A 72,089-nucleotide genomic window follows, 5' to 3' on the forward strand; every position below is an offset into this window, starting at 1 on the left:
AATAGCGTAACAAAATCATATGCTATACATATCTGACATAATTCCAACTTAAGAGTAATTTCAACCGGTAACTCATATTTAATCCTTTATTTCTTCGATACAGGCTACTCATTCAGATTCTACCTCTTACTTTTTAGCGCGTTTAAATCGACTCCTATTTTTGACCCTATATTTCATTCATATGTATTTTATTAATATTTTGTAACTAAATGATGTTTCTAATAGCTACATTTTTAACAGTTATATTTTTAATGGCTACATTTTCAACGGCTATAATTCCAATTATTACATTTTTCACCTCTCTATATACATGTCCATTCACCTGGTTCTTACACCAAATCATTGGTCTGGTTGTTCCTTCTCTAACTGAAATGAGTTGTCGCTTAGATTTATCGTCGTCGTTGGATGATGACAGCAACGAACTCATCTTTTCCACGTTACATAAAGCACACACTTAATATCAGGCTATGTATGCTCTATGATAGGGTGGTTCTGTGTCTGAACGTTAATATATTCATTGCAACAGAGAAGGTGGACATTAGATGTTGTACAATGACTATTTTTAAGTTATTTCGACCTACGAGCCAACTTTTTTTCGGCGCAGATTTGCGATTAGTCTATTCTTTTTGTTCGTCTTGTCTGTTCATCCTCTTTCTTTGTGCATGCTTCCTTATTCTTGTTTCTTTGCTTAGGTTTAGAATGGATCGTTCTTTGTTTCTTCGTATAGTGCAAGTTGTAGAGTAACATGATGATTATTTTATGCAAAAAAGAGATAGAAATAGATGTCTTGAGTTATCATGGTTGCAGAAGATTACTATTGCATACATGATGATAAGTTCTGGAGTACCAGCGAATTTTATGGATCAATATATTCGTATTGGTGAAAGTACTGTTATAGAGAGTCTTAGAAGGTTTATCAGAGCTGTTGTCGAAGTGTTTAGAGATGAGTACCTGAGATCTCCAAATGAGCATGACATGACTAAATTACTTGCAATTAGAGAGCGAAGAGGTTTTTCTAGAATGCTTGAGAGCATAAATTGTATGCATTGGAAGTGAAAAAACTACCTTGCAGCATGGCAAGATCAGTATAACTGGCATGTGCATGAGCCCACAATCATTCTAGAAGTTGTTGCTTCAAAAGGTCTTTGAATTTAGCATATTTTCTTTGGTTTACCGGGGTCTCACAATGATATCAATGTTCTTCACCATTCGCATATGTTTGGAAAGCTAGCCGAAGGAGAAGCTATAGAAGTTAATTATACCATCAATGGACATAATTATATAATATGGTATTACCTTGCAGATGCCATCTATTCTCAATGGATGACATTTGTGAAGACCATACCATCTCCACAAGGCAATAAGAGGAAATATTTTACGAAGACATATGAAGCAGTTAGAAAGGATGTGGAACGAGCATTTGGAGTTCTACAATCTTGTTTTTCCATTGTTCATGGACCAACCTGTTTCTAGGATAAAGACAAATCATGACAGCTTGTGTCATCATGCATAACATGATCATTGAAGATGAGCGAAATGAAGATGAAGACTTCCATTACGAGGGTGTTGGACAGCTTGTGAGACCTTCAAAAGTTCGTATGCGTGAACTATGTGATTTTATTCAAGTTCATCATAATATCCGAGACAGGGAAACTCACTCTCAACTTCAAGAAGATCTAATCGAGCACCTCTGGCAACATCATGGAGACATGTATTAATTATGTACTATGTATTTTCTTAATAATATACTATATTTTCTTAATCATATACTCGATATCGTCTTAAAAAAGCATAGTTCATTCAATAACATAGTTCGTACAAGATCTTACCAAAATAAGGAGTTCAAAAAATAAACGACTTGAGCTCCACACATAATAAAGAGAACACAAAATAAACATGATGATCCACACATAATGCTCTCATCTCAACTTGAGCCGGCTCCAAAATGTTGAGCAATGATCTCATCTTGCATATTTTTATAGAATATTTATTGTCGCTCACTTATACCACTAAGGTTCATATTCATCACTTTCTCATCTTCAATCCTATATCTTAACTCTAGATCTCTTTCCTTCAGTTCAAGCCTTTTCTTCTCTAGTGCAATTCTCTTATCATTGCTCTCTTTTTTAATCTCTTTCAACTCTTCGGCCTCTTTCTTCTTGTCCCACACATATTTTCTAATGCTTCCATGTAAAGGTTTTCTCTAGGAGAGACAGGATATTTACCTCCATGTTGTCATTTTTTCTCCTCCTTACCATCTGGCCTTGCATTGGTGGGCTCTGAAGTATGAGTGAGACCCTCCCCTTTATCACCATAACGACTTTCTTTGCTTGCAGGAGTAGATGATCCCAGACTTGCATTGGAGGATGTCTTCTGTTTTTTTTTTCTGAGAGCAATACCATTCCACTTTTGCTCGTGCTACAAGACATTCCAACAATGTAAGAAAGCAAACAATTTCCCATTCTTGTCTTTCTGCTTGTACAATTCACAGGCTCGAAGTACCTACACAAGTGAATATGTGTTATTAACCATGCACACAACATATACATTTGCAACAAATTCAAAGAAGAAGCCTTTATACCTTATCTTGCTTTCTCACCCCACTTTGCCTCCTATTTTGAATATGAGCATACCATCCACAAAATCTATTAACACTTTCTAGAATGACACCCCAACGGTGAGCGAGAGAATTGCAATTACGATTAGACTCAAAGTCCTTGTGCTCGTGGTAGTAATCATGAATTCTCTTCCAATAGGTACTACGAGATTGTTCGTTGTCTTGTACTGCATCCATGCTGATTTCTAGCCATGCAGACACCAACAAATTATCCTCCTTTACACTGATTTTTTTTTATCTCTTCTTGTTTCCTTTCACGAGCGGAGTAGCTTCGACAATTGACTGTTCTCCAAAACCTTGTTCCTCAGGTGGGCTTGCAAATTGAGTGTCATCCCAATCTAACTCATTGTTGCCCGCATTGTTTGCATTCAGCAGGTTCATATAGCTATCCATTTAGCTACCTGCATTGCAAGATCATAACATATATGAATCAAATTGTCCATTTGGATAATCACAACCTCTATAAAGACTACATTGCAAACTAATCATAGCATATGCAAGTTCTCTCTCCTTTCTCTCTCCCCTGCTCTCCACCTCTCTTCCTTCTCTCTGCTGACCAACCTGACCCCAATTGTAGTGCACAACCAACCCCAACCCCAATCGGAGCCTACCACTTAAGCTCCTCTCCCCCCTGACTTCCCTCTCTCTCCAAAGCCTCTCTCCCAGCCATGGCTGACCCCGGATCGAGCTAGATGCCGCCTCGAGCTCCCTCTCTCTCCCCGAGCTCCCTCTCTCCACACCTCCCTACTCTCCAACTCTAGCTCCCTCTTCTTCCGCTCTGGGTCTTCATTTCTCTTTCGCTGTTCATCCTCACGCTTGCATCTGTCAAGGGTGTCACGCTATAGCTCGTAATGGCCCGTGTTGCCCTCACCCTTGTCGGACTTTGACCCATAAGCCATGGATGAGATTGTGTTTGAGATATAGTAGTTGGTTAGTATGCATTGGAGTGTATTTGTCCTTGGGTAACCCTTATATAGAGTACATGCTTGTGGCATGTTTTAGATATCAATGATACAAGGAGGGAGTACTGCCAACAACTGTGTGTGAGGAAGAGTTATTGCGATGGCAGGGTGGGTGTCAGGGAATCTTACCAGTAGAGAGAGAAAGAGGCACGTCGCGTCACTTACACACATATTCTGAGTGATAGGGTCAAGGACGTCAAAAGCGGAAGGGATAAGGTCACGCGCGAGTGCTTCCTCATACATGAAGGGGTCCATTGTTCATCGTGCACGAACAATCTGAACTAATGAAATGGAAAGTTAAACAAATTACTTTTATTAAGCATAAAAGCAACACAGACTACTCCTAGCCCCTACCCTGGGCCCTACCTCTGGCACACTTTCGCATACATGCTGACACTGGAACGTCTACCTCCTCCACCACCCGAGGATGCTCATATGCGGAAGGTGTGTACCAATCGGGCACGTGGTGCTCACGTCTGGGCAACTGGTGGATATCGTAGGTGCCTTCCGCCTCCTGCTGCGTAGCTTGAGTGGGCAGAGATGCAACGTACAACTGAGAGGGGCCCATCACTTCGGAGGCCCCTCCGTAGTCAAAGAATGGGTTCCCGTTGGAGTGCGGTAAACCAAGAGTAGGCACATACCGAGCGTAGGAATCAATACAGGGGCGATGAAACCAGAGCCTCATGTCTGGTTAGGTCGCACAGACTGAGGACTATCATAGTCATGACCGATCCACCCAAAGCCTCCTACCTGGTTAGGGTGTAGAGGCTGAGTACTAGCGTAGAGATGGTGGTCGGTCCATCCAGACCCTCCTTCCTGGTTAGGGCACAGAGGCTGTGGACTAGTGTACAATTGGTGATCGAAGGCAGACGAATGTCGTGGGGGCCTCTACGTGGAACGCGTGGCAGACAGGCCATGTACAACGGCGTCGGGTTGCCAGCACGATGTGCACTCTAGGATACATTGTCCCTTGGTGGCCAAACGGGAGAATGCTTCAATAATATCATCTATCACCATACCACATGTGCCATGCTCGCGCAGTCTAGTACCTAAACTCGTCGCCTCCTTGTGAATCTCTCTCCCGACATCGGACTACTGTAGACAAGAAATCATTGCCACCAGTAGTTACGTGAATATAAAAATCGATGAGAATTTGCACATTTCACGTACCATAAAGTGCTGCGGCACTTCTGCGTGTCCTAGGTAAACGGCCAGCAGTGGTAGCAGAGGGTTGATGTGGTGGGTCCTCGACACGAAGGAGACGTGTGCGAGTCCGCAAAGTGTACCACTGGAGGTACTGCTGGTAACTATAGTCATTGTAAGTGTAGGATCTAGGATACCGACTAGAGGGGTGTGAATAGGCGATTTTAAAAACTAATTGCTAAGTGATCAAGAAAACTTGCGGAAATAAACTAAAGATCACTAGGACAATATGAAAGCAACTAAAATCTAAGTCAAGCTTAACAATCCTAAGGTGACAAGCAACAATTTATATTCCAGAAAGATAAATTGCATAAAGTAAAATTGCTCAAAGTAAATTACTCAAAGTATGACACAAGAAATTTATCCTGTGGTATCAGTGATTTGCTAATCACCCCTAATCCACGTTGAGATGAGTTCAAGCTTCTAACCACTTCTCTATCAAGTATTCAATTCTCACAAGAGAAAGGACTCACACCGAGCAACTTGATCTTAAGCCGGAATAGAATAAGAACTACTCGATACCTCTATTCCACTAGCGTAGCACTTCGCCGCTCCGGCAAGACGTGCTCAAGCCTCTCACAATCACCGTCGTGGCTCCTTCACAATCTTACTTGAAGGACTCAACAACGCAACAACCTCCAAGCCGTTTAGGAGGCGGCAACCTCCAAGAGTAACAAGTTGATGATACTTGCTTGAAGGATCACTAGTGCCTTAATGCTCAAACTTTTAAAAGTTATGCACTGGATGCTCTCACACTCTCAAGAATGCAATCACTAAGCCAAGAGAGTGAGAGAAATAAGGCAAGAGCTCAAATGGGTTGTAATGAAATTCTTGCATACCTCCTTGAACTAGCCAAGTCTCTATCTATAGCCCACACTTCAAAATGTGACCGTTGCTGTTGACAAGCTAGCTCTATGACCCTGGCGGTCTGACCACCGGTCACATGACGATCGGACCGCCGCTTTTACAACGGCTACAGAAAGTGTCATGATGACACTGACACACGTCGGCGATCAGATCACCACCACTCATGGTTAGACCGTGAGCAGGGAACAGAGTGCCAAAACTCTCTGTTCCTCGGGTGGTCAGACCGGCCAAGCCAGCGGTCAGACCGCCAGCCAGACTAGAGGACCCAAATCTCTCTGTATGATTGGCAGTCAGACCAGAACACCCTTCGGTTAGACCAGGACTGGGTTCTACTCAGCATCGATGTGGATTTTATACAACGGTCAGACCGACCTCTCCGACAGTCAGACCGAAACTGGGTTTTACTCAGCATCGATGAGGTTTTATACAGCGGTCAGACCGACCTCTCCAGCGGTGTCACGTCCCAAAATTCTTAATCATGCATTTAAGCAAAACCATGCTTCTTAAGCATTATGCTTAAATTTTGCGTAATGGTAATTCGGAGCGCTAATGCACTTCGTTAAAAATCATTTGGAGAAGAGAAAGAAAATTAGGGGAGAAAATAATTGAAGTTGCATTAGAAGTACCCATTTTCTCTAACATGTGGGCCCTATATGTGGCCCCACACCTCACCCACTCCCTCTCTAAAGTTGGAAGCACCCCACCTGCCCTCTCTCTCCTCCCCTCACTCCACACGCCCACCCAAGCTGCTGCAGCAGTAGCTCTCCTCCCTCTCTCCCTCTCCCACTCAAGCACTCTCTCTTTTCTTCCAAAATCCAAGCTCAAGTGGAGGATTCAAGGTATGCATGTGGTACCATTGCATTCTCTAGCTCATGAGCTACTCATCTATCCAATCCATTTTCGTTTTCGTGGAAGAATCGAGTAGTTCTTGAAGTTCTTGGTGTTCTTGAGCTTTTTGGAGAAAAATAGAGTTTTGGTCAAATATGAGCTCTAGAGTCCTGTTGGTAGTTAATGAGCAAGTTCTAGTACCCTTGGACTATCCCTAACATGCCTCCTTTAGGCTTGGAAAAGATCACAACTCGAATCAACTAAAAATCCACTCGAGAACAACTTTTCTGGGCTGGCTCAGATACTCCGAACTCACCCGGATACTCCGGGATCAGCAGAATTTGTCCATTGAATTGTGTTGAAAATTGGTTAGGGTTTAGGGTGCGAGATTGGTTTAGAACCTTTTGGATAGGGCATATGCACATTTGTGTAGCACAGATTTGTAAAATGAGTCAAATCACCTGAAGAAAAAATCGTGAAGAACTCAAGTCTATATCACTCGGATTATCCGAACAAACCCGGAGACTCCGGGTAGTTATGTGATCATGTAGCCGAGAGCTTCGTTCGGAACCTCACTCAGAGTGTTCGGTACATCCCGGATAGTCCGGACCAACCCGGAGGTTCCGAGTCAAGTTTGAATAATGCTAACCGAGAGCCTTCACCGGAGGATGGCCCGGATACTCCGGAACCCGGATATTCCGGATTCACCCGAATACTCCGGGCCAGTCAAATAAAATGCAGTAACCGAGCACCTCTTCCAGAGGGTCAGCCGAAGGGTCCGAACCCGGATACTCCGAACCATTCCGGATACTCCGGATGGCTGTTAATTTCTGGATTTCGTTTAGATCGTTTAGTATTGTGTTGATTCACATATCTTATACTTCTAGCATGTGTTAAGCTTTGTGGCATACCTTTTTGCACTTCATTCATACTCATTTGCATTCCACACGTTTCTTTTTAGAGATCGCTGATCCGTCGATCCCGGAGGCCGAGGGCGATCCAGAGGCACCCCACCTGTTTGAGCCAGTGCATCCAGGCAAGCAAGTAAGCATATTGATCCCTCTTGTGTAATTGGATAAGTTTAAAATTGATGAAATATGCTTATGTATGTATGCATGTTTAGTGAGTCAGTGTCGGGTACCAATGGGTAGAACCTATGCCGATTGCATTCTTTACTTTAAATACTGGTGTATTTACATTCCTTGGTCGCCTTGAGATGTTGTCAATGTCTATGTATGAGTTCGACTTATATGTTTAGCCATGCTTAGGTCATTCAGTAGAAGTCGAACGACGACGCATCCCGTTGTTCGCGAGCATAGGACCTTCTTATGATTACATACACTTGTTGAGGTTGAGATGGTTGTATGAGTGGTGAGTATGAGACGAGGTGTGGGCGGTACTAGAATGATGTTTTGTCCTGCCCGGATGTGGAGTTCCCCTGGGTAGGCCGGTTAAGCATCTATCATCAGTGTTGTTGGCTTTAGCACTTATCTTACTCACCACATATCGATCTAATGGTAAGGCGAGCCGAATACCTTTGCAGCTGTGGCTTTTTGGGCTTGGACATCGACGGTGTGAGTGGGCGGGCTTGTAGCGGTACTAGTTTGCTTCGGGAGTAGTTCTAATACCACCGTGCCGAGCGATGCATGATCCAAATAGTTGGGGCTGGTTGGGAAAGGTTGTCACGAGTACCCCTTTGTGTGCACTTTGGTTGGTGGCACAAGCCGAATGGTCCTTATGTTGTGTGTGTCCAGGAGTATGCCCTGCCGTGTGTATAAACAGTTCGAACTGCCGCGCTCTCGGTCATGAGCATACTTTTGTCAATCTGCACTGGTCGTAGAGTTTTGAGTATGGTTTGTGGTTCAATATGTGGAAGTTGGTGATGTTGGTACTTATTGCTTATTGATATACATGTTGCTTATAGTTACTTTTGTTCAGTTGTTAGTTGCAGGGTAGTTTTCTTATGTTTTGGCAAAGTTTCAGTCACTCACACATATGTCCAGGACGCTTAGTGCTTATGTTTTACTCAACATGTGGTTCATCCTTGTTAATGATCAATGCATAATCCTTGGATTCGAGCTATGTATATATGCTCTGTATGGTTTAAGTCTTGCGAGTATCTTTGTACTCATGCCTACGCTTTTAGGTACTCCTGTTGTTAGAGAAGAAGCTGTTTTTGGCTACTTCGTGCCTGCCGATCAGGGTGGCGGGCAAGAGTAGTGCATCCTACTCTGAAGGTGGCGTTTTGAGATGGTGCCTAAGAGCATGTGGCGCCGTCCTCTTTTGTTGTTCATAAGTTTATCTTTCCGCTGCGTAGTTCTTTTGTGGTTAGGAGTTGAGGGATTTTGTCTTCTCCTAGCTCGTTTTTGTTGTAAATTATTGAAATCGGTTGCATTTTTAATACCTGTAATATAAATGTTTATTACTCGCTCTTTATTAAGCTATGTTGTGATGTATATGTTGGATGGCATGTGTTCCGATTCTTGGGCACAAAACACGTGCCGGAACTACCGGGATGATATTCTGGTTACTCATCGAGGTTGTGCTTATGAATAATGATCCTCCTGGTGATTAATTAGAATTTTGTTTAGACGGTTCCCCACAGGCAGTCAGATCGCCAGAACTCAGAAACACCCCAAAGTTGAGTTTTTATGGGTTCTCTCAAACTAAATTTTTCACTCTATACAAAATACAAGTTTCAGCAATTATGACACTATAAATACCTCAAGTAGACGCACATCAACCTCTCTTTATAGTATGTCACTTATCCTATCAATCCGGTCAATTTCTCTTCTCTAATCTCTATTGACCGGTAAAAGAAAATACCCTACCATTGTACCTTTGCCTTGAGCTAGCCATTCTTCATGTTTTCCACTCATGCATCTTCTAGATCCGCAACATCTTTGTGACTAACATTTTCATAACTCATTCAAACATGTTAGTGCACAAAAGACATATTGTCATTAATTACCAAAACACGAATTTGGGGCCTAGATGCTTCAGTAAGGCGCACCATACTCGATCACGTCCTCAAGAGCGTGGCCCCACTACTGTAGTCAGGGTTGCAGCCTGTTGATCATGTTAGCTAAGCTCTTCTGTGGCCCCTTCGTCGACAACCTAAAATGTAGTTCCAATTAGACAAATACAACACATGAAATACAACGAGGTAGGTGACATTATAACTCACGGGTGTACCGTAGTAAGAATACAGTTTCCCAATAGAATAGGGACCTCCTGGCGCCATCCAAACTGGCGCATAACTCAGTGGATAGCATAGTCCTTGACGAATATGTTGAACACCAACTTATTCCTCATCATCCAAAATGCCAAGTCCCTGTAGCATAGGGTGGAGATCCCACGATCGACGGATCGTTAGAGCACCAAGTCAGAGGTATACGACTCCCAAATGACCATCGCAGGCCGTAGGTGGTTGAACTGCTTTTTGTGAAAGCCACGTATGCGGAATGAACCTGCACCCCCGCCCATTGCGACTGCAAAATTACGGTTCCTCTAAGTTACAGAATGACTGTTACACATACAAAATTTGCAGTTAGTTTGAAGGACATACCCATCAACGTGTCCAAAGTGATCCCATCGTTGGCTTATCGATATCATCACCGCCGTACATATCTGAGGTGTAGTCCATAGGCAGCACAAGGGGTCGTCCAACCTGAAATCGCTCGAATGACTATAACTAAAGTAGTAGAGGCATACCCGTCAGAAGAGACCTTGGTCGTGTCTTCACGCATGCCTCGCACAAGCCGCGGTACATGGCACCAAGAACTACTGAACCCCAGGACACTTGATGAACGTCGTTAACGTCTGCATCAGCAATAGCCCGGGCATAGGCTATCCAACGTGCATCCAAGGTGTTGCTATAGGTGGATGTGAACATCACCCAACCGAACAACCATAGCAGGTAAGCCTCCAGGTGTTGAGCAACATGATAGTCTGTGGGGTCCTCGGCCATTTCCTTCACCTGCATAATACCATTGATTGTTAGTCTGATAATAAATTGACAAACCTTTTGCAATATGAAATTAAAAAGCAACTGATAATTATTACTAACCCTGAACTGCTCCAGCCACTGCTTCTTCGGCCCGTGCTTCTGATTCTCTACAATTGGTAACACATCCTCATCTAATGGCTCAAGTAGAACTCCTTGAAACCTCTCAAACAAGTCATGCTGTCAACCAAGTGGAGTGATCGAGGGACTGATCATTTCACCAAAAATTGGTAACCCAGGGAGCATGAAGACATCCTACAACGTGATTGTCATCTCTCCAAACAACATGTGGAACGTGTGTATCTCCGACCTCCATTGGTACACCAAAGCCGAAACTAGGGAATAGTCAAATGGGAACCGTGGTGACTCATCTGTGGTCTACACCATCTGTGCAGAAGGAAGAAGTCCCGCGTGGTCCAACCTGCAATACATGAGTTGAGTAGTTAAGATACAAAATAAAATATCGTTGCAGGGAATTGAACTATTTGTAAAACCTACTGAACCACCAGGGGTGAAGTCGCCAGGCCCTCAGAGGCGCACACATTGTCAACACAGGAACGAACGTAGCGCCACACGTGGCCTGTAAGAAGCTCGGTGACGCTAGTCCAAAGAACGGTCTAGAAGCTCATATAGTGGCTCCATCGCTGCAAATAATATACATACATTATACCGATGATGTTACACAAATAATGCACAATGCGGAAAACACATTAAAAACTGCAAATATCGAACACAACTATTACACATAAATTATCACATAGTTCTTACATCAGGAACATAAGTAATACATAAATAATACAACTTATTTCTCACATCATGAACATCAATAGTACACTTAATTCCTATATAGCATATCCCTCATGGTCTGCCCTGGGCCCGTGAATTTCTTATCCTCTACGGACACCTCTCCCACATTGAGCACTGATAGATGGCCTTGCTCTAGCATCGCCGCGGTTAGACTGTGAGCAATCCTTTACCTTGTGACCAAACTCATCACACTCAGTACACATCCTCATTGGCCCGCCAACCTCAGCTTCATCTATGTCATGGCATATATGCCTAGTCTATGGCCGACCATCTTTCCCATGCGGATGTCTAAGCAGCATCATAGGGGACAGATATATCGACATATCTCTGTCATAAACTGTGAAGTTACCATATGCACAAAATCCACATAACTCCCCAGTTTATGTATGCACCATATTTTCCTTTAAGTAAAATTGTGACACATATAGTGAGGTTCTCATACCCACTTGTGACAATGTAGCCAGCACGCAGGAACAAGGGATATGGAAAAGCTTCGGTTTATTGCAGGTGCATTCGCACCACCCATTAAAAAACTTGTCCTAAGTTCACCTCATGAGTAACAATTCTAGTATCGCTCCACACCCCTCCTTTTGATCTCAGGGTTATCTAGAATCGGTGCTCATTGATGGCTATGCTACGAACCATGTGTTCCACTGCCTTCTCGTTCTTCTTTTGCAAGTGTGCCATCATTCGGCTGGTATACGGTGTATACATTGTTGTACAGTGAATAACAATAGTATCATACCTCTTTTGGTAGTACCCAATAATACCGTATAACATGCCCTCAACAATTGCAACAAGAGGGAGTCCATGCAGCCCTCTAATGACCCAATTGTAAACCTCTGTTATGTTGGTAGTCATGACGCCATACCTACCAAAATGCATCAAAACAAATATTCATCAATTTTTGAACATACTAGTTTGTACTGCACATCAAAATAAATTACAAACAACACGTACCTAGCACCTCCAGTGTCGTAGAGCAATGATCACTTCTCCTCTGGCTCTACCTCAATCCAATGTGAGAACCATTTGATATTTCTTGCCGACCTACTTCTCACATTATGAGAGTCAATGCCTTCTCCAAGAGGTGGTAGCGCCTCTGGTACAGTGTCATCATCGGTAAGCGGATCCTTATTCCTCTCTTGGACGTGCATCGTTATGCAATTATCCAATTCCTTCCACAAAGCATCAAACTTGCAACTTTGGTTCCGACTGCACAACCTAATAAAAATATCCAGAAGTGCCTTATTCTTAAATTGCTTGTAGAAATTTGCTCCCATGTGACTCATACACCACCAAATTTGTAGGCCAGGCCACAGGAACGTCACACTTTAATCCTCTTGCAGTGTCTTTATAGCAGATAAGATCTCAACATGTTGGTCGTGTATAATTCAAATATTAGGTCGATCATGGACAATCCCAGCTTTAAGATGCCAAAAAATCAGAGCTAGCTCAACCTGCTCTGACCCTCCATAAACGCAAATGCTAAAGGAAGTATTTGGTTATTCGTATCAACATCAATTGCAGTGAGAATCTGGCATTCGTACTTTTCAGTCAAGAATATGTCATCCACACAAAGCAAAGGATGATAATACCAGGAGGACTGAATACACTAACCCAAAGAAAAGAAAGTAGGTTGGAGAATCCTGGACTGATTTTCATCAATTTCAGTTTCCTTGAAAACAGTGTATGTGCCAGGATTTCTTTCCTTTAGAATTTCAAGGACACAAGGAAGGTTGCAATAAGAAGCCTCATTAAAACCCTAATGCTTCTTCAAGACTTTCTGCTTTGCACACCAAGCCTTTTTGATAAGTAATCTTATATTTGAACTATCGTAATATTGCTAGTTGGATGAAAGAGCATTCTATATCCCGTTTCTAAATAATCTTAATGAACAATTCATTTGCAACTAGTGCAACAGTGAGGTTGCGGTGCTTACGACCTATATTTTCTAACTTACAATTGTGATCAACCACTCTAAAGGCTATCTAATGGGTTGAATGCTTCGACTTGTATGTATGAACATAAAATCTAAATCCAAGAATTCTGCACTTCACATCGTACTGTTCTAGGGTCAACACAACAACTCATACCTCCTTATGTGATGTCACTGCCCACCGTACCACTACATCCTTCATTTCAGACTGATTGGGGAAGACCCGATTTAGGTGAACCATAGTTGATCCATACTCCCAAGGGGAATCATGGTTTTACATAACTTGCATATTCGCTTTCTCATGCAAGTTTTTATTGATCTGGGGTGACAATTTTAGAGGACTCATCATCATCATCATCGTTGTCGTCATCATCCTCTATATTTGCAGATTGCAATAAAGATTCTTCCTCATGTACTGTATTACGGTCCACATTCTTAACATCAACAACAATTTCTTCAATTTCCTCCCCTGCATAAGCCTGACCCTCAACCTCTGCCGTCTACCTATGCACAACAACCTCTGCCTCGGTCGTATACTGTTACTCAACGTCTTCCCTCGACATTGCATGCCCCTGCCTATCCTATTCTTTTGTAGGTGTCGCTGCACTGCTACCATCATACACTTCTTTTGGACAATTCTGCACCAGTATATTAAACTCAGCCCCACGACGTCTGCATCACTCCAACTATTTTAACCATTTGTCTGTCCGATACACCAGTTTGAACTCCCAACAAACTGGATCTAATGTACGAGTCCACATACAATGCACCGTAGCAGAATAAATGTCCGGATCCAACTGAAAATATTGAGTGAACCATATTCTCATCTCCTTCATACTTATACCCTCAGGGTTTGGATGCTCAATGATATTAAATAGAAAAATGCTCAAATTAACACCCGATAGACCGTTACGAATTTGATCATTTTCGTATAAAACGCTAAGATTTTTGGTGTTTGATATAACTACAAACTAAAATAAATATATCGAATAATTTACCAAGTTAATTTCATGTGACTAATTTTAAATGTAGCAAACAATAACTATATTTCTCTAAATTACTTAATCTAACACTCGATATCAAATTTTGTGAACTTTGTGAACCCTACATGTACCATAATATAGTTCCTCGTAACATAAAATATAATAATTCCTTTTACATCTCTAATTAAACTTACATAGGTATAACAAAAGATTTCTAGAATTACGTAAATCTAAAATAATATTACAAAGAAAAAATTACCTACAAAATATTTACTTTACTCTAAGACCTATAGTACTAGAGACATATCTATGACATGACATAATTTTCAACAAAATAAAATTATTCTCAGAATAAATAAAAAATTATATCGTCTAGAATTATAGCAGTACAAACATTATAAAATTACATACACTATATAAAACCAAACTAAACTTAGAACAAATGTCTCAAATAAAATTATATGTTACATGTGTCTAATATGTATAACATACAACTGATACCTCAAATTAAATTTCACATCTATGATATCATTACTAAATCTTTTAATTTCCAAACTAGTATATCCTAAAATAAATATTGCATATGTATAATAATTATAACCTAATTTTTATTATTTCTACGGACATCTACAACTACCAAATACCTAAAATTAAATTGTACACCTATGATAACATTACAAAATCTATATTTTATTTCCCAACTCATTTATCCTATAGTAAATATTGCATCCGTCTAATAATTATAACCTAATATTAATTAGTTCTATGAACATTTGCAACTACCATATACTTTAAATTAAATTCTACATCTAAAAACCATTATTAAATCTATAATTTATTTTTGTACTCATTAATTATTTCTACCAATATCTACAACTACTTAAATATCTAATTATAATAAAAAAATAATACTAACAAAATCATAATTTTTTAACCTTATTTCTTTCTGTCTTCCTCCTTCTCTTCTTCCCCTCCTCCTTACTCTTCCTCCCTCCTCCTTTTCTCTCTTCTTTCTCCTTCCTTCTTCCTTCTTCCTTCTTCTTCCTAGCTTTTTTCTCTTGCTCTCGGCCGAAATCGCAAATGGCACCGAGCGGAGGAGGGGCCGTGCGACCAGACAGTTTTCACGTCCCTAAGACTCGAAAATCTGCCACGTGTCCGGTTATCATTGCCCCAGGCCACGACTACTGGTATATCGGTAGTTTTCGAGCGTCTAGCCCGCGACAACACTTTTTCGAGCCCTCAGACCTTGACAATCTTTTTTTTGCGTCACCGTGCCACAAAATCTTGCTTATTGTGCACACGTGACAATGTCACATGTGCTTTCGTTTTTTCCAGGGTGCGAAAATTAAAATTTTGCATCCTCGAGATTTGAAAACCCCTTTCTCGTAGGAACATGACGCGAATAGGTATTATTTTTATAATTTTCATAATTTACATATTATTTTTAAATTTACATATAACATAATAATATTAAAAAAAATTCCCCTGTCCATGATCAACCGTAACAACCATGCCCCAAGTGAGGAGACGCCATGGGAATTCCGACGCCATGCCCAGAAAATCGCCAAGCGTTTGTTGCTATGACAAGCTACGGCTAAGTAGCCCCTGGAACGACATGAAGAGGTCCCTGTTTTCTGCGCCGAAGATCTCGTCCGCCTTCTTGAGGGTCTCCTGCGGCACAGTTGTTTATGCGAATGGAGTATGAGCGAATCAGTATCTGAACGAATCATTTGAAAACTGAAAGCTGGTCCCAGCTCCCAACCTCTCGAGATTGCCTATGGGCGTTGAGCTCCTTGATATTGGCAAGGAAACCCGCAAATTGTTCGTAGGAGAGGCGACTCCTAGGAATGTGAAACCAAGTTATGCTAAATTTTCTATGAAGAACTAGATATAAGTTGCAGGTTAGTATAACAGGGGCCGCATGAAAATAAATGAAGCATGCGAAGTATCGTACCTTGCCTGACGAAAGAACTCCTTACCATCTACTCTTGCAGTGCGTCCTGAGTCAGAATTTGTTCAGAAAATTTCATGAAAAGAGTTAACATCTGGCATCACGTGGGCACTAATACTAATGTGATCTTGCAAAAAAACGAAAGGTATGAATGCTGATCGGCTTATGAGGTTGCTTGAGAAGCAGCACCTGAGATGGAGCGTCCACGAGGAGGCGAGTTGGCTGCAGAGGACATCTTGCTGGAGGGAAGCCATGGGGACATCGCCATATGGCCTTCCAACCGCGGCGAGGTGGCGCTGGACGTCAGTTTAGGCGACACCGCGGTGGAGTATCTTCTAGGGGAAGTGGCAACGGATCTCAGCTTCGGCGCAGGATCAGAAGTGAGGCGTGGTCTGATGTGAGTGATGGTCAGTTTCTGCTCAAGTGGCCTCGTCACTATTGGGAACAGGAGACAAACCGAGGAGCATCAGAAGCTATTGAAAATTGTGGCCACTTTGATTCTTGCAAAATTATGAAGTTTTGCGTCACTGCCACTGATCATACCTTCCTGATTTACACTTTCAGCTTCCGTGGATCCACCGGCCAGAGTGGATACGGGGTGGCTATTCGCTAGTCCATCTTCTGAAAGGATATGCAGAGATGGAATCGTCTCATATGAACAATGTGTCAAAGAGAATGCAACCGTAAGTAGAGGAGACATTGTGCAAGGGAAATTTTTTTACCTTTCCAGGAATTCGCTTTCGCCACCGATTGCTCGCAGGTTCTTATGTCTACTGTTTCCTGAATCTGTTCAGGGAACAGAAAGCATGAGTACTAGAGTGCATGATAATGATCCTTGCTTAGCAGAAACGAAGGAACGCAGAGAAGATGAGCTAGCTCACTGCAGAGTTATCGTCGCCCAGTGACTGCATCAGATGCCTCTTGAAGGTCTCCAGCTGCATGCAAAATCCCCAGAAAGGAAAAAAAGAATTAGTGTCACAACTTAGTAGTGGCATCAATTACTTACTTTTCGCAGCAGTAAACAATAGGATGGTCTGTGCAACTGTGCTACGGTGTGATCTGAGATCACAAACAAAAGCAGCCACCTTGGCCAGGTCCCTGGCCAGCTTCTTGGACGTCTGCGCGAGCGAGTCCCGCTCCTTGATCAGCTTAGCCTTCACGACAACCCACAAGGAAATTAACCGGCTCAGAAAAGACTAGAACGAACGAAATCAAATCGACATCAGCGAAGTGAGGCGAGGTGAGCTGACGTTGTCATCGAGTGCGGCGTGGAGGCGAGCGTCGGCGTCGCGGAGCGCCTGCTCGAGCTTGGCGGCCCTGTCGGCGAGCGAGGCGGCGAGGCGGTCCCTGTCGGCAAGCCTCTGGTGGAGCCGCGCGGCCTCGAGCTCGAGGCGGGATGCGCGCGCTGCCACGGCCACGGCCGTGATCTTGCGGGCCACCTCCAGCTGCTGGTACGGGTCCGGCGGCAGCGCGGCCGCGATGGCGTCCGGCAGCCCAGGCTCCGGCGCGGGCGCGGTCCCGGGCCCTGGCGCAGGCGCGGCGGTGGCGGTGGGCATGGGGGTCTGCGTCATTGGAGGCGCCGAGGCGTGGGAGTGGTGGTGGGGTGGCGAGATCCGAAGCGGGGAGCTGGGGTTTGTGATCATTGGGGAGAGCTCGGGGGCCGTGGACGGTGGCGAGGTGGGAACTGTGCGCGCGACGAGTGGCGCGGGTTGGTTGCTTTGCTTTGCATGCGTTTGAATGGTGGAACGAGTGGCACGTACAACTACAAGGTTCGGTTTTGCCGCCTTGGTGACCGGAACTGAGGGGGCCGGTGGCCGAGGACTATATTAACAAATTCCAGTGGGTGGTGGAATGGTGTGCAGTAGATAGGTATATTAATTTAGCCCGATAACTCATTTATCCGTAAATAAATATTCTAATAGAACTAGATATGGATAATATTTAGTACTCGTGAGTATGTTCGTGGACAAAAATACTACCTAAAGGATATACAGATATATGATAAAACATATATATACTCGTGACACCCGTTTACTCATATAAATTTATGATAGATGGACTCATTCCTTCAAACCCTAATTCCTCTAGTTATTTACACATCCTTTATGTGATACTATCCTTCCTAGCCCACCGATAAATGTGTTGATGGCGTCTCCCTCTCTCCTCTGCGTAATCCTATCCTCCTCAACCCACCCAACCACCAAGGGCAAAGGTAAAGGCAGGCGTGAGATTTAGATACTGGTCTGGATCCACCGCCATTGGTCATGAACCCGACGTAATCCACGCAGGCGTCATTCCGCAACCACACCAACGAGTTCCGTGTCACCGTCGCACGCCACCACACCGTCCCCCACCACTGCGGCCTCGGGCAGCACCCCGTGCCACCATCCTGTATAACGGGTATACTAGCAGGTGACGAATTTAGTACCAGCCTTTCACTTAAAAACAAATAAAAAACTGACGAATACGAATAAAAGTGAGCATTGTCCATCATTAAATAACAAATTCCAAATATTAATAATAGCACCTCTCGTCGAACTGTTTTTCGCTGACCACTCGGCCCGCGATCGTGAGTCCACCCTGACGGTGGCAGATGGTGAATTCGGAAGGCCACCGGGAGTAATTCAGTATACAAAGGTTTATGAGTTTATTACATTCAATAGACAGTACTGTCGTTGTAGTATAGTGGTAAGTATTCCCGCCTGTCACGCGGGTGACCCGGGTTCGATCCCCGGCAACGGCGTCTTTTTTTTCATTTTTTTTTGCTTCTGGTTTTAGACGCATCAAATTTGGCCTCGACGTGGGCTCGGCGTCGGCCCACGCACTCGCTTCTGGAACCAGCCTGGCGTCGGCCCAACGGCTGGCTGGACCTTCGGGGTCCACCGCCTCCGCAGCCAGGCGTACCGCACCGCTCAAACCCTAAACTAAACCCTCCTCTCCTCCGGAATCTCGCCGCCGGGCCATGGCGGCGGAACCGTTGGAGCCCGACTCCTCTCGGGATCCTCAACCCGCCCCCTCCTCCGCCGTTACCGTCGCCACCGGCGTAGGCGGCCCCAACCCGTGCTGCGCGAAGGTAACCAGCGCCTTTCTGTTCGAACCCTCGCGCCGCATCCTGTTTAGTTCTAGCGCGCGTTTGTTTGGTTCCTGATGTGATTTTTTGTTTTATTTTGGGGGGTTCCGCAGCTATGGAAGAAGTATCAGAAGTTGGAGACGAGCCGGACGGCGCTGCGGGAGGCGGTGAAGCTCCTGCAGAGCGAGAACGAGAAGCTGCAGAAGGAGAACTCTGAGCTCAGCAAAGGTACCCCTAGTCCACCCCTAGAGCGTTTCCAGGTTTTTTTAAGTAGTGTGTGGCTTTCGTTGTTTTCCACTTCTGCATTTTGATTCTAGTTAGAAATAGAATCACCTGGAGTATGCAAAAATAATGTGCATGTTTAGTTGGTACGCATTATCTTCCAGTAATTTTGGAGCAACATTGATGTGTTGTATGCAGAAAGGCAAATAATCCGGCCGTAACATGGTTCAGACGTAGGTCCAGGATTACACACAAATGGCCGTAACATAGTTCAGACGTAGGTCCGGGATTACACACAAAGGCAAATTTTTTTTCTTACAAAACTACTGCTATGAAGAATCTAATGTTCTAAATTCTAATTTCATAGCATGTTAGTAGCATGCTAGCAGGAATTTAACAGAAGGTGCCTATCACAGAGAAGATGAGTCTTTCAAAGTATGTCTGATTTCTCTTCAATGCTTCTCATTCGTTAACCTCGTGTCTGATTTCTCTTCAATGCTTCTTATTAGTTAACCTCATGTCTGATTTCTCTTTAATGCTTCTTATATTCGTTAACATCAATTTTCCTTCATGGATTATCCTCGACCATATTACTCTTTAAAACACTTGGCATGATGTCACCCACTTGAAGCATATTTAATTCTTGATGAACGGTTATGTGTATCATGCATCTTCAAACCATTTCTTATGTGTATTGTGCTCTAATGTTTTATTATATCTGCTTTTCTGTGATGAACAGTGTGCAAGGAGGAACGTCTCCGAGGTGATTCAGCAGAATCAGCTAGGGAAACTGAGTCTGATGCCAGAGATCTACTAGAGAAGGAGATAATTGAATTGAAGGCACAGAACTCAACTCTGCAGCAAACACAAACTATCTGCAAAAATGATAATGAACTTTTACGCATCTCCAAATTGGAGGAAGAAAATATAAATCTTAAACAGGTTGTAGGAGAAGAAAGGAAGAAGATTACTTATGAGAAGAAAAAAGTTGAAGAAGAAAAGAACAAGGCTCTAGAAATGCAAAAGATATTGAAGTCGGAGACACAGAAGTCTGAAGAGTACAGAAAGGTTGCTGATACGGAAAGGAAAATAGCCAATGATTGGCGATTATCGTGTGAAAGATTGAGGAGTGAAACAAATGAAGCCAAAGCACAGTTGGCTGCTCAGCTTCAGAAAACAGAGGTGGCGCTTAAAAGGGTTGAAGCTGAGAAGCAGAAGGTACCCAGAGAAAAGAAACGTGCTGATTCAGAGAAATCTTTGGATGAAAAGAACAAAACGCTAATTGAAGTTGAGAGGAAAAAAGTAATGGAAGAGAAGAGCCGTGCTGACAATTTGTTTGCAAAGTTAGTGGAGCAGAAGAAACTTAATGAGGATTTACGAACTAGCATTAAAGTTGAGAGAAAGAATGCAATAGAGGAGAAAAAACGAGCAGACCATCTACTTCAAAAGTTTGAAGAGGAGAGAATTTTTTTGCAGAGGAAGTCAAATGAACTTCGCGCCGTAAGAGATGTAATTTCTTCCGGCAAATATGGGAGGCAACATGTTGATAGAGCTTCTGAAAGTGCAAATGTAAAGCTTCTTAAAGAGAAGCTTAAGCTGAAGAAAGGGCAACTAAAGCATGTGAAAAATGTGTCGAAGCTAGATAAAGCAAAAAACACTTTGATAAGAAGAGAGCTTCAGCGCTTAAAACAAGACTGGATGCAGCTACTGAGCCGATTTAACATGCTCGATGACCATCTTGCTGGTGGTATTGAAGGTATTCATGTCTTAACAGAGGTCTGTATCCTTGATGCTAATTATTAGTACTATCATCACCTGCTACCTATTAAACATATCCTGGTAATAACCAATAATAATTCTGACATACTGATAGAAACGATGAATTTTCTTCATCCGCTATGTAATTTGGAATCTCATCATGGACTGTATTGATTGTTTGTGGATTTGCATGTACTGCGAGTACATGTTACTCCCTCTAATCACAGGTTTATGCCATTTCGGACATGGCACGGTCTACAAGTTTTATTTTTGTTCATCAAATTCCATAAAACCTGTTAGAGAAATACAAAAAAGATTTATTTTATAAAGTATTTTTAACTCCTATTTGGTATCATGAGGTGTCGCAGGTTTTGACACTTCAATGCATGTTAACGCTTAAAGTTCAGAAAACTCAGAGCAACTTAGATGTATTAATTTCATAATTTGTAGACAGGAGGATGCAGTCATTACCATAGTTTCTTGCAGTTATACTTGGTAAATGTTGTTTCACAGTCTTCACATGCTGATGGCTTACTGTTCTTGAAACCTTTGTCAAAAAAATGAGGAAGCTGTCCATTTCCCCCAATATGTAAGATAGCCTGGTAATTATCATCATTTGTTTTTAGAGTTTTTTTCTTCTTCTGATTACTACTCTAGAAAAAAAATAGCACTAGAAAAGTAGGGGATCTTAGATAAAGATGTATGTTTTAAGTTAAGTACTCCCTCTACTCCATGATATGTCTCCAAACACCAAGTCCACAATGCGCAAGAACATTGTGACACCAGCTTGGCAAATAGAACTATTTAACATGATGTATGTCATTAGAGTGGAAATACTGCAGTAGTGAGTAGCCACACTCCTTATTTGCTCAAAAGACAAACATTGTGAGTGATGATTCTCAAGAAAATGGACAAATATTGTGAAACAGAGGTTTTCTTTTAATGTTATGGTTGCTGTATCAGGGGGGAAGTCTTTCACACTCCAAATACATTTTTGCATCTTTATGCTATTTTGCGAATGCGGTGTCTTGTCTCAAACTGATATATATTTAATGTTGATTGTGCAAATTATATAGAAACCATGTAATGTTAAAATACATTTTTCTCTAAAATGGATCATTACAGCGGAGCAGTTATCAATAAGCAGTTATAATTCACAAATTATATGTTATGATCAATATGCTTTTATCTGGCTGTCATTATGTTGCATACGCTTTTAAAGTTTATCTAGACCTGTTTTTTCTCCTATTTATATGATGTGATTATGGATGTTGTTGTATTTGCAGTTGAAGCAACATCCGGAGATGCATGGCTTTGAACAGAATCTCCTTCCTAATGATCCAGTTACTGCCCCATATTTTGGGTTGCAGTCTGGGATGGTACCATTTGGCTCTTGTATCCCAAGAGGATACACTTCGTATCAGTTGCCCAGAGAAAGCTGCACAAGACCAATCTCAGGTACTAGTTCTGAACTAGGGCTTCCTCTTGGTAGTTCTCTCAGAACAAAGTCTAAAAGTCACCACAGATCTTCATGTCGCACATCCAAATCTGATGAAAAGTTCATGGGCTCACAGGGTAAGGATAGCCTGTTTGTATCCTCATCAACAGATATCAGAAAAAACCAGAATTCAGTTGTTCCCGAGCTGCCCACTAAAGATAGTAATGATACAACAAGGCAAGATGATAGAGCACTGTCTCGGGAAGCATTGAATTTGTCCTTGTCTGCTGGTACAGAAATTACAGTTAAAGCTCTCGGTGGTGAGAGGAAAAGAAAAAGGACCAAAAAGCTTCTAGAATCCACTGCTTGTCTTACCTCTAAGCATGATTTGCTGCATTTGAAATCGAAAGTGCATGCTACCACTTTGAATGACATTTTAGCATTTAAGGATGATCGTTCAGGTCTGCAGCAAGAAAATGACATCATGCCGTGTGTGACTGAAGGTGACATGGAAAATCATAGGAGGAAATATCTTGCTGTCGCTGATAAAGCTCTTCCCTTCAGTTGCCCTGCTAAAATGCCTTCTCCTTGTGGAGGAAATGCTTGTGTAGGTAGCAAGTTTGCCTTGTTGCTCTCCTTTGAGGAAATGATCCGTGGAAACTGCTTGAAGTTGCTCAATTTGGACAATTATGCGGATGAGGAAAAGTACAGGAAGACAATGGAGAGGCCTCTTTCACCAGACCTGCCCATTATTCGACCCCGCAGAACTAATGTGCCTACATATGAAGAACCTCGCAATTTGGGTGATAAAACCTTCAACAATTGTCCTGCCTCAGGATCTGTTGCCATTGATTTCAAGACGAGGTTGATCCAGCTTGATCCATCCTCTAATAGAATTGAGTGTAGTGACAGTGTTAAACAGCTTTATGCAAATGAAAAATCCAGTGCAGCAGGCGTGCCAGCCAATGCTTCTTTGGGCAGCCTTTTACATGAGGACGAGGCCCGGAATTCTGTAGCATCTTCTGCCAAGAAGTCAGACAATACCAGTAGACCAGTGTTGTCAGAAAGTAATTACAATGGTCATCCAAATTCCATTTTGTATTCACGGCATTTGTGCCAGGAGGCGCTTAACAAAAACAGTTCCCATCAGATTTGTGACAAATCATCAGATCCTGGACTGCAAGCTATTGCTGGGAAAAGTAAAACAAAAGTGCCCAAGCCAGTCAAGTTGGACTCAAATAGTATGATTGGGCATCATTGTTTGTCCCAAAAAACTCCAATGCACTTAGTTGGATTTATGAGAATGAAAATAAGCAAAATGGTAAACTTATTTCGATATTGGGAGACACTGATTTCTGAAGCTGGAAAGCTTTCTAAAGAAGCTTCGATTGATGGTTTGTTACTTGAAAGAGTATCAACTGAACCGTCGCTACCTACAGAGTAAGTTTGCTTGTGTACCTTTCACCCTTATTTTATATCCAATTTAGGAGGCACAAGCAAATTTTGCCATTGCTATCACCTGCGTTCTATCACTAAAACTTAATGAACTGCCTTCTTTTGCAGAGAGAAGGTTTCCCTCATATTTTCCCTTTTGTTGTCGGATATTAGATTCGATGCAGAACCTTTTGCGGGTGGAAATTTTGACGCCTCAGCCTTTTCCTTGAGTGGTATGATTTCTGAAACATTTTTGTATGTAATTGCTTAGTTCTTGTCCTTTTAGCTCATATTTACACTTATGACTCTGTCCAAAACTTGTTTTTTAATTTCTTCTTTTTGCTATTACCATTATTCTTTCCTAATTAATATTGGGTAATACTAAAACTGTCTGAACAGTGAACATTTCAATGCCTGCTAAGATGTTGCTGCTGTTTGACTACTAAGGTTTCTTCCGTGTCATATAGTTACAGCATTTTACCTTTGCCTTTTTATTATAAGAACTACATGATGTGCTGTTGTGTACGAAATTCATATTGCTACTAACTTATTGAATGCTTTGACCATGTTATTAAGAGTATGCAGTTATTACCATACTGTAGCATTTGAATTATAATTTCAATATATTATCTTCCTTGCAGTGAAATCTTGTATGGAAGCAAGGTGGATCTTTCTGAAAAGGGATCAGCTGGATGTTCTTGTCTCATTAATTGTGGATTTTCTCGTGAATAAAGAAGTTGTGGTGTGCGAAAAAAAGGGACAGAAGGTTTCTGATGCAAGCAAGTATCATAATCTAGATGATGAATCTGGTCTACAGTTATCCACTAAACCTGCGACAATAGATCAATTTGTCTCTGCTTGCATTCTGTTGGCTTCCCTATGTATTGAAGTGGAGAGAGTGGATGTTGCTTTAGAGGTTTCGTACAAAGTTCTTCAGATGGGTAAAAGTAATCTTTCTTGGACTCTGTTAGCTCTCCATGTCTTTGGTTCTTTGTGTGGTGATAAGTTCCTCCTTCCAAAGAGTTGCAACTTTGTCATGACAGCTATATGTTTGGTTGTCCTGCTTCTTGAGAGCAAAGACACTTCTCTGTGCCTTGTGTCATCATATATTCAGAGAAATAGGCCAACAACATTTCTGTCCTGTGCACATTGCCTGTTTAATGTGGATACGGTTTCTATAGATGGTTTTATCTCTTCTCTACTGGATGAGCTGGATTTGTGTTCTCGGCTGTGGAACAATCATGACAACTCAAAAGAAACTATTGCAAGGTGCAGTTCTCATTTGGGATCAAGTAGTGGACTGGAGATCAACTGTGGTGAACCTTGCAATATTTTCAAGCAAGGAAAACTTGCTGAGGATACTCATAACTATCCTGCAGGGATTGACTTGTGCTACTTTACCGAACTAATTTCTTTGCTTGAGCTCTTTGGGATCTATATGGTATGAGCATTGTGTGATCTTTACTTGATTTCAGTTCTCCATGATATGTTTTTTTGTTCGAAGTACCAAAACATGCATACAATGTTGACCAACGGGCAACATATTTTGATGTACTAGATAGCATTTTCGGGGATATGTTCACGTAAGCCATTAGTTTTAATTTGAACTATTTGGAATTTTTGCATGTTTAAACATTACCATCATCCATGCATATGTTCCCTTGTCAATGCAGAATCAAGAATAATTTGACAATTGAGTATTGCTGATTCAAGCAGTGCGGTTTTTTTCCTTTTGTGGAACATTGTTTAACAGAAATCAATTCCTATTGTTTTGTTCTGGTATTTTTGGTTCCTTTTACATAATCCGTTCTGGTATGGACTGATTATTTTGTCTTCATTTTTAGAACTGTGAGTGGACATACAACAATGTTGTTGTCCGCCTTCTGGAAATTTTGGAATCATGCACGTGTGATGAGTATTCAGCTGCTCTGTTAGTGCTTGTTAGCCAGCTCGGAAGGTTTGTCCCATTACACCTTATCCTTCTGAAATTACATTATCAGGTGCATTGCTTTTAACATTCTACATACTGTCTTGTATTGAATTATTCCGTTCGTGTTTCTTTTGTTTTTTCTGTGATGGGTGACCAGAAACTCTTCCATCATTAGAATTCTCGAAGTGCATGTGTTGTATGGCATCCTGTGGTGTACATACCTGGATGATGTTTTTGTATGGATCTGAATCTGATGTCCCTGATTTGTTAAAGTGGTGTTTTTCTGATAAGGGGAAATTATATTAGGGTAATCACCAATCAAATACTGTAATGGAAACTGCTAACAGCTTTTGAGCCATGATCTTGTACATGCAGCTTTACATGACAGCTGGTTGGCTCACTGTTCCAGTTATTCTACTGTACAGGCTGATGTAAAGATTATAATATAGGGTAGCCGTGGTATGAGGTATTCTTTGAGAACCTCCTCCTCACTGGTTAAAATTGGTTCACACTGTCACATTAAATTTTCACATTGGTATTTCTACTTGTATGGCTTGTTCTGATACTGATTGTCATAGATAACAAAAAAATGTCTAGATGTCTATGGCAGTGGTAACCTTGGGAATTTCCTCTGCTAAACCTCCAGTTTTTATCCAAGCTAGCCCGAAAATGAACAAGTCTCTGGCATGGCTGTACGTTTTATAAGTTGGGACCTTGGGGAGATCATCTCTTTTGTTTTCTCCTCTCCAAGGATCAAGCACACACATACAGTTCTGATATGAGGCTATAATTTTTTTATGTATTTTCATGCAAGTCCAAACATATCTTTTGTCCTGACTTGTATTTGTAAATTTGTTCCTAGTGCGTATGATCTGCTGGATTTGTGTTGATAATATTTTGACAATTTCTTATTTCCCCTTTTATAGGTTCTTCATTGATGATGTTGGTTATGAGCAGAGAGCAGTTAGTGAGCTGAGGAACAAATTGTCATTGTTAATAGGGACAAGTTTTACAAAATCAAGGAGTGTAACTGTTCAGTTTTCTGGTATTGGTGCATTGCTTAGCCTCCTTCCATTGCCATTTGACAAAATTGTTGGTACACAAAGTAGACCATTATCAGGTCCCTTTGTTCTGCAAGCAAGTCGGATTTCTGAATGGTTTGTTCAGTTAAGCAAGGAGCATCAATCTTTAGCTCTTTCCTTTTTTAGCTGAGAGTCATTATTGCTGCATGCGTGGCTTGGCCTTCCATGGACCACAAAGAGTGCCTTGTGAAATTTTGATCTGTTCCTCACATGTGTATTCATGGTCTCACAACATGATGTTGGATTCTCCCTTGCCGAGACAGCACAAAACGGAGTATCTTTATTCTTGTCTTTGAAGATGCAGAACTTCTCTGCAGATCATGATCTATTGTCAACATCATGTTGTTGCAACATTTGTACAAAATCAGCTAAGGAATAACAGAGTGTTTGGATACAAATGGAGAACCAAGAAATGCTGGGTTTGGACTAAGAATTGTGTTTTTCAGCATAAATCTGAGTCCAACAGGGTTACCAGAAATATTTGTTTCCTGCGGGATAACAAACTTAATGAGTACATCATAGATTATTGAATCAAGGGCTCTTAATTTGTAGAGATTGTCTAATTAAACGTGACATTGGGCCTTTGTAAGATTATGTTCTGATCTGACAGATCTGAAGAGACAGCAAGGTCACGATCGGCAACAGATGGATGAGATTTCGAATACGTTACAGCCGACAGGATTCAGATAGCTTGGTCTCGCCAAAATCAACATTTGGTAATGCATACTGTGCATTGTATTCTGCTTTTCAGATAGCAGAGATAGGCTAGATTTCTATGCCAATGCTTTGGAAGGAGGTGATCCAAGTTTTAATGATCTCGCGTACTCCCCCCCCCCCCCCCCCCCGATGGAGAATAGAGGTAGATATGTCGAAGAGGTATTTGCCTATCTTCTGGGCCTGTAGCCTGTACCTTTTCATCTGTCGAAGAGGTATTTCCAGATCTGAAGTTCTATAATTTGGAAGCTTGTTACATCACTCTTTGTGTTGACATGCTCGCGCCAATTTTCTCAAATTGTTACTAATTTCCTTGCAGGCTTGTAGCCAATTTGGCAAATTGCTCTCTTGTTCTTGAAGTGATCGTTCTGATAAAATTTTGTTGAACTTTCACCAAAACACACTTTTATGCAAGCTTTATCTAATATTGTTTTAAGTTGTTATTCTGTTAGAATAAAATATATGAATGAGACATTTTTTAGTTATATTAAGATAAAATTAGGTGAATATCATTGTAAAAGCGTCTATATTAGAAAATACTATTGGAAATGAGGATCTATATTCCATCCTCACATTGATAATATTTTACGATTTTTATGATAGTATCTAACAAAATGTTCCTTATATTAATGTTGGTCTTTTTTAAGTTTGTGTAGAGACATGTGAGAATGAGCTTTTCATAGGACCCATAACGTGTATTGGCAAAACTGATTTATGGTTTTACGGGCGACTCTTTGATGAGCGAGCGTTGCTACCGGTTAGCAGTGCTCGAGCGCCCGAAGGGATTAGCAGCGCATTTAATCCAACTTCCTACTGCAGGATAACCCATCCCGGCAAACAAAGCTTAGGAAACGAGCTAACACTTTCAGACAAGACACTAATTTATGGTTTTACGGGCGATTCCTCGACGAGCGAGCGTTGCTATTGGTTAGCAGCGCTCGAGCGCCCAAAGAGATTAGCAGTGCACTAATCCAGCTTCCTATCGTAGGATAACGGATCCTGACAAACAAAGGACCATCTCCAATAGCTACCTCAAATTTTCATTCTCAAAATACTATTACAGACGAATTTCCAGTGCTACGGTACACCGCAAAGTACTGTAGCACTAGAATTTTCAGATTTGCAGATCCTGTTGGAGATGGCCTTAGGACCGAAACGAGCGAACACGTTCACGACAAAAAGAGCTTCCTAGCGTCATCCTCTCTCCTTCCCCCATCTTTTGTTTCTTCAGTCCAAAATTTTATACTAAAAAATCAGAAACTTTATGCTCGTAAATTTAAAACTTTCTACTAAAAAAACTTTGAGGCATTTGTAAACAACTCCATGGTTTTTTATTTCTTGTAAATATATCACTTGAATGATAATTTTAATGGTATTTTTATAATTTTTTAATAGCAAACTTGCAATAAAAATATAAGTAGTGGTTTTTTTTAATTGTCCTAACAACTTTATGCTCACAGATCGAGAACTTTGAACTCACAGTTAAAGAAAACTTTGTACTACAAAACTTTATACTCCAGTACATAGTTTTGTCTATATTTTTATTAAATATATTTATAAAATTTATGATATTATGAAAGTATTTTTTAAGATAAATTTACACATATAATTTTAAGATTTCCATACTAAATATTTTAAATATATGGTTTGTAAAGATTTAAAAGTTGATCGAACCTTTTTCAAAATAACAAGTATTTATGACTGGAGGAAGTACTCACACATCGAGAATGTTGACCTCATTGTTCAAAAACTTCCTATTAAAAAAAACCTTATATTCACAAATCCAAAACTTTATGCTCAAACATAAAACCTTTGCACTAAAAAATAAAAATCTTTCTACAAAAATCACCTTTTTTAAGCAAATCGTGATTGTGGCCGCATTGGGGACAGTAGGATCTGACCGTGGCGTGTGTAACAGCCCAATTTTGCCATATAAAAATTTCTCAAGGGAAATGTTCCTAATGCTCTTTTTCATAAATAAAGCAAATAAATAAATATGTTCAAAGAAATTGTTTAAGAAAGAAATGAGAAAAGGAAAAAAATAGAAAAGAAAAAGAAAAACCCCTAGGCTCCCCTTCTCCCTCTCCCTCTCTAGCCCAGATGCGTCGCCGGCCCATCCCTTCTTGCCTCCCTCTGGCCCAACCCTGCTCTGATTCCCAACCCGAGCCATGCCCCGGCCCACTCCCTCCCTCCCTCTCCTCCCGCGTGGCGCGCACTCCGCATGTCGAGCCACCTCGACCTATTTCCCCTCTGAGGCACACCGGTCCACGCTCGTTCTCGAGCCCAGCCGCTCCCTCCCTCTCTCGCTTGCACGCCAATCCCACCCGTCAGCATCACCCCCTACCTCACGCTTCCTTCCCTCTGTCTCTGATTTGAAGCCACACCAATCCTGCGCTCGAAGAAGAAAGCAAATCACCCCACGCTCGCATAGATGGAAGTCTCACTCGAGAAGAAGGAAAGGAGGGGCAATCACACTCGGAATTGAAGCTCGATGCAAGGAAAGTCACCGCAGATTTGTTGTCTGTCGTTGAACCCTAGATGACTTCAAATCAACGCAATCGAGCTATAAAACCCCCTCCCGAGCACCACAAGCCCCTCCGCTTTTGTTTCCCCTACTCCTCGCGGTGCCAGCACCGCTTGAGAGCACTCTCGCTGAGCTTCGGCCGCCACCAACATCCGCCACCATCGCCACACCGACATGTGCTTCAAATGGACTTGCTGTCCTCCTAGGGAGCTTTTCCGTTGCTCACCGTCGATCCCCGAGCTGTACAACGCCATCTCCACCTTTCTCCAACGAGCCTCCAAAAATAATTCTTAAAAATCCAAAAAAAGGTTTTTCTTTATGGAAAATGTTGGAAAATTTATTGATAAATTACAAAAAGGTTTTAAAAGATTTTCTTGGTAACATAAATTTAATTAAAATATTTTTAATTCGGTTTAGATGTTTAATATCTTTTAGTGAAAAAATCATGAATAATAATTTAGAAAATCTAGAATAATTGTTTTAATGTTCAAATAAGCTTTCTTTAATGTTTTTAATTATGAAAAATTTATAACTAATTAGGATGTATTAATAAATCAGTATTTTTTAGTAAATAAATCTGAATAATCTGTTTTAATTCTTTTTTGTGTTTCTTTAATTTAGAATGATTACTTTTAACTCTAAATATTTGCTAAAAATCCAGAAAAATCCCAAAAAAAATCTAGAAGCCTCCATAAAATTCTAGGAAAATTTCTACGCCATCCTTTCACCCTTCTAAGCCATATATTCACCATTGCAACTTTGATCTAATTGTTTCCTTTGCCAATAATTCACCAAAAATTATAAAAATAATAAATTGAGTTGTTTCATGTGCTTTTGGCTTATTCTTGGCTTTTGGTGTTTGTTGCCTGGTTGTCTTTTGCGCTTAGAGGCCGTCGTCCTGGAGGAGTTTGCAGGTTTTTAGGACCAGGAGTTCGAGGATCCCGCTGAGCACCAGGGTGAAGACAAGTTATCGTTGATGCATTTTGATCTTAAGTGTTGGGACAATTGTCATCAACAGTAACTAAAGAGGTTCATTCTAGGCAAAGAGAGAAGAGTATAGATGAGAGGAATCAATCTCTTCTGCCCTTGACCTCTTGGGTCCTTTATATATGTGGGTGAGGAGAGGTAAATATACCTCTTCAATCTTTGGTTGGGTACAAATATTACAAGGAGACCCCTGAGCCTTTACATGAGTTGTTTTGTTACATGTGCTTCTTTGTAGGCTGGGGCCTTCCATCTAATAGTTCTTAGCTATAAGCTCTGGTGGGATAGCAGGGCGAGCAGCTACAACTAGGAAAAGGCACAAACTTATATTTGATATGTACGCCTCGCTAAAAACTCCATGCCAAAAACCTAGTGGGAAAAAAGAGATGGAGAAAAAGAGCACGTACATCGCGTTGGCTTTTCTTTACATGATTGCTAGAGCTAGATACACTCTTATAACTACGCTTCGTCTTGATCGGTGAAGGCTGAGGACTTTGGTGCTTGGCGAAAGTGCTTCTTCCTCCATAGCCCGCTTCTTCCTCCATAGCCAAAGTCGTCGGTACATCTTCGTCCTGCTCGACAAAGGGGGTTTCGGCAAAGCCTGTTGCCGAGGCTTCGATAGGCGACGATTCAATGAAGTCGGCGTAGCAGAGGTTGAAGGCTACTTCCATGGCTTGTAGAAGTTAATGACGTCCTCGCGTCTCCGCTCACATGCACCAACCAAACTCTTGGGACCTAGGACGGGATGTTAACCCGAGTGCCCTCTGTAGCCCCTCTTGACTGGTGTTTATGAGTGGTGAAGGATGCCACATGATTGTCGTAGTTGAAATTAGCGTGGGCAAAGTCATCGATGACGAAGCAGTGGTCGGCGTCTACTTGCAAGTGGTAGAGGTAGACGAAGGGTAGGTCATTGTGGCCAAAGTCCATATGGATGATGTAGTCAAAGTCTACGAACTCGAAGTCACACAAGTGAAGCCCCTCTGTTGTCATCAAATTCAACAAAGACAAAGGTGTTACGACTGAAGCCCCTCTGGTCGACATGGTTGGAGTCAACAAAGGCGAAATCATCACGACCAAAGCCCTTCTATCGATGCCAAAGTTGGCGAAGGTGAATTCATCATAGTCGAAGCCCCTCTATCGACGTCAAAGCCATAGTCGACGAAGGCGAAGTCATCGCGCTTGAAGCCCCTGTGTTTACGTAACCAAAGTCGATGAAATCAAAGACATTAAGGACTCCATCTGGAGTCTCATCAACTTAGTCGAAGCCGAAGGTGAGGACGACTGAGAATGACTCCTTCGGAGTCCATGTCCTCCTCTTGGGTCGATGTCAAAGGCGAAGGCAAAGAAAACTCTGACTAGAGCTTTGTCAACGTAGCCGAAGCCGAAGGTAAGGACGACTCTCTTTGAGTTGATGCCAAAGTTGAAGGCGATGAAGACTCTGATTAGAGCTTTGTCGACGTAGCTGAAGTAAAAGGCGAGGATGACTCTCTTTGAGTCAATGCCGAAGTCGAAGGCGACGAAGACTCTTACTAGAGCTTTGTTGACACAGCCAAAGTCGGAGACGAGGACGACTCTCTTTGAGTTGATACCAAAGTCGAAGGCGACGAAGACTCTGACTAGAGCTTTGTCGACGTAGTCGAAGCCGAAGGCGAGGACAACTCTCTTTGAGTCGATGCCTAAGTTGAAGGTGACGAAGACTCTGACTAGAGCTTTGTTAATATAGTCGAAGCCGAAGGTGAGGATGACTCTCTTTGAGTCGATGCCGAAGTTGAAGTCGACAAGGACTCTGACTAGAGCTTTGTCAACGTAGCCGAAGTCAAAGGCAAGGATGACTCTCTTTGAATCGATATTACCGAAGGTTTCGATGTAGCTGAAGGAGTAGGCATTGTCGATGAAGCTGGTCGGCAATGTACCATGTCCAAAGGGACCTTTGGCTCCACGAAGTGCAAAGAGCCGTGTCTTTAAGACTTACAGTCTAAGGTCCGAGTGGAGTGCTACTTTTACTTGAAGTCGAGCGGCACCTCGATTCTCTTTGGCAGGCCCTTGCCTGCCTTTTAAGTCGATTGATGTGCTGCCTTTACCTAAGGACTAGTGGCACTTTGACTTCTTGTCCTGTAGGACAATAGGTGCTTCACATTTTTTTTGGAAACAAAAAACACGTAATAACCGATGTATGCTTCGGCGTATGCACATGAAGAATAAATACTCCAATGCATTGATATATTGCCTGTGTGCAGAAAGTAGAAGACTTCCATGCATATGGAGAATAGTTATTTTTATTTATTCAAGTAGTGCAATACATGGTGCAAGTACTCGACACTTTGACTTTTTCTTTTTGCGGGGGTGCCTTGCCTCTGGCGAGGATGAGCAACACCTTGACTTTTTCCTGCGAAGGTGCATTGCATATGTCTGGTAGCAACACCTCGAATTTTTTCTTTCCGAATGTCCGTTTTGACTTCGGTGCAGGGCTAGCACTCTTAGCTCCTGACTTGTTTATGATCCAAAGAATTGATTGATCTTCAAAGTGAGGGCAAGCACTCTTAGCCCCCATCTTTTGTAATCCGAAAGCATGAACTGCCTTTGGTGCGCGAGCAGGCACACTTAGCCCCCGCCTTCTGTAATCTGAAGGCGTGATCTGCCTTCAGTGTGGGGGTATGCACACTTAGCCTCCGTCTTTAGTACGTGTGCGAAATAGAAGCATGCAAGGTGCGATCGAAGAGCAAATACTTTAGCATAAGAATATATGTGGTAACGAAGGATTAAACCTTTGGTATATGAGGGATAAGCCCCATCATACGAAGATAATAAATTCCTGCAAATGAGCAATAAGGGCTTTCTCATGCAGAGATTATAACCTGCATATGGGGAATAAATACCCCCTCATGCGGAGGGTAAGACACCTGCATACGCAAAGAACATGTGCTTCAATGCATATAAACAATGCAAGCGAAAATACATTAAGTACTTTGTCAATTATGCGAAGACTAAATATAGAGAGTATGTGCTTAATTGCAAATGAGTAATGATGGCATTCACACGTGTGAAGCGTATATATGTGCGAAGCATGCATTTATGCAAGTGCACAAAAAATAAACACTTTAGCACGTAAATGCGATGTATGAGGCATAAATGCTTTGGTGCAGTGATGCAATGTATGTATGCAAATTTGAGACGCTTCAGAATGCGTGTGAGGAGCAAGTACTTCAGTGCATGCATGGAGGTATTCTTCGCCGCAAGAATACAGAACACTACAGAATGTTTCGTCACATCGGAGTAAGTACTCCCTTTTGCAAAGGATAAGTACATGCGTACGAGGAATGAATTCCCTCAAGAGAAGGCTGGGGACTTGCACGTGATTAGTAAAGCGAAGGGTAAGAAGCTGCATAGGAGTTAGAAATACTCCCTCATGAGGAGGGTAGCACATGCATATGTATACGTGAAGGTTAAAAAATAGGTGCTTCAGTGCATGGATGTAACACAAGCATGAGAAGAGTAATTATTTTGACGTATAAGGATTTATTACATTATACAAAGGGCAAAAATGTGCAAATGAGGATTGAAGTTCCTCAAGCAAATGGTTAGTAAATGCATGTGATGAAATAGATTCCCTTAAACGAAGGGTTTATCAGAAGAGCAAGTGTTTCAACACATATGTAATGCAAGCACACAAAAAATAGCAACTTTGGTGACTAGCAAGAATAAATAGCTCGGCGCATATGTAATACGAGTATGCGAAGTGTAAATATTTCATAATGCAATAGGTAGCTATCTTATGTGAAGGGGGAAAACCTGCATGATGGTAGGAACAAATGCTCCCTCAAGTAGAGCATAAAAATCTGCATGTACTTGAGATGGGTAAAAACAAGTACTTCGATTCATTTATGCCATGCAAACACACAGAAGATAAATACTTTGATGCTCATGTGAAGAATACATGCTTCGATGCAAATGTAACGCGAGCTCGTGAAAAATAAACGCTTTGACATACAAGCGAAGGGTAGATAGTTTGATGCATATGTAATGCAGACATGTGAAGAGCAAATGCTTTGGTGCATGCATGTGATGCACACATGAGTGGATGTTTTGGCCAGCATATGGAAAATAAATACTCTGACATGCAGAAATAATGCATGCATATATATAAATATTTTGACTCGGTCAATGGTGATTAGAGAAGAAAAATGACCGAATTGATATGATAAGTGATGTATTATTAAGAGGGGTTGATGCTTGTTTACTTTAGGTATCAAAGATGTCATAATTGCTTAAACTCGCATTTCATCTGGAATGAGGAACTCACTTTGAGAGAAATAAAAAAACCTTCCTTTGAGTGTTATGAGTGCCTGACGTTCTGACCACCAAGGGTCGACGGTCAGACGGCCATCTACACAAGGGTAGAGTTCCAGGTTATGTTGTCTCGTAGTCTAACCAAGGTTGTGCCGGTCTAACTACAATAGGGAATGAAGAGTTTGGACTCTCTGTTCTGGCTCATGGTCATACTGTGGCCTTGTCGGTTTGACTGATAGGGGAACAGAGAGTTTGGGAACTCTGTTCAGGGCTCGCGGTCTGACCGTGGCCAGTGGCAGTCTGATCGCTAGTTCAAAAGAAGTTCATAGTCAGAGCAATGATTGCTCTAATGTAGCCATTGGGCCAGTGGCTGTTTGACCACCAGTTGTGTTGCAGTCTGACCGCCAGGAGCGCAGAACCTACCAAACTTTAGGTAATGGCTACATTTCGTGGTGTAGCCTACAAATAGTCCCCTTGCTGGTCCAAGAAAGCTCTCTAGCACTTCCATTCTGATCTCTTGATCTCTTGGCATCTTCCTCTCCCTCTCTTGGCTTAGTGATTGTATCTTTGAGAGTCTGAGAGCATCTAGTGTATTGCTTTGTAGCATTTGAGCTTTGTGGCGCTAGTGATCCTACAAGCAAGCATCATCGACTTATTACTCTTTAATGTGGTTGTATCATTGAGCCCTTCAAAGGAGTTTGTAAATGAGCCCCGATGGTGATTGTGAGAGGTATTGAGCATGCCTCACCAGAGCATAATGTGCTACTCTAGTGGAATCAAGGTATTGAGTAGCTCGTTCCTCTAATCCGGCTCAAGATCAAGTTGCTCCTGTGAGCCTCTTCTCTTGGTGAGAATTGCATACTTGATAGAGGAGCGGTTAGGAACTTGAACTCACCTCAATGTGGATTATGGGTGATCGGCAAATCATTGATTTCACGGGATAAAATTTATTATCTCTTTCATGTGGTATCTCTAATGATCTTTAGTTTAAAATTCTGCAAGTTTTATTTGATCGCTTAGCAATTAGTTTTGAATCTGTCTATTCACCCTCCTCTATTCGGTATCTTTGATCCTACATTGGCTCAATGTATGGTATGCATCTTGGTCAATCCTTAGACCAGTCCCAATAGCGTGGCGAGGGATGATCAGATCTAACCTTGGCAGAGCTAGGGAAGGTGGGATCCAACCTTCACGACGCCAGGGAAAACGGGATCCAACCAAGGCACGACTGAGGAGACAGCAAAATTGACTGTAACACTCCTCTCCAGTGATAGTGGCCAGATCTCCTCCCCTGCGATGGCATGACCTCCTATGAGGGGGGAGATGGGGACATGGAGAAGATGAGGGCAACATGACCTCATTGCTGGCCATCGGAGCATGTCGGCGCCCACAAGGTCGCACCTCCAATTTGTGTGTGAGATCGTGTGTGTGAGAGAGCACAGAACGGGAAGGTTGTAACACCCCAGGACGACCACAAGCCTGGAGTGCTACCAAACCAACCTATAAGGTCATCGAACCTTAAAAAAAATTCGATAACACCTCCTCTAAAACTAGAGGTATAACTGGCATCATCGCACACATAGAGAGAGAACAATTTATAGATCATTGCATTAGCGACATATAACATCCTAGCAAACGAAGTGCATGCCTTGATCATACATCCCAGCCATGATGCGTCAAACATACATAAAAGTGCTAAGAGTTGTCCTAACAACATAACAAGTCTAAACAAAAGATAGAGGTGATTGTGCAAATCACGTGCAGCTACCCATCTTGCATGCTCGTCATCACCTCAATGAGCATTGGAAAGATAGTAAGGGTGAGATTTAAAAATTTCAGCAAGCGAATTTGCTTTAACAAGTTATTTAACTACAGTTGATTAAATATTCATCTTTAATAAAGATATTAAGCTAAACATGTTAACATTATCTGGAAAAACATAAATAAGCCTGACAATACAACAACATTCACATGCTATCATCTACTAGCTATGACTTCACCATAGTAGTATCATCTATTAGCTATGACTTCACCATAGTAGTATCATCCAAAATAGTATCAAAGACTTCCTTGCAACATATGAATGACATTGATGCAATTAAAGTAAGGACATCCATATGAATGTATATGTATGCATATGCCATACTCTTCCAAACCCTTACCCCTCTACAAGCAACATATGTGTGTGTGCCCAACTCCTCCACGAGCAACGTACGACATTGTACCGGTACAGTCGCAGCCAAAAGACGACAAAAAAACTTCCAATGCAAGATGTCATGCTTATGACATGCTTAATTCATAGCCAACAACATAAATTCAAAGATATGCATAATGATTCAAGAATTATATACTATAATAATAAACACCTGCAAGCGAAATATCCCGCTTCCTGCACTTTATAACTCAAGAATCAAGTAAACTTCAGAAAGCTAAATAATAAGGCAACATCCTCATATTCAGATTGTTAGTTTAGTTATACGTACTGCAATTAAAAGGATGGAGGTAACCAAATAATAAGTCAAAATGTAGCCATCTGCTATATTCACTTGCCTTCACCGAAGACGAAGGTGGGAACTAGCTGCATCCCGAAGCGACACCACCAGAACAAGTGCATATTTAGCACCAAACACAGCAATAATACACAATAAAAACACACTTCATATACCCGATGACCCCACATATATGACTGTCGGTGACATGGGAACCAGGGGTCCCCGAGTCCCGAGGCCAGGACAGCAGAGTGCCACGTGGTGCCCTCCCTCGGGGATTATCTCCCCGAGACCCAAGAAGGCCAAGTTCCGGGAGAGGGTGCTCGGGCCCATGAACATTGGTCCTCGAGCACCCGAGTTCCCTAAGGACCAAGAAAGGGCATATCCGAGAGAGAGTGCTCGGGGCTATGAACAGTAGTCCCCAAGCACTCGCAGTTCCCCGAGGACCAAGGAAGAGCATATCCGGGAGAGAGTGCTCGGGGCTGTGAACAGTAGTCCCCGAGCACTCACAGTTCCCCGAGGACCTGAGAAGTCCTTCACCGGTAGTCCCCACAGGGGCTCAGCGGTGAGGTGTCAATTGGTGAGAGGCCCGATGCTGCATTTAAGAGGGCGCGTGACCTGTCACTTCCAACCACTCCCCCCACGCCTGCTGTCAGCCCCTGCCACTCCCTGGCAGGGAGGCGTGGGGTCATTTAATGCGGCGGGTCCCATCGCGCGTCATCCGGCACGCCTCGGGATAACGTCGCAGGGTTCGAGGTATATCGCCTGCCGCTTTGCTGTGTCAGACTCGCTCTGACCGGGTGGGCACGCGGGGTGCTCGGTGGCTGCCCGATGTGCCCTCCCCGCAGCACCCGCCGAAAAGCAGGATGATGACGACAAGACTGGACGGGGGCGCGTTTTCAACCCTCCCCGTAACATCAAGCTGCAACCCATGATGGTTGCTTTCTATTTATGGTGCCTTGGAACTCGCGTCATCCTTTCTGGGCACGCTACCCGTCCCGACGAGGTATAAAAAGAGGGGCGGGCTCCCCGGAGAAGGAGGACGAACAACTCTAGATCGATCAAGCCCATAAAAACAATTGAGCTCACTGTAGGTCAAGTCCCTCAGGACCAAGACAAGCCGATGAAGAACAAGAAGCACGAAGCTCTAGACTTAGACAAACATCCTTGTAACACAAGAGATCCTCAGAGAGGTATTCCCTGAGCATTTATAGCATACACACAGGAGTAGGGTATTACGCTCCAGGCGGCCCGAACCTGTCTAAAATCCCCAGAGCATTTATTTCCTCCTGCATCTGATCATCCAACTCACCCGCATCTCATTTACTCCCATTTATTTCATGTACGAGGTAGATTCAGAATCACCCCCCGGGCCGAATCTCAAAGGAGGTCCCTCCGGATCCCTGCTTGTGGAGTTCACCCTCCGACAATGACATAACCGAAGTCTACAAAAGACATCTACCACTTATCTTGCCAGACATCGAGCAAGAACATCCTCTAACGAGGTCAAAGACTGAATAACAACACATCTCGCGAACTAACTTTTGAAGGATGACATCATCGTTTAGTCAATTACTCCTAAACTGCTTAACTAAAGATAACAAGACCAATGCCCTTGAAAAGCTATCGACACGGTCTACAACTTTAAGGTTAACCATATGGTCGAATTCAACACCAAAAAAACCTTCAATTTCCAATTTAAGTCGTTGCACGCAACAAATCGACCAAAACACTAACCCGACGACGGAATCGACCGATCCCACCTACCCACAAGCATCTAAGGACTAATTAGATGTTACATTTATAGCGAGGAAGTCAGATCAACTATGAGTTCGTTAAAACTCACCCCCCCCTCTTCTTCCTTTATTCTTCTTCCTCTTCCTTCTTCTTTTCTCCCTTCTCCCCTTCCTCCTCTTTCTTCTTCCTTCTTCTTCTTATTATCCTCTCCCTTATCCCCTTCATCTTCATCCTCCTCCTTCTTCTTCTTTATTTATTTATTTCTTTCTTATCCCTAGCCTTCGGTCCCCCCTTGCCTTAGCCGACCGACGATACTCCAGCGCTGGCGCGCAACAGAGGCGTCCGGGCGCGGCAAAAGTTGTTCACTTTCCGTATGAGAAGGCTTAAATCTTCTTCTATGCTGCTTATTTAGTGTTTATATTCTACTCCCTCCGTTTAAGAATGTATGGCATATTATGTTTCAAATAAGTCAAACTTCATAAGTTTTGACCGACAATTAGTCAAATTATATGCATGTTTAGTATACAAACTTTGTTTCAATATATTTTTATTTAAAAGTATTTTTAATATGATGTTGATTTTATAGAAATTGATAACTTATTATAAGAGAAATTAACAATTAAAGTATATGTTTGTTGACTTTTTTCAAAACAAAATATGTCTTACATTCTTAAATGCAGGGAGTAATTTACGCGATTGGAATTCGAATGTGATATGTGCATATGGTGTGTTTGTACTTTTGGTTTAGTTTGTCACTCAAATTTGACGCACCTAAAAATCTCAGTTGGGCCCACCACTGGTTGATCACGCGCCTTGCCTTCGCTGCTAGTGAAGCTTGGAAGCTTGGAATCATCACCGAAAAAATCGGTACTTCAGTCCTAACCTAGAATAGAGTTCGAAGCTTCGAACCATTGATGGAAAACTCCCTAGTTCCAGTAGGAAAGGAAAAAAAAGAAATCTCGTCGTCCTACCGGTGGATCAAAGGCGTCTTTTCTTGATCTGGCATGAAACAAGTTGTGAAGGACATGGTCACTTCTTGTGGTGTCTGATAGCAAGTAAAACCCGAGTGCATGGTCTATCTTGGGTTGTTGCAACCGTTGCAGGTGCCTGATCATGCATGGTAGTCAGTTTCTATAGATTTCACTGAGGGATTGTGTCGGAGGGTTAACTCCTATCGCAGGGATCCTGAGGGACCCCTTTTTGAGATTCGGCCGGGGGGATGATTATGAATATATTTGCTGGAGAAATAAATGGATATAAATGCAATGGCAGGTGGGGTGGAATCATCTAATGCAAGATGCAGTAAATGCACTGGAGGGATTTTTAGACAGGTTCGGGCCACACTGAGCGTAATACCCTACTCCTGTGTGGATGTTATAAATGCCCTGAGAATGTCTCTCAGGAATGTGCTGGTTACAAGAATGTCTGTCTATCCTAGAGCCTCGGGCTCCTTGTTCTTCGGTGGTCTCAGCTTCTATGCTTGTACGAAGATGTTCTTCGGTCTTTGAGCAAGTGTCTGAGAGTTCGAGCGTTCCTCTGTTCTTCTCTGGATCCACTCAGATTCACCTTCTTTGTCCGTGTCCGTCGGCTCCTTAAATACTCGCCGGCGGTAGCGTGCCTCGAAAGGGAGGGCACGAGTTCCAAGGCGCCATAAATGGAAAGGGAGTCATCATGGCCTCTGTGCGAAGTGACGGGGGGTTGAAAATGCGCCCCCGCCCGGTCTTCGGTCGTCATAATGGCGCTGGCAACGGGCACCGTGGAGAGGGCCCACCGGGCAGCCGTAGAGCGGCCCGGTGTGCCCGTTCGGTCTTGTACGCCTGCCACAACAGGGCGGCAGACGGGGCGCCTCGGGCCTTGCGAAGCTATCCCGAGGCGCGCCGGATGACGCGGGATGGGACCTGTGCATTAAATGTCCCCACGCCCTTCTGCCAGAATGTGGCAGGGACTGACACCGAGCGTGGCAGGAGCAGATGGAGGTGACAGGCCACGCGCGCTCTTAAATGCGGCATCGGGCCTTTCACAGGCTAACACCTCATCGCTGGACCCCTGTGGGGGCCACCGACGGAAGACTCCTTGGGCCGTTGGGGAACCGAGTGCTCGAGGGTCACTGCTCACCTCCCCAAGCACTCTCTCCCGGGAACTTCCTCTCTTGGTCCTTGGGGAACCGGGTGCTCGGGGGCCACTGTTCACGGCCCCGAGCACTCTCTCCCGGAATTGACTGTTCGGATCCTCGGGGAACCGAGTGCTCGGGGGCCGCTGTCCGCAGCCCCGAGTACTCTCTCCTAGAACTACCTTCCTAGGGTCCTCGGGGTACTCGGGTGCTCGGGGGTCACTGTTCGCAGTCCCGAGCACACCCTTCCCGGTACTCGGCTTTCCTGGTCGTCGGGGGACTTGGGTGCTCGGGGGTCACTGTTCACCTCCCCAAGCACTCTCTTCTCGGTTACTTGGTCTTTGCAGGTCATCGGGGAACCCGGATACTCGGGGACCACTGTTCGTGGCCCCGAGCGCTCTCTCCCGGGACTTAGTCTTTTCGTACCTCGCGGAGATAAACCCTGCGGGAAGGTGCCACTTGGCGGATTGCTGGCCTTGCCTCGGGATTCGGGGACCCCTGGTTCCTGATTCACCGACAGATTGCCTCCATCAGGAAGGTTCAATTGCATCTTTGTGGTGATGGATCGATTTTCCAAGTATGTGCATTTCATTCCTCATTCCATTGCATCATCCATTCACATCTCCTCTGGTAGCGACAACTTTTCTGGATAATGTCTAAAAGTTGCACAGCCTGCCACAGTCTGTTGTTTCTGATCGTGATCGCGAGCTTATTCTGGAAGGAGTTGTTCGAACATTTAGAGACTCAGTTGTACATGAGCTCCTCTTATCACCCACATATCAATGGACAAACAGAGCACTTGAATTAGTGTCTGGAAGGTTTCTTGCGTTGCTTTGTTCAATCTTGCCCTTCCGAATGGTCGTAGTGTGTAGCATCAATGCCCCCAGGTAAGTATAAGTGTTTCGGTGATTAATAACAATTGTATTATTGTGACTAACATTTGTTTTTTGAAGGGTATAAAAAATTTAGTTCACAATGACGAATGGGTTTCTTAGTCCCTAAGGTGATATAATGGACGATCAAAGGACATATGCATTGAGATTAAGGATCTTCTAGTTCTAAATGTCATAAGGAAATGAAGCACACTTAGAGTAGTTTAGGCATCTTTTCTTAGTCTTTTGACCGTACTATAAAGGGGGGCTAAGAGTTGGAGCTTGAACTAGTTGAGTCTAGATAAGGTTGTGAATCTATAGCACTAGGTAGCTCAAAGAAGCCAATGGTTAAGATGTCAGAAAGTTAGAGCTCAAGATTGCTTGAATTGGACGAGCTCAGAAATCTTTTAGTATGCCAGATGGTCCGATAGTACCAGAGATGAACACGCCGGAGTATTTCTTGAATCAAGGTAAAAAGATCTTAAGTACACCAGATGGTCCGATAATCTAAGACTTATTAATACTGGAGTATTTTTGTGTGGTGACGTACCACAAAAAAGTTAAAGTTTGCACGGGATGTTCTGGCATGTAAAGATGGCTACGTTGGAGCATTTATTGCAGAGAGGAATTCAGCGAGGTGTTTGAAGATTATGCACGCCGGATGGTCCGGCGTGTTCACCGGAGTATATACCGGAGTATTTCTTGCAAAGAAGAATTTCAAAGTCTGGATCATCCGGCGTGTGCCCGAAGGTTTCGTCGAATTATTTAATAGGCTTAATTGCTAATTGACAGCTGGCAGTTGAGAATGGTTGAAAAGGATACATGTCAGATGTTCTGGCGTGTGTAAGTCACTGCACACCGGATCTTCTGTCGTTCACAGAAGAATGGGTAGTTGGGCAATGAATAGATTTGAACCTCTAGCCTATAAATACCCCTTCACTCAGTCTCACTTTGATCTCTTGTAACCTATAGGGGCTTATACACTGTGTGTATCATTAAGAAGCAAGAGTGAGCACTTAAGTGATTTGTAAAGTCCCTAATTGGGAGATTAAGGACATGATTAGTCATTTGAGAGTAGCATGTGTGCATCTAGCTGTAGTTTAGGCTTGATCTTGATCAAATGAAGCTATTTACTTGTTACACTTGATGGTTGGCAACACCTAGCCTGTGTTAGGTAATTGGAGTTGTCTCGGTGATCTCTTGAAGGTCTTGTGGGAGCCCCGAGAAGTGCGATATACTTAGTTTGATGCCCGTCAATCTGGAGATAGAGAAGTGGCAATCATGAGAGAGCACTTAAGTCTTGGTGACTCAAGGGAGAGTGATATCTTTGGTGGATTCTCCAATGAGGAATAGGGGGAGTGCCAACTCCTCGATATCTCAGGAAAACGGTGTCCTTTTATCTATCTTTCTACTTTTCCGTATTTCCTTTGAGCATTACATTCTTGCAAGCTTTAATTCTGTAATTTGCTTAGTGTCTTTGCTTACTTATTTTGTTGTCTTCCTCTAGCTTGTTCGCATAGTTGCATTAAATTTCATCTAGGATAAGGTTATTTCTTATTTTAGTTTTTGGTAGAAGTATTTTAAATTAGTGCCCAATTCACTCCCTTCTTGAGTCATTCGATCCTTTCAATTGGTATCAGAGCCTTATGCTCTTGATAGGCTTAACATCGTAGAGAAATGGCCTCCAGAAATGGAAGAAGTGTGCCAAAATTCAAGGGAAAGAACTTTGCCTATTGAAAAGTTTGCATGGCGAGCTATCTTGAGGCTATTTCCCCCGAAGATTGGCTAGCCGCTTCCATTAGGTTTGATCAACCTTTAACCGAACAACAAGTTAGATGGAACGCTAAGTCTAAAATGTTATATTTGAGGGAATTAGTGAAGAGATTTTCTCTAAAGTAAGAAGCAAGGAATTCGCTCATGAATATCTGGACCGCTCTTTGTGAAATTCATGAGGGTTTTAGGAAACTCCAGGAGGAAAGATATCATGTGCTGATGAATGCTCGTAATCAATTTAAGATGTTTTCCAGTGAGTTATGCAATGATATGTATTCTCGCATGATATGCTTGATGAGGAAATTAATTCACTTAAGCTTACTCAATTTTCTCAAGTTGACATCATTTGTAGAATCTTGATGATGTTTCTCAAGCCACAATACAATATTGTCATCTCTTTTCTTAATGAAAGGGACATCAATGACATAACTGTCACCGATGCTGTTAGGAAGATTTGTGCTCATGAGATATTCTTGTTGGAGATCAAGATAGTCAATCTTCATCCAAGAAGAATCTTGCTCTCAAGGCTAAGGTGGTTGATAAGAAGAAGAACATGAAACCTCCATCATCAAGTGAGAGTGATGAAAATGATGATGGTGATGGTGATGACTCCGACATCAAGCTTGCCCTTCTCATGAGAAGAACCACAATTAGGATATCCAAGTTGGGCAAGAAATGCTACAACTATGATCAAGAAGAACAAATTTCGCTCAAAGAGATTTAATAAGTTTGGTGGCAGAAACAAGGAGAAGTGCTATAATTGTGTTGACTATGGCCACATGTCATATGATTGCCATCATCCTGATAAGAGAAACAAGAACAAGAATAAAAAGATCGGTGCAAGTGAGTATGAGAACACACACAAGAAGAAAGATCAAGATAAGAAGAAAAATAAGCTCTTCAACAAGAAGGGTGAAGCTCGCATGGCCTACATTGTTAGTGAATGGGTCTCCGGTGAGAGCTCAAGTGATGATTCAAACGATGATGAAGAGAACAACTTCATGGGCCTCTGTAGCGAAAATGGCCCCATTAGGCAATGATTGTGATTTTAGTGATTAATGATAACATAGTCATTGGGACTAATATGTCTATCCAGAATATATGTTACTAGGTCTCATGGATGCAATACATCAAGAAGCCACTATAGTCGAGATAAAGTTTGGTTGAATTAGAGAAGTCCCAGGAAAAATGTACTCACTGGACGGTCTGGTGCTAAAAAGAATTGTACGCACTAGAGCTTTATGTCTAGAGGCAGCTTCACCTCACCGAATGGTTTGATGTCAAATGGGAAGGAGCAGTGAAGCATTGTTGACAAAGAGGAGAATGCAGATGGCTTCACCAAATGGTCCGGTGATAACCGGAGGATCACACCGAACTAATTCTTGCAAAGAATAATCCAAGCATAGAAGAACAAAAATCAGCTCATCGGATAGTCCGATGATCACAAAGATAGTTGCACCGGAGTATTTCTAAGGAAAAGAAGAGAAGATTCAACTCATCGGATGGTCCAGTGTGAATGGAATGAACATCGGATTATTGCACTAGAGCATTTTACATAGAGAGGCTACAAAGACTCGGATGGCTAAAGATAACTCATCAGAAGGTCCAGTGTCGGATTTGAAGGTACGTCGAATAGTCCGGTGTTCACAATGGATTTGAGTGGGTTCCAACAGCTAGTTTCTGAGGATGTACTCATCGGATGATTCGGTGTTAATACTTCTATTGTCACTGAATCATCTGGTGTTAACAACTTTTCTGAGCCATTGGGAAAACGAGTAGTTGGCGGGTTTGAGGCTATAAATACTCCTCCACTCGGTCACAATGCTGCTGGAGTCTAGAGGAAGCTTATACCTACTTGAGAAGATATCCAAGCCACCAAAGTACATAAAGTGATCATCCAAGGCAATTAAGCAGAAAATTAGAGAGTGCTTAGTGCTTATAGGCTTAGAGTGAGTTGTAGCTAGGTGTTGCAGCTTGAAGAAGGGATCAAGATATGATCCTAGCTTGTATCAAGTGGTACACCGGCGCCTTGGAGTCTTGGTGACTCGTTGACAACTTGAGATGGAGTTGATCAAGCTTGTTGACCCTCCAATTTGGTGTGAAGCGGTGATAAGACATGTGTACAGGGACACGGAGATCATTGCCTTAGTGGCTCAAGCTCCAAAGTGGTCACGACAGCAAGTGACTGAAAGAGAGGCTAGTGGTGAGACTTTACCTTGGTGGTTTGGTGGCTCATCTAGCTCGAGGCCTTGCCTTGGTGGCTCAAGAGTCATAACCGGGTGCTGACCAGGAGCATATCCTTGGTGGAGCTCCAACATGGACTAGAGGTGGTATTCATGTCAACGATACCACTGGATAAAAATCCTTTGTGTAGAGTTTGCCTTTTCTACCTTCTTTACGCTTCCACATTTACATTATTGCAATCTACCTTTGTGCATTTTACTTTCCTAGAGTAGTATGATAGGACTGGCTATAGGTTGCAAACCTTTTGAGCGGTAGAATAGACACACTAGATAAATCAAGAGCACATTTAGATAAAATTTGATATAGGTTTATCTTGTGAAGTTTTTAGAGCCAATTAGGGTAAGATTTAAGTGTCCTAATTCATCCCCCTCTTAGGACGTCACCAATCTCTCCAGCCTCGCCATGACCAATGATGATCTACCACTACCTCCACCTCTTATATGCCTCATGGAAAAAAGTAACAACAAGGTGAGTAGTGAGGAAGATGATAGTAGTGATAATGATGGTCTTTCTCTTAATGATCTATCTAAGCTAATAAATGACTATACTACTATCACCAAGAAGCAAAAACCTAAAATTAAGTCTCTTGAAAATACTAATCCAAAGCTTAGTCTAGTCATGACGAGTTGCTTGCTAAATATAATGATGCGCTTAAGAAACATAAAGTTGTTGAAACTAGCAAGTCTCTTGAGGCTAGTAACAAGAAGCTAAAACTTAAACATATAACTTGAAATGCAAATATCAAGAACTTGAGCTAGCTTATGATGCCATTGATCCTAGTTTAAATAAAATGAGTACTATTGATGTTGTTAAGATCAATGTACCCAGTTCTTGTGATGACCTTCTTGACATATCATGTTCCTCTTCATGTGATAATATATCATCTTTTAAGACTAACCATGTAAGAGAGGAAGAGCTCAAAGATGAGATTGTAAATCTCAATCCATGTGTGGCTTAGATGACTAAGAAGGAGTACAAGCACAAAGAAATTATTATGCAGAATGCATTATGCTACAACAAGAGATGTCTTGGATGCTTTCCCAAACCGGTAGAAAATATCATCAAGTCACCGGAGATCAAGAATTGCTTCATCAAGGAAGTTGATTCATATTGCCAACATTGTGAAGTCATCGGTCACCACACAAGAGTGTCTCCTACTAAACTCCTATCTACATTGCCTTATAAATACAAGTATACTTTCAATGACAATAATTTCTTATTGCATAAGCTTAAAATGGCAAATTTTATGACTAAATAATTGGAACTCAAGTTAAGTGTAAGCTTTCTAGGCAACTTTGAGTATCCAAAGCTCTTGCAACTCAAGTCAAAGGTACTAAACTTGTTTGGGTACCTAAATCACAAGCTTGATCTCTTATGTGTATGTGAACTACAAAGCTGGTAGCAAATATTGAGTACTTGATAGTGGATGTACACAACATATGACTAGCAATGTAAAGATGTTCACCTCACTAGAAGATGAAGTGGACGATCATAATAAAGTCACTTTTGGTGATAACTCTAAGGAAAATATTGTAGGTTTGGGTAAGGTGGCAATCTCTAATGATATTTCCATCTCTAATGCTCTTTTAGTTGAGTCTCTTAGTTTTAATTTACTTTCCATAGCTCAATTGTGTGACTTAGACTTCACATGCTTATTTAGTGAGGTTGATGTTGTCATAACTATAAAGAAACATGATGATCAAATTTTTAAATACTTTAGACATGGACATATCTATCTTGTGGATTTTTCCTCTAATGAAGCTAGATTGACAACATGCCTCTTCACCGAGACATATATGAGTTGACTTTGGCATCGCCAACTTGTATACATTAGAATGAGTCCACTCAAGAAGGTGTTCAAAAATGGAATGATAGTTGGTTTGAAGGAAGTGGTATTCGAGAAAGACAAGTTGTGTAGTGCTTACCAAATTGTAAGTTCTCATCCATACAAGTCTATGATGTCTATATTAAGACTATTAGAGCTACTACATATGGACCTCTTTGGACCAACAACCTACAAAAGTTTTGGTGATAATCTCTATTGTCTTGTAATTATTGATGATTATATAAAATACACTTGTACTTTCTTTTAGATGACAAGAGCAAGAGCATTGGGATATTCAATAAATTCGCAAAGAGGGCTCAAAATGAATTTGAGGCCACAATTGTGAAGATTCGGAGTGACAACGGAATGGAGTTCAAAAACACTCAAGTTGAAAAATTCTATGTTGATAGAGACATCAAGTATGAATTCTCATTAACCTACACCCCTCAACAAAATGGCATGGTGGAGAGGAAGAACAAAATATTGATCATTCTTGCAAGAGCTATGTTGGATGAGTATGGTACACCAGAGAAATTTTTGGTAGAAGCAATCAACACGGCGTTTCATGCATCAATCGAGTGTATCTCCATCGACTATTGAAGAAGACATCATACGAGCTTCTCATTGGGATGAAACCCAATATCGCCTACTTTCGGGTGTTCGGGTGCAAGTGCTTCATCTTCAAGAAAAGAGAACGCCTAGAAAAGTTTGAGTGTCGTTGTGATATTGGTTTTCTTATTGGTTATATATCTAACTCAAAAGCATATCGAGTATTCAACAATATCACCGTTTTGTTGGGGAAACATGTGATGTGAAGTTTGATGAATCTAATGGTTCCCAATGAGAAGATATTTCTTGTGATAATATAGGTGATGAATCCTTGAAAGACGCAATGAAGAAGATGTCAATTGAGGAGATCAAGCCAAAGTAGGATGATGAAGATGTACCTTCTACTTTCACTCTACACAGCTCTATGGCACCCCAAGTTGATCAAGATGATGAGAAAGATGATCAACCACTGCCATCACATGATGTACACATCTCTCAAGACAAAACTCAAGCTTAAACTTAAGATGTTGGACCATCTCAAGATACACCTGAAGAACCACAAGTAAAGCAAACACATATTTCCAAAGATCACCCCCATTGACTTGATCTTTGAAAGTCCATCTAGGGGAGTAAGAACACGCTCTCGTCGATGTGCTTCATTTTATGAACATTAATCGTTTATCTCTTTTTTGGAACCCACACATGTAGATGAGGCTCTTAAGGATACGAATTGGGTGATGGCAATGCAAGAAGAACTCAATAACTTCACCCGTAATGAAGTTTGGATTCTTGAAGGAAAGCTTCAAGACAAGAATGTGATTTGAATAAAGTGGGTCTTCCGCAACAAGTAAGATGAACATGGTGTGGTGATACGCAACTAGGCAAGACTCGTAGCACAAGGTTTCACACAAGTTGAAGGTTTGGATTTTGGTGAAACATTTGCTCTCGTGGTAAGGTTTGAAGCCATCCATATCCTTCTTGCATTTGCTTCATATCATAACATTAAACTTTATCAAATAGATATGAAGAATGCATTCTTAAATGGCTTCATCAATGAACTTGTTTATACTAAATAACCGCCTGGTTTCGAAGATCCTAGATATCCTAATCATGTTTATAGGTTGCACAAGGTGTTTTATGGACTCAAGCAAGCCCCAGGAGCTTGGTATGAATGGCTACGTTACTTTCTCATCAACCAAGGATTTAAGATCGGGAGGGTGAACACTACATTGTTCACAAAGATCATCGAGAATGAACTATTCTTCTATCTTATGTTGATGATATTATCTTTGGTTCAACTAACAAAATTTTTTATAAGGAATGTGGTGATATGATGTCTAGGGAGTTCGAGATGTCAATGATTGGCGAGCTCAACTACTTCCTTGGATTTCAAATCAAGAAGAAAGGGACATTCATCCATCAAGAGAAATACACAAAGGACATTTTCAAGAAGTTCAAGATGGATGATAGCAAGCCAGTCAAGACCCCAATGACTACTAATGGACATCTCAATATGGATGAAACGGGTAAATCAGTTGACTAAAAGCTTTATCGTTCTATTATTTTATCATGTCTTTATCTTACTGTATCTAGGTCTGATATTATGTTTAGTGTATGCAGGTGCGCTCGTTTTCAAGCTAATCCTAAGGAGTCGCATCTTAGTGCAGTTAAGAGGGTCCTTAGATACCTAAAACATACACCTAGTATAGGCTTGTGGTACCCCAAATGTGCTAGTTTCTTACTTTGGGGTTATTCAGATTCGAACTTTGCCAGATACCGTGTGGATCGCAAGAGTACTTTGGGTGGGTGCCACTTGCTTGGGCGATCCCTAATTTCATGGTATTCCAAGAAGCAAAATTATGTAGACTTGTCCACGTGGAAGTCGATATATATAGCGACAAGAGCATTTTGTGCTCAAATCCTTTATATGAAGCAAATCTTGTTAGACTTTGGTGTCCCTCTAGAGAAGGTTCCACTCATTTGACAATTGGCAGATGAGAATTGTTGAAACGGATACACGCCTGATGTTCCAGTGTGTGTAAGTCAGTGCAAGCTGGATCTTTCGATGTTCACTAGAAAAATGAGGTAGTTGGGTAATGGCCATATTTGGACCTCTAGCCTATAAATACCCCCTCACTCGGTCTCACTTTGATCTCTTGCAACCCAGAGGAGCCAATACACTGTGTGTGTCATCAAGAAGCAAGAGAGAGCACTTAAGTGATTTGCAAAGTCCCTAATTGGAAGATTAAGGATATCATTAGTCCTTTGAGAGTAGAAAGTGTGCATCTAGCTATAGTTTAGGCTTGATCTTGGTCAAGTGAAGCTATTGGCTTGTTACTCTTGGTGGTTGGTAACACCTAGCTGGTCTTAGGTGATTGAAGTTGTCTCGGTGAGCTCTTGGAGGCCTTGTGGGAGTCCCGGGAAATGCAATATACTTGGTTTGATGCTCGCCAATATGGAGATAGAAAAGTGACAATCATGAGGGAGCACTTGAGTCTTAGTGACTCAAGGGGGAGTGATATCTTTGATGGATGCTCCAACAAGGACTAGTGGGGAGTGTCAACTCCTTGATACCTTGCGAAAAAATCGTTGTCCTCTTGTCCATGTTTCTACTTTCCTGCATTTACTTTAAGCATTTATATTCTTGGAAGCTTTAATTCCACAATGTGCTTAGTGTCTTTACTTATTTGTTTTGTTGCCTTGCTCTAGCTTGTTCACGTAGTTGCATTAAATTTCATCTAGGAAAAGGTTGTTACTTGTTTTAGTTTTAAGTAGAAGTATTTTTAATTAGTGCCCAATTCTCCCTCTTGGGTCATTCGATCCTTTCACAGTGGCTATCGCTTGCCGAGTTCTGGTATTAACCCGTGCTATCACTTCGCTCTGGACAAATCTCCTTTCTTTGTGTTGTATGGCTGTCAACCTCGCACATTGGGCCTTATTCTTGTTGACAACTCTTTGGAACCTGACTTACATGAGTGGTGGACTAGCAGGGAATTGATGACCAATCTTGTGAAGCAACATCTCCATCATGCTCAACAGCGGATGTAGTCCTAGGAAGATAAGAAGCGTACATAATGGGTATTTGATGTCAGTGATTCAGTCTACTTGAAGTTGCAGCCATATGTTTTGACATCGATTGCAACTCGTTCTTCTCACAAGTTGTCCTTCAAGTACTTTGGCCCTTACAAGATCATTGCTAAGGTGGGCAAAGTGGGTTATAAATTGGATCTTCTAGAAGGCAACAAGGTGCATCTCGTCTTTCATGTCTCACAATTGAAGTGAGCAGTGGGGGCAAGAACCTTAGGTATCAACTACCTTGCCATCTCCTAACTCTGTCTTGCAGTTTCCAGAGGAGGTGCTTGATCAGCGCTCCAAAAGGAAGGGTTCTTCTATGCTGCCACATGTGATCATCAAGTGGTCACGTCTATTGCCTTCGTTGGAAACATGGGAGGATCAGGAAGCTTTGCATCAGCGCTTTCCTTGTGCACTAGCTTGGGGTCAAGCAGCTGCTTATGGAGGGCGAATGTCAGCTCTTTAACGAGCAACGTAAAGGAAGTAGAGGGACCGAAGGCGCTAACAAAATCAGAATGGGCCAAGAAGGCCAACCCATATACGACTGTGCTAGACTAGATTAAGTGAGTAGGTTGTGGGCTTGTGACCAACCAAATGAGCTGCTTCTAGATGTTGTTAACTAGAGAGAGGTAGCATGAGGAGAGGGTCTCAATGATTGTATCCAAAACGCAATTGCCTTCTAATGCAATTCCTCTCCCCTCCTCACTGATGTTCTTCCTTCCGCATTTAATCCCTTCTCCAATTTTTCAATCTCCTACCCTTTTGCTAATAGATTTGCCACTTAACTTGTCATATTCCTTATATGCTATATTCCTTATATTCTAAAAAAAAAAGGTGTATCTGTGTGGGTCACTAGTCATAGTGTTGAAAAAACAAGTGTGGTCGGATTTCCTATCGACTCCATTGTTCTCCTAGTAACAATGGTCCATATTGTGTAAAGATAATCACTGGTCCTCCCGGGGTCATCCACGGCGGCCCGACCTGAGTAAAACAAGCCAGGCTCAGTTCATGCCCGCGCCTTCATGTCAATCCCACCACCATTCGTCCATCCCGAGCGAGTGGCTCAAAACGGTTGCACAAAAGCCACCCAGAAACATGGCAAAAACAACTGATCTCCCAAGCTGGACTCCATCCAAACCCCGCCACCATGCAGTCAGCAACTATGGAATCCTCAAGATTTTTTTTATTTTTTACATTTTCTAACATAAATAATTAAATAAATATACTTCGAATGAAAAGATTTGGGAGAATAGGCTCCTACCGCCCTCTCAAAGGGCTGCAACCCTTTCAGAGGGCGGTAAGGATGCCACGTTGGCTTGCAAAGTCCTTACCGCCCCCTGAGAGGCGGTTAGCACTTATCGCCCTCTCAAAGAGCGGTTAGGCCTCACCCTGGGCTTACCGCCCACCTGCGACCCCTTGCCACCCTCTCAGAGGGTCATTAGGCCCCCTTGCTACCCTCTCAAGGGGCAGTTAGCCCCCCGCGCACCTCCCCCGGTGCGGTTAGCTCTATAGAAAGGTAGAAATTCAGCCAAAATGTCCATTTTAGTCCAGAAAAAAAAAGGAAGAGAGGAGGAGGAGAGGAGAGGGAGGCAGCATGACGAAACCCTACTATTTTTTATCTGCGGACATTTTGGATCTCGGTTTTCAGTAATTTTTCTAGATTTTTGTTTTTATTAGTAATTAAAATACCACTAGATCTAGAGTTTAGTGACATAACAGTAGTTATATTATATGAGACCTATGGTTTAACACGGTAATCAAAAAATGAGGCTTTTCTATCTTTTGTAGTATATTGTAAAGATCTTTTTCAACATGGTAGGATAGCCATCAGATGTATAGTTGTATTTAGAGTATGATAGTTTCAATTATCTAGACTTTACAAGATAGTGTTGTAGCTAATAATTATAGATAATTAGAAATTTTATTAAGTAGATGAGGGTTTAATTAGTTTAAATTGGTTAGTTTTCTTAGGATCAATATTGATTGTAGTGTGAATATGTTTATCGTATCTAGATGTTATATTTGTGAGGTTTTCACCTAACATATGTACGTTGTATTTGGACCTTACATTTGTATTGGATTGTCTACCTATATGTTGTAATCTCTTCATGGAGCTTTGTGTGCCTACATGGTATACATTTTCACGTAACTGTGTGTATATGTAATTTGTTCATTTAATTGTGTGTCTATGTAATCTGTTCACATAACTATGTGTATATATGTAATATGTTCATGTAATTGTGTGTGCCTGAATGTTTTACGTTGTTCATGTAACTGTGTGTATATGTATGGTACTAACCGTTTATATTTGTTTTCAATGCAGATGTTGCGCACCCACTAACCCTGCAGTGGACAAGAAGCACTGCAACTTCTTGTTTGCCGTTCACCAGACCGAGTTAGGAGTTTTTTTACCAAGTGGCCTTGGGAAGCTACTTACGATCAACGATCATTGGAAGCACTGGTATGTCGCTAGTTAGCTACGTATTATTTATCTGTTGCATGTTCTACATTCACTTAATGTTCCAAATGATAAAGATTAGTAGCATCTGAACTCCTATTGTTGTGTCAATTGGTGGAGGCCCAAGCAATAGAGAACCCTGAGGCAACCGCAACGTGATTCTATTTCGACCGCTCGCTGATCGTTGCACTGGTCAACCGGTGGAGGCCTAAGACCCACACTTTCCACCTCTCCTACGGCGAGATGGCTCCGACGTTGCAGGATGTAGCCTACCTATTAGGCTTGCCTTGCGCCAGAGGTGCCATTAGAGTCATCGACTTAGATGCAGACTGGATCAATATCATGCTCGCACGGTTTGACCCTATTCAGCGGAAGGACGACACACCCACCTACGTGTCTGAGTTCCTGTCGGATCCGTGCGGGCCCAAGAAGAAGTGGATCCTCCAGTTCCAAGTATGTTGCAATTTATCTTCTAGTTTACTTCATGATTTCCAAGATATTTTACTCATCATGATTTACATCATTTCAAACCTGCATACATCCACTCGGCCGCTGGTCTGTAGTTAGTCGCGAGGCACTTGGAGGCCTACCTGCTTTGGCTGTTCAGCTGGGTTATACTCACCAGTGGCCAAGGCCACTTGGTGTCGAGGACCCTTCGCGCGACTGAACGCGTCGGAGAACTAGATCCCCCACCTCAAAGGACCGTGCCCGAACATGGCGCTGGTGGTAGTGCCGCAAACTTTGCTGGTACCGAGCCGCTCGGACGGCGGCACGCTGCCGGCACTCTTCCAGGTAGTCGACGTCGTCGCGCCTTTGCTGCTCTTGCTCACCCTCAGAATATGCATGCACCCGAGGGGAGCCTAGAGTGAGCTCGGAGGGGAGGACCGCCTCAGCGCCGTACACGAGGAAGAACGGAGTCTCCCCGGTGGCGCGGCTTGGCGTGGTCCGATTAGCCCATAGCACGGCGGGCAGCTCGTCCACCCATCCCTTCCCGTGCTTTGCGAGCACGTCATAGGTCCGGGTTTTGAGGCCCTTCAGTATCTCCGTGTTGGCGCGCTCGACTTGCCCGTTACTCCGAGGATGAGCGACGGAGGCGAAGCAGAGCTTGATGCCGAGGTCTTCGCAGTAGTCCCCGAACAGGGCACTCGTGAACTGGGTGCCGTTGTCGGTGATGATCCAGTTCGGGACACCGAAGCGACTGGTGATGCCGCGGATAAACTGGAGCGCCGTGTTCTTGGTCACCTTGATGACTGGGACCGCCTCCGGCCACTTGGTGAACTTGTCGATGGCGACGTAGAGGTACTCATAGCCCCCGATTGCTCGGGGGAATGGACCCAGAATGTCCAACCCCCAGACCGCGAAAGGCCATGATAGGGGGATGGTGTGAAGAACCTGAGCTGGCTGGTGAATCTGCTTTGCGTGGAACTGGCACGCCCTGCAGCGCCGAACCAGCTCGGAAGCATCCTGGAGGGCTGTAGGCCAGTAGAAACCTTGCCGGAAGGCCTTCCCGACCAGCGTGCGGAACGATGAATGGCCACCGCACTCGCCCTCATGGATCTCAGCGAGAAGCTCGCCGCCTTCTGCCCGGGAGATGCATTTCAGGAGGACACCTCCTGCGCTACGCCGGTAGAGATCCCCATCTACTATGGCATAGCGTCTGGATTACGGAGCAACTCTTTCGGCAGATGCCTCATCCCCGGGAAGGGACTTTTCCTTCAAGTACCCACGGATGTCGGACATCCACGAGGTATCTTGAGAACATTCAGCAAGTGCAGCTACTCGCTGGACGGCGGCACCCTGACGGGGCTTCCCACTGAGGGCACCGCCGGGGTCCCCTGAATTGGGTTCGAGGTTTCCCCTTCGTCCTGTTCGGCAGGCAGGACGGAAGGCCGTGTGAGTCTTTCTTCAAAGACTCCGGCATGGACGCGCGCACGGGAGGAGGCCAGGCGGGAGAGCTCGTCGGCCAGAGCGTTGTCGCAGTGAGGGATGTACCGCAACTCAAGGCCATCGAAGCGCTTCTCCAGCTTCCTGACTGCTGCCACGTATGCCGCCATTTGAGGATCCGTGCACTAGTACTCTTTGGACACCTGGTTGATCACCAGCTGGGAGTCTCCTTTGACCAGGAGGCGACGAATCCCGAGCCCCACCGCAGCTCGGAGGCCGGCGATGAGACCTTCATATTCCGCCATGTTGTTGGATGCGCAGAACTGCAATTGCATGACGTACTGGAGCTCTTCACCCGTTGGGGAGGTGAGAACCACTCCGGCCCCCGCGCCTTTCAGCGAGAGGGAACCGTCGAAGTGCATGACCCAGTACCCGGGCACGCCGTGCCCGGGATACGCAGATAACTCTTCTGGGACAACCTCGGGGACGGGTGTCCACTCTGCTACGAAGTCGGAGAGCGCCTGGCTTTTGATCGCCTGGCGACTGACAAAGTGCAGGTCGAACTCCGCTAGCTCCACCGCCCACTTGACAACTCGCCCGGTGCCTTCTCGGTTCCGGAGGATGGGTCCCAGCGGATACGTGGTAACCACCGAGACCTTGTGCGCTTGAAAGTAATGGCGCAGCTTCCGGGAAGCGATGAGCACGGCGTAGAGCAGCTTCTGAGCCTGGGGATACCTTGTTTTGGCCTCCCGGAGGACTTCACTGACGAAGTACACCGGTCGCTGTACCCGACGGGCCCGGACGGTGGCTTCACCCGAGGGGCTGTTGCAGCCCCCAGGCTCGGCAGCGTGGTCGGGGCTGGCCGGGTGCTCGGGCTCGACTCCCTGGTCGGGAGGAGCAGAGTGATCGGACTCGACCCCCTACTCGGGGGGAGCCAAGTGCTCGGGCTCGATCCCCTGCCCGGGGGGAGCCGCGAGGACTGGGGAATGCCCAGGGGCGGCCGGGAGCTGGGACCCAGCACCTGGCCCCGCGCACTCGTCGCGTTCCACCACCAGCACCATGCTTACGACCTGAGGAGTGACCGATACGTAGAGCAGTAGGGGCTCGCCTTCGGAGGGAGCCACCAGCACGGGTGGTGAGGTGAGGTACTTCTTCAGATCATAGAAGGCCTGCTCGGCCTCCGACGTCCAGTCGAAAACGATCGGTCTTCTCTGGGTTGGCCTCGATCCCTCGGCCGGAAACCAAGAAACCGAGGAGCTTGCCCGCCGGCACCCCGAAGACAGACTTCTCGAGGTTGAGCTTGAGGCGGGTGGGGCGGAGACTGTTGAAAGTCTCGGCAAGGTCCTCGAGCAGGGTGGCGCGGTCTCGGGACTTGACCACGAGATCGTCGATGTAGGCCTCGACATTGCGGCCAACCTGAGAATCAAGGGTAATGCGAATGGCGCGCTGGAAAGAAGACCCAGCATTGCGCAAACCAAAAGGCATTGAAACATAACAGTAAGTCCCCACCGGGGTGGTAAAAGCAGTTTTTTCTTCGTCCTCTATGGCCATGCGGATCTGGTGATACCCAGAGTTTGCATCTAAAAAACATAAAAGATCGCATCCCGCGGTTGCATCTACAATTTGATCAATGCGGGGCAAGGGAAAAGGATCTTTAGGGCAAGCCTTATTTAGGTCGGTGTAGTCCACACACATGCGGAGCTTGCCGTTGGCCTTCGGGACAATGACTGGATTTGCCAGCCAGTCAGGGTGGAGGACCTCTCGGATAAATCCGGTGTCAAGGAGCTTGCTGACCTGCTCCCGGATGAACTCCTGGCGCTCAGGCGCCTGCCGCCGGACCTTCTGCTTCACCGGGCGGGCGTCCGGGCGCACCGCCAAGTGATGCTCGATCACCTCCCTGGGGATCCCGGGCATGTCGGACGGTTGCCATGCAAACACGTCTGCGTTGGCCCGGAGGAAGGTGACGAGCGCGCTTTCCTATTTGCTGCCCAGATCACCGCCGATCCGGACGACCTGGGTAGCACCTTTGCCCACCACGACCTCCTTCGTAGGAACAGAGGCGTCGGTGGCAAGTCGGGGTTTGGATGAAGAGGGTCTCGGGCCCCCTGTGCAGCCTTCGACTTCAGCCCATGCTGAAACCAGAGCCATGTACGACTGCTCGGCGCAGGAGACGGCGCCGCCGGAGTCGGCAATCACGGAGATGGGGCCTGCTGGGCCCGGCATCTTAATCGTGAGATACGCATAATGCGCGGCCATCATGAACTTGGCGAGCGCCGGACGCCCGAGGATGGCGTTGTAGGGGAGGGGGAGCTCCGCGATGTCGAAGAGGATGTTCTCCGTGCGGAAGTTGTCCCGACTCCCAAAAGTCATGGGTAGCTCGACCTGCCCGAGGGGCAGGGAGTGCCCGGGTGTCACTCCGCAGAACGGGAGCGACGGCCTTAGGCGCCTGGAGGACACCTGCAGCTTTTCAAAAGCCTCCTTGGAGAGGAGGTAGAGGCCCGCACCCCCATCGATCAACACTCTGCCGACCTTGACATTGCAGACGGTGGGGGACACCACCAGGGGTAGTCGCCCCATGGCTGCAGTACTCGCGGGGTGATCGGCCATACTGAACGTGATCGGGGCGTCCGACCACCTCAGGGGCCTGGCGGCCTCCTCGCTCGGGGTTGCCGAGCACACTTCGCGCCGCATGACCTTGATGCCACGGCGCGAGGAAGGCCTGTAGGCACCTCCGTCGATGAAGGTGACGGTATGCTCGGGCTCCTGGAAGCCGAGCTCGGCGTTGTCGGGGGCGGCCTCAGCATCGCCTCCCCCGCGGGACTCATCGCGCTCCCTCTGGCGCTGCTCGACGAGACCCTTGACCGTATGACACTCCGTGAGATCGTGCCATCTGGTCTGGTGTATGGGGCACCATTTGCCTGGCTCGGGCCCCGCGGGAGCAGGGACCCTCGCTGGAGCAGGAGCCCGGCCGGGTGCCGGGGCTCTTGCGGGAGTCGGTGCCCTAGCTGGTGCCGGGGCCCTCGCGGGGGCCGGGGCCCGAGGAGGGGCCCTGGCAGGGGCCCTTGCGGGCGCGGGCCGTCTGTCGGCGACCGCCCGGTGTTCTTGTCGGCAGTCGGGCTCTTGGGCCGGCCTATGGGCGGGGCCCTGGGCCGGTTCGACAGGAGCGGCTTCGCGCTTTCTTCTCTTCTTCTTTTCCCGCCTGTCGGAACGGGAAGAACTTGGCTGGTCGGCGGTGGGGCGCGGATCATTCCACACCCGGGCCTCCGCCGCCTTGGCGCACTTATCGGCCAGTGCGAAGAGCTCCGCAGTGGTTTCGATTTCGTGCGTACCTAGCTTTTCGAGCATCCGCTCGTCGCGGGCGCCCTGCCGGAAGGCGACGATGACAGCGTGGGGGGCTACCCACGGGATGGTGTTGCGGACCTGGCTAAAGCGCTGAATAAAGCGCCGCAGCGTCTCCCCCTCCTGTTGCTTTACGGCGTGGAGGTCGCACTCCAAGCCGGGGCGCGTGAACGTGCCCTGAAAGTTAGCCACAAACTGGTGGCAGAGGTCATCCCAGGAGCTAATAAACCCTGGGGGTAAGTTCATGAGCCAAGAACGGGCAGAGCCCCTCAAGGCAACATGGAAATAATTTGCCATCACCTTTTCACTGCCTCCGGCCGCTTGGACGGCCGTAGTGTAGATCTGGAGGAACTCGACGGGGTCAATGGACCCGTCGTACTTCTCCGGCAGCTCGGGGTGGAACTTGGAGGGCCACTTGACCCGACGGAGCTCAGTGGTAAAGGCACGGCAATCGGTGCCGTACCCCGTGGCGCGGGTGGTAGTCCTTGGTGGCGAATGCCGGCGAGCCAGGGATTCCTGGCGATCGTGGGCCAGGAAAGAGGAAGCCTGATCCTCTGCCTCGGCCTCCTGCCGGGTTTCCCGCTGGCGCTCGAGAGTGACGCGCGCATCCTCGTGGCCCCTCCGCTCGTTGAGACGCAAGCGGAGGTCTTGGGCTTCGGACGCGGCAAGGGGGGTGGCGCTCCGCCTGGAGGCCCCCCGGCCCGTGCGAACGTTGCCCGTTGATGAGCCGGTTCTGGCAGCGCCACGCTGGGAGGTGGCGCGAGAACTCCCGACCAGCACCTGGCGGCGAGCAGTGCCGACCAGGGCGACGACGTCTTGGATCCACCGGCCTTCCGGAGTGTTCAGCGTTGCCTGGACGGGCGGGTGCCTGAGGAGAGGCGGACCTGGCGGCCGGAGTTTCGACCACCTGCTGGGGATCGGATGGTGCGCCGGCGGCGGCGGCCCTGCTGGGCCCATCACCCTGGTCCCCTTGGGAGGGGAAAGCCGCGCACGCAGACAGTGGCTGCTACTGGAACGCAGCAGCGACCGGGGCCTCCTGGACGTCGGGCAGCACTCCGTCGCTGGAAGCGGAGCCGGAATGCTGGAGACGGTGTCCACCGGCCATTTTTTCCTGTGGAAGAAAACAAACGAACAGATTCAGGGATGTTCCCCCCTACCTGGCGCGCCAGCTGTCGGAGGATTAACTCCTGTCGCAGGGATCCCGAGAGACCCCTTTTTAGAGATTCGGCCAGGGGGATGATCCTGAATAAGTTCGTCGGAGAAATAAATGGAAGTGGAAATAAATGCAACGGCCGGTGGTGGGGGATGATCGACCTAGTGCAAAGGAAAGTAAATGCACCGGAGTTTAGACAGGTTCGGGCCGCACGGGGGCGTAATACCCTACTCCTGTATGGATGCAATAACTTTCCCTGAGGGGGATCCTTCAGGGATATATCTGGTTACAAGGATATATTGTCTACTAAGAGCTTGAGGCTCCTTGTTCTAGCTCTGCTCAGGCTTGCTTGCGATGTTTTCGTCTGAGTGTGGCACGGTCGACTGCTTGGGCTTGGTTCGTCGTGGGGTTCGTCTTCTTCGTCTGGGTGTCTCGGTTGACGGTTCGGGCTTTTGTTTTTCTCAAATTCCCTTCGATCTCCTTCTTCTCTCTGCATGCCGATCCTTTTATGCACTCACCGGCCGCGACATACCCCGAACGGGAAGGAAGGGGCACAAGTTCCAAGACGCCACGACTGAGAAAGGTGTCATCATTTCCTCTGGGCGAAGTGACAGGGGCGGTGGAAAAACGCGGCGCGCGTCCGGTCACTCGTCACTGTGGACGCCCTGGCGACGGGCGCCGTTGAGAGGGCCCACCGAGCAGCCACAGAGGCATCCGGCGTGCCCGCCCTGTCTTGTTCCTCTGCCACGGCAGGGCGGCAGGCGGAACGTCTTGGTCCTGGCAACGTTATCCCGAGATACACCGGATGATACGGGACGGGACCCGTGCAATTAATGGCCCCACGCCTCCCTGCCAAAGCATGGCAGGGACTGACACCGCGACGGAAGCAGTTGGGAATGTCAGGCCGCGCACGTCCATTAAATGCGGCCTCGGACCTCTGACTGGTTGACACCTCATCGGCGGGCCCCTCGGGGGCCCTTCTGGGTCGTCGGGGCACCGAGTGCTCGGGGGTACTGTTCACCTCCCCGAGCACTCTCTCCCGAGCACTCTCGCATGAACCTTCGGGGAACCGAGTGCTCGGGGGCTGCCATGTGCAACCCCGAGCGCTTTCTGCCGAGCACTTTTGCACTGACCCTTCGGGGAACCGAGTGCTCGGGGGCTGCCACACGCGGCCCCCAGGGCGCTCTCTCCCGGAACTTAGCTCTTCTGATCGTCGGGGGACTAGGGTGCTCGGGGGCGACCGGGCACCTCCCCGAGCACTTTCTTCCCGGTACTTGGACTCTGCGGGTCATCGGGGAACTGGGGTGCTCGGAGACCAGAGGCTGTGGCCCCGAGCACCTTCTCCCGGAACTTAGATTTTCCTCATCCCGCAGGAGGGACCTCGCAGGATGGTGACGCGTGGCGGACGGCTGGCCTGGCCTCGGGACTCAGGGACCCCCGGTTCCTGATACACCGACATATGTAAAATCAAATATATTATCTCTAGTATCCGTATCATTTATAGTCCATCTAACATGGTTGACCTGTAAGTATTCACGCAAGGACTAATTAGGTGGCAACATATGGGCAGATTGTTTGGCGCCATACGTCTCGGCGTGGACACATGACCCTAAAGATGTCGTCAAGGAACCTCGTCTTTTCGCTAACCCGGGCTACGATGAGTACCTATGGTGGTACATCCCGCATACACATACACGGGTCACCTACACCCTAGATATTATCCAACCACATGTCGCTTCGACTACGTAGGTCTACCCGGGCCATTGAGACGAGGACACTGCATTAGCAGTATGTTTAGGTAACTGATTGTTTTTGCTAACATATAATCCCATATGAATCACTACAAAATGAAAATCATGTTTCATGATTGTTTCAATAGTCCGATATCATATACGATATCCATAGGGACGCGGCTGGAGCCATAGGACGTCTCAGGCAAGGGATTCAGCTTAGTGCGGCGGATGTAGCGGGATTTGACAAGTGGGTTTTCGACAAGACCTCGCGAGCCCTGAAACTTAACTCATGTCGATCCAACGCAGACGTCGTTGGTGCCCCTTCTAGTGCCGGTAACAATAGGTATGCATTTTTCATACGCGTGTCGTTTAGATATATTCTATTCTTACTAATGCATTTATTTCAAAAATATGTTAGGTGCACCTACACACTTATTGGCCGGACACCTACACTATGGCCAACGTATACACCTTCATCGTTAGCAGACATCTCAAGTAATTGGTGCCAATATACTACCTCATTCAATATATTAAATAGTATATCTAATATAATCATCCATCTGTAGGTTACTATGATGCTGAAGGCGGGACATCTGCATTTGCACCTACCGTTCGCACCCTACTTTGGAACTCAGGCTTGACAGTCTACAGCTACCCATACATACCATACAGGTACAATATTACATTTTTACTAATATATTTATTTCCATATTTACCGTATATAATAAATTCATCCATTCGCAGGCCCCTCGTGTGATTATATATGGACGACAGTAGCAACATCATAGTCGTCACACCCAAGTCAGGAGGATGAACCTGGGTCAAACCCCGCATTCGACATCGTGACAGACTTCTTCCAGGGCACACCGAACTATGACGTTGTCAAGCGATCCCAGCTGCCCACTGCTCCACTACCGAGGCAGCAGACCTAGGAGGTGGCCTCGACACCCGTGATCGGTACGAGGCGTACCAGGCAGGTTGTTACCGGACAACCTGACCTACTCTAGGGGTCACGTAAGGGCGAACCAACGACAGCAGTGATGGGACCATGATGGTGGGAACAACCGACGGTAACCGAGAAGATAACAGTAGGATTTTATCATTGCTTTTGTAACTTAGATGTTTATTTCATGATGCATCTTCGATTCGCAAACTAGTCATATGCTCTATTTCCCTATCTCCCTCTGATGATCTGCCTTCATCAGTTACGTGACAAAAAGCATATACGACACAAAGAGTCTTACATATTCGTATATGTCTATGTTCTATGTATTACATGTTCAGACATTACTACTTACCATGTCATTAATGCATTTCTTAATGCTATGTGACCGCATGCTACCAGCTTCTCAGAGGAATGCCACCTCTCACTTCCACCTTTTCAGGGAGATGCGACCCCTTGTTGTCTGCTTTTTAGATTGACAAAACTGCTTGCTGCCACCTTTTCAAAATGATGTGACCACACGCTGCCACCTTTTCAGAGCGATGTGACCACACACATGTTGCCATTAGTTTTTGGCAGTATTCCCCCCTTGTGTATATCCATCCATGGCTACTTCATCTCCAATAAAGTCTAATGCAATCCCTTCCATAGCTTTCGGGTCTGAGGACAGGTCTGACAATGGTAAGGGCAAGATGGACCCTTACGAGCTATGATGAGACATCATTGATAGATGCAAACATGAGGACAAAGAGCGAAAGAGAAATGAAGACCCCGAGCAAAAGAAAAGGGAGCTGCAGCTGGGGATAGAAGCGTACGATGCACGTATGACACGGTGCGACTGCGGTATAATAGCAAGCTTGAAACCGTTCCCGCTTGCCACAGTTGCTTGGTTGTGTTGTGGGGTAAGTGCACATGACATCCTATTGTGCTACGATCATCTAATTCAGTTGTTTTCCTCCAACAATATAAGAAGCTTAGGTGCAACTACGAATGGTATGCGGACAAAAAAGAGTAAGCAAACTTCAACTACGGCTACAAGGAGGCTGAGGCCATGAGGTGCACGAATGTTGAAGGCCGAAGATGACGCTACAGGACTTCAATGAACAGTGGTGGGATAAGTACCTCACTACGTGCGGTAACACGCAGGTTCCTCCACAATGTGTGTGCGGCCTACCAGCTGTGCCGAGGCCTATGACATGTGGACTGACACAAGGGTACGTGTGCAGCAAACCTTACTCCTATGGATGCAACTTTCAAGTGATCCGCTAGGAGTATCTAGATGAGAAGCTCCATCTTTTCCACCGATCCAATAGAAGTTTTCTTGCACCCAACAATCTGTCTTTCTATAAAGCATGCTTCATTTAGCGATAGGGTACTATCTGACATTGTAACTTGTCATAGACTATCTAGGGATAGGGTACGAGTCGGTGCATATTGACTTATATATTGTCGCCACATACATGCAACAAATGCTTATGATTAGCCTTATATGTGATGTACTTTACTTTCATCAATGGAATGGCCGTGATTTATCATTCTACCAATACGGTTTTTCTAAGCTCAGTGCTTTCATATGATTCTCTGTCTTTCATGCAAAGGCAATAATAACTCATCGTTGAACTTTTCAGATTAAAATGACCACACTAAGCAATAGCTTTCACAGTGAATCTCTGTTAAGCATCAATGCCACAACTTTTTCAGCTTTCACAAGAAATCTCTGCTCATTTGTCCTTATACACAATACTCCCATGCTCCAGTCAGCCCTAGCCATACCCATGCCCTCAGTCCATGCAATAATCGACCATAAATAACCTCATCCTCAACTATGGATAGACCACTCCTTTCTCAGCTCTCTCAATTGTAATATCTTCCTCAGCTCCATCAAGCCAACCCAAGAAATATTGAGGGATTTTCATCCTCCAAGGGGTCAAACTATCGATGTGCTTCTGTAGTGACCCTTGTAGGTTTTGCGAGTCCCATGACATCTCCTACTCCTATAGCAGACGCTTCTTCATGTGTGCTAACTAACAGTATAACCCACCTCGACATGGACTGTATGAGTACTCACCGGTATAGCGACATAGATCACTCATGTGACATTTTCCATAGAATTTCAAGCACTGTCTTACTAATCTTCCCTCTTGTTTCATTTGTCCAGACTCCTCTACATATTTGTGGCTTCCTGGAATATCTAGACATGGAGCAAAATAAGCACTATAAGTGTTAGGTCGACATGGAGATACGGTGGAGGAGGAAAGCTTACGAACGTCGGGAGTACGAGCAACAACAGGAGGAACTACGACTGAAACATCAAGAGGAGGAGCTCATGAGGAAAGCAGCGAAGGAGCACGCTGCAACTGAAGCACGCAAAACAGAGAGGGAAAGAAAGCAGGAGAGGACCCGTTAAGGCGGAGGGCCCTGATGTCCTGCGAAAGGGTAAATATCCTATGTGCACTCAATAGAGAGCATCTATTATAAGCCAGTCTAATTTTATTCCCTAATGCATGATAGGTTTAGTAGCGGCACGCTATTATGTTAGTCTTTAAGCATACCGTACATGCCAACGTTTGTTATCGTTATCTCTTTATGATCAGGGTTCATTCATGCAGCGACGAAAAAATCATATCCTATGTAATATTTATCAGCGTATGTAACCTTCGTGCCGAGTTCTATCATAATTGTGCTTCACAACTATTATTGTTAAAAAAAATAGATTTTGTATCATCCCAACGCTACTTCACTTAAAAATTACTCGCACAATTTTATATCAACTAAATAAAAATATATATAGTTCAACATCCGCACGCCTTATTGCATCAGCCTCTTTGTAGCCGCTTTTGATATTTTCGAAAGAGTTTGAGTTCTTCTACAGTATGTTGCGCGGATGTACACTTAGCTCTGTATTTGCCTCATTAAATACATAATTATTCCCAAATTATTATTAAAAAATATTAGAGCTTTGTCTAGCTGCTTCCCTCTCCTCTGCTCCTCCTCTCTTTCTTTTTCTGAAAGCTATCTGTCATCTGAGAAGTGACAAGGACCTAACCATCCTCTAAAAAAATAATAAGTGGTGGTAGAGAATGGTAAGTCTGAAGTGAAATCTAGCCTCTCTCAATATAGCATACTTATCATCTTCTAAAAAGATAGTAGCTTTTTAAAAGAACGGTATGAATCTATTCTCACGTATCTTTTCATCTATGTATGTTTATTTAATTATTTGTGTTAAAAAATGTAAAAATAATAAAATCGAATCCCCGCGCGGCAGGGTGCCATTACCCCCGGCCCACGTGCCGCTCGGCCGCCCAAGCCCCAAAACGTCGTGGCGGGCGCTGGTTGGTGCGTTCGGTACCGGTCGGTGGGGGCAGGCGGACGCATCACGGACTACGCCTCGGCGGGCGGCGCACGCACGAGGGGCCGAGCCGGGCGGGCCACGCGGCGCGCGTGACTCTCGCGCCGTTTCGCTTTCCGCCTGCGCCTGCCTGCCCCCGCGCTGAGGTCGACTCCAGCACGTGCATCGGCGGGGCGGTCCTCGGTCCGCGCAGATGCGTGCCGAGCGGGTATTTCTGCCCCTTTCACGTCCGATCTCAATGGCAGCACAACTCGCTCTTGGGGGCCATCTCTGTCCAGCGAACGCTGGATTCGGTTAGAGACGTCACTGACCGAGTCCGGATTAGCACGCATCAGATCATCATCGATCGAGCGCCGATTAGCGAGCCTTGCAGCCTCGTTCTACAGCTGGCGACCGTCAGATTTGAACGTGACGGCACACGGCATGGCATGCGTGACGCAACCAACGCCACGCTGCTCCGTTCATTGCCCCTGGAAACTAAAAGCAAGTCGTAGCCCCGGAGTGGGGCACAGAAGATCAACCCCCCTTTAGCGCTGCACTTGCTTATGGGTCAAGCAAACACCCGGTGGGACGGTGGATATTAATAAGCGAGCTAGCTCATGGCCGGACAGCGCTGCCGTACACGCGGGAGATCCAACTAATTGTGGTTAACGAGCGTGATGAGCATTTAGCACCGATCTGGAGGCTGCGTCAGGACGCGATCGATACTGCTACTTTGAACCGCGTGTGCTGATGATGAGCGATGATGATCACAGGTGGCGGATCCTGTGATCCTGTCCATTACTTCCTGATCCTGTACGTTTCGTCTCCACCCCTAATACCATGAGCTTTCGTCTAGACCCTGGAGCACGGGGATAAACCTACCCTCTCATCAGGTCATCGGCTCACCAACTTCGTTTCAGTCAGTCAGTCATCCCCGAGCAGTTCACTCACATTTCCATCGGCTGAACTGCCACCGGAAACCGAACACCCAACTCGGCGCATCGCCAGATCTATCGTGTCGTCTAGCCGGCGAACAAAACAGGCACCGGGAAATGACACGCCCGGACCGCGTAGCCGAGCGGGGACAAAAAGAGTTCGGGGTCAGGGGGCGGGCGTGCGCGGCTTGTCCAAAACGAGAAGGAAACGCAACCATCCGCGCGGCGCTTTCGGCCTTTCTCCCACTGCCCTGCCGTCAGTGCTGTGCCGTGCCGCGACGCGCGCGGTTGCGGATAAGCAAGCACACGCCCGGAGAGGTCGGCACCAGCCGAGAGAAAGATACCGTCACTCACCCCCAACTAATTGGGCTCGTACGTCGCACTCGCTTTTGACTGTACTTTTTTAAAACAGTACAGTGCTAGTACACGCACACGGCGCCTACTAAAATCATGGCGTCACGTTCGGTGGTCTGATCTCTACTTGTACTGTAGAGAAAGGGTTATATTTTTTTTTTTAAAAAGGAAATTTGGGCGCCATGCAAATGTTGTCCTAGTTGTATGTGTTTCTACGTTGACATGGTCGTTCTTTAAATATCCTGGGTCCATAAGTCCATTCATACTGCCAAAGTAGGTGCCGACCGAACCCTAGTAAACGAGTCATGCAGAATATTTCGATGGTATCTAGTGTTAGGTATTTCAGTATATGTGTGATGCTAAGTTGTATGAAGTATTGTGAAAATTTGTAATGTTCTCAAACTTCGTTCCTCGCAGAAGCATACAATTTCCCCATTCCTATCTAATTTGTATTACTAGAGTAAATTTTGTCAGTAATGTTTTCTAATTTACTCATATTTACAGGTCCTTCACACTCTCCATTGATCCACAGCTTCTTGGCTGACATGAGCTTGGGTGTGGGTGTAGCGTTTGGAGCTTTTGATGATTAATCAGGCTCCTCGGAACATATTCCTTCCAACCATTTCCGTGACAAAGAATATTCCGCCCATCAATAATTCTCATCGTCCCAAAGAAACATAAGAAAAGGAGGAGAAAGGACCCCCTGCAGCACCATCCAAAGGGGCGCATTCTGCAGCGCTTCCGTCCACACATCTCAGCTTTCATCCTCTTTGAGAGAAAAAAAGGTGCCTGATTGCTTCTGGATAATCATGTTTGGTACCGGCTTTTTACTTGGCAACTTCTTCTAGATGCTGTTTCAGTTCCAGCACGGAAGCTTTTTGTGAAAGGCTAAAGAATCGGAGAGAGCAACAAAAGGCTTATGACATGTTTCTGTTGATGAATTTTAATGTTTTTATGGGTCTTCGCTCGGTTGGACCAATTGGCCCATTTGGCCTTGACGAGGCTCGAGACCATTCGGTGAGGGTTCAAGGTGGGCCGGGGGGATGGTCGGTCCGGCTAGGATAGAGGAGATGAGAATAAGAGAGCACAGAGGGTGCGGAGGGCTGCTAGGGCGGTAACGGCGTAACCGTTCTTGACCCTTCCGGGGATTAATGGGGCTACAAGGCATTGCTCTATCTATATGTAGGCCGGTGTCTTTCTTCTCACTAATTGATTTTAGAGAAATCCTCTTCATTCTCTACTCTCTCATCGGATTTCTTCTTTGGCTTTGGGGAATCACCTTCTGAGCTGAACCCGTGTGGAGCTTGAGCTGTGGTTTGGTGATCTGGGACTGGAAGGAATTGGTGGAGGAGCTCTTTGGTTGGTGATCATCGGAGTTGTGCTTACCGAGGTTTGCCCGCACGTGCCGACGTGGTGCAGTGAGGTATTGTATCTCCGTCTTCCTCTCACCGACAGCAACTGACGGGTGATCGGATTTCTGTGATAACGGCTGTAAAGCCGTGCCTTGCCTCGCTCATTGACTGTATTGATTTTGCCTTTAGCCGAATAGCACTGTGAGTATTTCGGTTTACTCCCCTTTTCATCTCTGCTTTCTGAACGGCTTAGTAATATAATATGCTCTGTGATGATCAAATGTAACACTGAGGTTAGGCTAGTTATCTAAGTACAATAAGTGTTTATCTGTTTGTTCTCTATTGTTGGATCAGTACAGATTCCTCTGAAAATTATGGTGCATTCTTTTATTCAGTCCCTATGCTAATTGTTATTAGTATGTACAATGCTATTTAGGTTTGATTCCTGGACTAAGAGCTGTTGTAATTATTGACTCAATTAATCTTGTTTTGATTGAATTCTGGAAGAGCATAAAGTCCTTTGGTATTGCTCTGATATTTTGTTGTTCAGTTAGTATTTGTTTCTCAAAGTGCAATCCTCTTCCTGTCAGTATTTGTGTCTAACTTCTTCTTCCAAGAAGAAAGCTTAATTTTATAGAACATTTTTTAGTTTTACATCTAGTTATGATCTTAGCTTCTAGCCTAGCTTATGATGTGTCAGATGGACAATTAGGAGCATAATTTCGTAATCTTAGGACCAATTGTTATATTCATCTAAGAGCAACTTCTATCAATTCATCCATATATTGTTCAGTTCATTATCTTGCTTGATATAAGGTGATTTTGCTTCTGTACTTATAGTACTTGTATGTATGTTCATGTTCAGTATATATGAATTACTCTGTTTCTTGCTTTTTATATTTGAGATGAAATCCTTCCTCTTATTATCGTATTATTTACAACAGTTTCAAGGGCAAAGGAAACAAGAAGAAGATTTTTTTAAGATCAAAAAAAGAAGAAGAGAATATAAACTAATGAAATGAAATGGTCACTGTGCTCGATTGGAATCTTGAAATATTGAAGTGGATGCTGAAATGTCTACGACCACAGCATCAACCCACACGACAGTCGACGAGTGACCAAATTTGGCTGCAAGTTGCAATGAAACAGTGGGCAAGCCCACCACTTGTCCACTTGCTATGATTGTTCATTTTTATATTGCCGTAATATCAATTTTTTAGAACAAAATCCGAGTGTTTTGACTTATTAGAGATCCAGGATTGTTTAAACTCGTGGCCGTGTTGGAGCGGGCTAGGTCACCTGGTTTAACATTTGCTGTTATTTTATGTTTCGGGATTTTTCGTCATTGACATTACAAACATATGCAAATTCAACGTGAGGTTGATGAATTGGTTGTAAGGACACATATAGAGGAAACATAGAAATATGATACACCTTCAATCAAATTTCAACCTAGATCCATCAAGATCAAATATTTTAGCCTCTTGATGAATCTTTTAGACGGATTTTTTACTTATAGGTTACAAAATTCCACATCTTAAATTTGTGACCTTTTCAACCCGTATTCTAGCCATCAGAGTTAAAAATTCAAGCTCAAAATTGCTGGCAATAAATAAAAACTTTACCCAGTACTACATTTTACGGAGTTAATGTATATACCGATAAACCTTTTTCCATTGTGATTAGTGTCGTTTATGTCTTCATATTTTTCCTCAAAATTATACTAATGGATACTCGAACTCACCATGCAATCACTCCTATTTCTTATCCAGTAATAAAAAAATGAGATCAAAAGAGGACCCGAGGAGGGAGCGCTCACTCAGAGGCCACTAGTACAGAGAATCATGATCTACTTTCACAGCCAATTAACAGCGGCTCCTATTCAAAAAAAAATGGCTCCTATAGTCCTATTCACCACTAACCAGTTGCTTACTGAATGCCCAACCGACACCCAATAGCACCATTAGTGAAACAAACAATCATAGAGGAGAGAGAAAGCTAGGCGCTGGAGCAGATATTAGCAGCCACCAAAATAAAATACTCCGTCTAGTAAAAAATACTTAATGTTTTAATATAGTGTAGTCTTTTCAATTAGAATATATTCATTTAATCCAATAAATTTATAGTATTATAAAAAAAATTAGACAAATTCACACATATAATTTTCATGTTTAAAACTAACTATTTTAAAAATTATTGACGGTCAAAATTTCAGTAGTTTGATCAAGCCTTATCCAAAATGTCATGTATTTATAATCGGAGGGAGTAGAGAAAAACATCCTATCTAAATGAAAAGCATCGTGTAAAAAAGAAAGAGAAAAGCAAACACA

At 44.4% G+C, this 72,089-nt stretch overlaps 2 protein-coding genes and 1 non-coding gene across 5 annotated transcripts; 2 read left to right on the forward strand and 1 right to left on the reverse strand.

The window, feature by feature from the left end:
* Window positions 1-15,790: 15,790 nt before the first annotated feature.
* Window positions 15,791-17,734, reverse strand: LOC133889777 (uncharacterized protein At4g15545-like). The gene is made up of 9 exons (XM_062330252.1): window positions 17,414-17,734; window positions 17,249-17,317; window positions 17,045-17,098; window positions 16,886-16,949; window positions 16,707-16,781; window positions 16,353-16,598; window positions 16,167-16,212; window positions 15,975-16,053; window positions 15,791-15,883 (listed from the first exon to the last, which is right to left on the reverse strand). The coding sequence occupies exons 1-9, from the start codon at window positions 17,732-17,734 to the stop codon at window positions 15,791-15,793; spliced, it is 1,047 nt and encodes a 348-aa protein (XP_062186236.1).
* Window positions 17,735-18,834: 1,100 nt separating this feature from the next.
* TRNAD-GUC (transfer RNA aspartic acid (anticodon GUC)) lies at window positions 18,835-18,906 on the forward strand. Its single transcript has one exon. It is a non-coding gene; the product is annotated as a tRNA-Asp (tRNA).
* A 65-nt stretch (window positions 18,907-18,971) lies between these two features.
* On the forward strand, window positions 18,972-28,109 carry LOC133921610 (uncharacterized). Of its 3 annotated transcripts, none has more exons than XM_062366557.1 (8): window positions 18,972-19,236; window positions 19,347-19,461; window positions 20,195-21,231; window positions 22,500-24,091; window positions 24,215-24,318; window positions 24,727-25,526; window positions 25,930-26,042; window positions 26,942-28,109. In XM_062366557.1, exons 1-8 carry the CDS (start codon window positions 19,126-19,128, stop codon window positions 27,225-27,227), a joined length of 4,158 nt encoding a protein of 1,385 aa, XP_062222541.1. In that variant the 5' UTR covers window positions 18,972-19,125; the 3' UTR covers window positions 27,228-28,109. The 3 variants fall into 3 exon arrangements, with proteins under 3 accessions (XP_062222541.1, XP_062222559.1, XP_062222551.1); XM_062366575.1 differs by having other exon boundaries at window positions 25,930-26,085; window positions 26,942-27,105; XM_062366567.1 differs by lacking the exon at window positions 18,972-19,236 and adding an exon at window positions 19,823-19,890.
* The last annotated feature ends 43,980 nt before the right edge of the window (window positions 28,110-72,089 follow it).

The sequence above is a fragment of the Phragmites australis genome, chromosome 1, assembly GCF_958298935.1.
Source record: "Phragmites australis chromosome 1, lpPhrAust1.1, whole genome shotgun sequence".
NCBI lineage: Eukaryota > Viridiplantae > Streptophyta > Magnoliopsida > Poales > Poaceae > Phragmites > Phragmites australis.

Bases quoted from the DNA above. Each gene is read 5' to 3' on its own strand.
- LOC133921610 (XM_062366557.1), top strand. From the start codon at position 19,126: ATGGCGGCGGAACCGTTGGAGCCCGACTCCTCTCGGGATCCTCAACCC. The intron at 19,237-19,346 runs GTAACCAGCGCC...GGGGTTCCGCAG, and splicing joins CCAACCCGTGCTGCGCGAAG to CTATGGAAGAAGTATCAGAA. The intron at 26,043-26,941 runs GTTTGTCCCATT...CCCCTTTTATAG, and splicing joins CTTGTTAGCCAGCTCGGAAG to GTTCTTCATTGATGATGTTG.
- LOC133889777 (XM_062330252.1), bottom strand. From the start codon at position 17,734: ATGACGCAGACCCCCATGCCCACCGCCACCGCCGCGCCTGCGCCAGGG. The intron at 17,099-17,248 runs GTGGCTGCTTTT...TTTTGCATGCAG, and splicing joins TGGCCAGGGACCTGGCCAAG to CTGGAGACCTTCAAGAGGCA. The intron at 15,884-15,974 runs GTTGGGAGCTGG...ACTGTGCCGCAG, and splicing joins CCCATAGGCAATCTCGAGAG to GAGACCCTCAAGAAGGCGGA.